The following is a 71256-nucleotide window of genomic DNA, read 5'->3' as shown; positions in this document are numbered from 1 at the left end:
CACAAAGAAGTAATGTGATTTCCCTAAGGACACAGAGCTAGTACATGAAGGGGCAGGATCTGAATGCAAGTGACCTGGCTCCATCCAGTGTTCATGCTCTTAATTATTACACTACACTACTTGTCTAGAAATTAAATCACTATTAGTAATATTGCATATAAAGTTATTGTTATAAGAGTTTCATGTGTTTTGACCTGAAAAAAATACTCAAGGGGCTAATATACCCATGGATCATCCTCCAACCCTAGCACAGACCTCAGAAGGATTATGGGTAGAGACTTGTGAGGCCAGCTTTTAGGGAAGAAGTATTAAGTCTCCAGTTATGGAAGGGCTGTCCCCCAGGCTACCCACTGACCTGGCCCTCATGCTGCACACTTCACAGGGCTGTCGCCCCCATATACTTCCTCTCAGCCATCAGAGTCTCTCCCAAGCAGAGATTTGCACAAAGACACACCAAATGCTGGGGCAGGTGTAATTCACTTTGCTCACTTTAGTGGATTTTCTAGAAGAATGGTGGAGAGATATAGTGACCCCAGGATTACAGATATCCTGCCAAGAACTCCTTCCAGGGTCTGGGAGCGGTGGCCTTGTATGCTGCTCTGGATTCTTTGGAAAAGGCTGCAGTAGAATAACCCTGTCCATGAAGCATTGATGTCTTGATCTAGGTGGACAGGTTGGCAGAACGGCCTCCACTCTGGGCTCCATTCTTTCACTGCCACATTCTATGTCCCCTTCCTCCCAGGGGTTAAAATAGCTGAGGGATCAGGGAACTGGTGCTGAGGACAGGGAACAGCATAAGAGTTCAGACAGCTGTTAGTACTAGAGTTTGGTGAACTGTCAGGAGCTGCCAAATTCTTGTAGGCAACTGAGACAATAGTGCCATGACCACTAGGGCCCAGGCCCTTCCCTTACAGTTATACCCATCAGTGAAGGCTGCCATTTACCCCTTTTGGTGGATGGTGTTCAGATCCACCCAGGGCATAACCAAGGTGCAAGTGTTGTAGAAATTGCTGCAGGGGTGTCCCCTGCGTAGGCAGATAAGCACTGGGTGCTCAAAGTCCACCCATCTCCATCCAGGACATACCTTGGGCCCTGAGGGAATCTCCAGGAATGCAAAAGGACCAGGCCACAGAGGATCCAAGGGCCATGCTTGGTGAACCAGAGTGCCCTAAAGGAGTTTTTTATTGGCAGAAGCAATGGGTAGTCTGATGGGAGGGAATTTGGGGGTCCTTTTCTTCACCAAAGAAGATATTTTAGAGCCTTTTTTCAAGCAGACTCAAGTCAATGGATCACTTGAGTGTTCCATTGAACATTTGTATCAATCTGAATTTCTGGCTCCCAGGGGCCTCACTTGAGTCAGGACATTTGGAGTGTAAGAGGCAAGAGCCAGGGACTGGGAAAGACCCAGAGGGCCTGGTATCAGCTGTGGGAGAAGGAAGGCCTAAGGAAAGGCATGTTTTGAGGGTCTCTCGCTCAGGTCTTATGGGGGAAGATAAGCCAGAAATGTTAAGGCTCTGGTCTAGAAGCCCCAGTTTTGGTGAGGGGATAGCTGTGTAGGGAGAGGTGTGTGTTTGGGGGGTGGGGGCTGACATACCTGGTTGGTTCTGATTTTGACCCCTTACCTGCACTCCACTGCTGTTGAAGTTAGTCAGAGGAGTGAGGGGAAGAGAGGTAGGAGAAGGAGGAGAAGGGCAAGAAGGGCAGAGCTTGGGGATTTCCAGATTATACCTTCTTTCCATCTTTCCTAGTCTCCAAACAACCACTTCCAAGGAATCTCTTGCAGGCCATGGTTGGGGGGAAGGGACAGGGCTACCTGTTCTTCCAGAGTACCTGGCTGGGTTATGTGGGGAAGGGGTCCAGGACCCCTATGGCTTTCTCCTTTCGCTCAAGTCAGACTAACAGTACAAAACCTAAAGGTGGGATAGTAACACCTACAGATTTAGATAGGGCAAGACATCGGCACTGGATGACATCAGGACAATGCCCAAGGCAAAGAGAGCTGTTAGCCAATTGATAGGCATTTATCAATAAGCTTGTTGACTGGAGGGATTTGTGAATAGGGGAATTTGCCAATGAGGTAGTGATTTTTCAGCAGCAGGCAATTTATGAAGTAGAAAGCGCTGTGAAAATAAGACTTATGAATTAGTCTAGTAAAATGTTTTAAAGTATCGAGTAGAGAGATTATCCAACAAGCTGTGGATGATGATGCAGGTTAAATTACTGACACTGCAGATCACCAATGCTAATGCCAATGTAGAGAATTATTAGCAATACCTCAAATTATGTAAAGTACAAAAAGCCAACATTTTGCACCCCTCATCCCCTCAGCATTGGTCCCAGGGTGCTCCCACTAGGTCATCAGTGACATGAGTTTGTTCCCAGACATTATACAGGGACGCTGCCTGCTGAGTGTCTTTATTTCATTGTCTTAAAGAAAGATATACAGGAGTGGGAAAAGGGGTTAATACTGTGCAGGTTTTGGCTTCTGCTGGAGGCAGGATTCAGGCGATCCGGGGCCGCAGGGACTGCCAGGTGCACATCCCTGGCTCCCGTGGCAGGCAGGCAAGGTGGCGGCTCTGGAAGCCCTTGTCAGAGCCTGTGAGGAGCTGGTCTGTCCACAAGCAGTGAGTGTCACTCTGAAGTTTGCAGGGGATGGATGAACAGGGAAACACCTAGAGGAAGGAAGAGAGGCACATCTGAGGGCTTCTCCTCCTGCCCCTGCTTCCCTGACAGAGCAGAACTTTCCCCTCCTCAGCTTTCAACATAGAGCTGCTGGGGAGACCTAGTATCACCCCACCTGGGTACAGACTCAAGAACAGCCCCTCCCATTGGGGAAATAGTCATTTGGCTCAGTGAGGTGACAGTAATCTTGCAAAAGGATCAGTTTCCTGGTAGTTGGAAGCAGTTACAGGGTCAGTCAGGTAGGTCTTCTGAGGAACGGTCTCACAGGATAGGAAACAATTGGCAGTATAAAGAAATAGCTGGCAAGTGGGGAACTTAAGCATAGGAAGGAGCTGTGGGGCTCAGAGACATTCACTGGGTCAGAAGACATTCAGGGCCATCAGGAAACAGTCTTGGAATAGTCAGAAGGGCAATGTAATTTGCCCTCATGTGTAGAATAGTCACAGCTGAAGAACAACAATCAGATGTGCTGGGGAAGAGAGTCAATGGGTTGGGGAACAGCACTTTGGGTTCTCGGAGAACATTCTATGGAACCAAGAAACAATCCCAGGGGGTCAGTAGCAGACACAGAACTATAGAATAGTCATGAGGAAGAGTTAGAGGGACAGAAAGCATCCAGAAAATCCAGGGAACAGAGAATCCCCAGGTATCAGACACGGGGCAAAGGTACAATCAAAATGTTCAGGAAGAACAGTCTCAGGTTTGGGGAAACAGCAAGAGAGATCATGGACAGCCCAAGAATTTGGGGAATGGCCAAAAGGACAAAGAATAGCCAAAGAGAGCAAGAAACAAGCTATGGTTTGGGGAAGAGTCTAAGGAGTGCTCTCCAGATGGTGGGCAGGACCCAGGCACTCACTGTGCATTCCTCACAGCCAGCAGCATAGATCTTGGTGAAGCCCCTGCGTTGAGCAGAGCTCAGACTATTCCAGGGAGCCACGAAACTGCAGGTGGTGATGTGCATATGCTCCTTCCACAGTCGTCCTGTGGGGGAGGGGCGAGGCAACAGGCAGCTTCTAATTGCCTGATTGGCATCCCCTGAGCACAAACTGGCTAAGGGTCTTATGATAGTCTGAAATGGGGGCTGTCCCCATTTCAACTAGGACTCATCCCTCAGACCCTCGCCTGGTTGTCGGGCAGAGTCTGAGGGATGGGTGGGTGTGGCCAAGGGTGAGGGGGTGGGACCTCACCAGCGATGAGAAACTCCTCGCTGCGGTTCTGGGACCTGTGGAAATATCCACAGATACTCTCCATGGCTGGGGTATAGACGAAGCGGATGTCAGGGGCATCCCCCAGAGCGTTGAACCCCTTGAACATCTGCCAATGGATGAAAGGAAGAGTGTTTTACTGATATAATCCTCCCACTCCACTTCTTCATATAGCATTGTGAGGTCATAGCTAACTTCCTCGCCAACCAATGGCTACAGGCTCGCGCGCGCTCTCTCTCGCTCTCTCGCTCTCTCGCTCTCCAGGGAGGAAGGTGTTAGGAACTGCTGAGGAAGGGGCAGGTGGGATACCTTGGTCATCTTGATTTCATAACGCTGGTATGAGGTGGTCTGGTTGACTTCTGGGGTCCCCACGAACTTCGCCCTGATGACTGCAGGAAAGGAGGAGGGAAAATGAGTCAAATGGACTACATGAGCCAATAAAAAAGAAAATGATCGTAATAGTCATACTAGCAAAGCACATACTTAAATAGCAACCTGGATGCCAGACAACACACTAGGAGATTTACACATTTGTTTATTGATTCACCTATATACTGAGTGCCTACTTTTTGCCAGGCACTGCTTTAAGCCTTTTTCATATATTCCTTACGTGTTCATTCACTCAGCGAATATTTTGGAGCACCTGTTGTTTGCCAGGTATTCTTCTGGTTTTAGGTGAAGAAAATATAGACTAAACACAAGCAAAAAAGATAAGTCTATGGAATGTTAAAAGGTATTAAGTATGATGGGGAATTTCAAAGCTGGGTAAGGGGGACCAGGAGTACTAGGGGATAGGGGTTAAAATTTTGAGAAGGTGACATTTGAGGTAGTCGCTTATATGGATACCTGGGAGGACAGGTGTACCAGGCAAAGGGGGAGCAGCCAGTGCAAAGGCCCTGAGATGGTACTGGGCCTGGAGTAATCAAGGAAGCATGAGGATGCCAGTGTGGCAAAAGCAGAGTCAGGGCAAGGCTGAGTGGAACTGTTTTAGAGGTGAGCACCATCATGAATCCCACTGGATTAACAGGGAAAACAAAGCAGTGAGTGAGGGCAAATGGGGTACACTTACCGAGGTCAGAGCTGCAGAAGGCCATCTGCGGGTGGGGTGGGGCACAGGTACAGGCCCTGCTGGGGGCTGTCAGCCATAGCAACAACAAGATGCCATAGGTCAGAGGTGCCAAGGAGGCCATGGTGAGTTCTGCAGAGGTAGAGAGGAGGAGTTAGGCAGCTCCTAGCTCAGCTGATCCTCAGACTTTGGCAGGCCTGCCACCCCATCCTGCCCACCCGCCCTCCAGCAGCCTGGAGGAGTTAAATGACTATGCACCCAGGCTTGTGGGATTTAGAAATTTAGGTGTGAGCCCCACAGGTTTAGGGAATTGGGAGAGGATTTTGGGATTGTAAGTTTGTTTGAAGATTTAGGGGACTGGAGTTGATGGGGGATTATGGGGTTGTAATTGCTTGAGAAGAAGAGGGGACTGGGAAGTTTGAAATTCAGAGGCTGGGAAGTCAGAAAGTTGAGTTGAGAGTGAAGAATCTGGGGTATGGGGAGCTGGAGGAGTTTGAGGGAGTTGGCAGTTTCGGGGTTGTACATATTGAGAGAGGAGGTAGAATAGTTGAGAGAGGCTGAGGAATTTGGAGGAGGTTGGGAGTTTAGGGAGTTGAGGGAGTTTGGGGGTTTAAGAGGAAGGAGGTGCTAGAGGGATTTGGGAGCAGACAGTTTCCAGGTTTAGGGAGCTGGGGATTTAGGAGTCTGGAAGACTGGAGGGCTGAGAGAGTTTAGGGAGCTTCAGAGGTTTAGAGTGGGTAAGTTAGGAGGCAATGAGGGAATTTAGGGGCATTTTCCGCTTAGAGGCATCTGATATTAGGGGCTTATGAGTTTAGGAGAGTTGGAATGAATGTCAGAGGTTCAAAGGAGTTTGGAGTGTCTGGATTGGGGAAGCAGTTCCAGCCACCACCACCCGGTCTTCCCCTTGGCCAGCCCAGGGTCCTGGTACCCGCCGCCATCCCGGCCAGGCTAAGCAGCCAGGTGTCCGGGTGGCAGGAAAGCTCCAGTCCCGCTCCAGGCCCTGGGGCCGCCCAGGCCCCTACCTACCTCTGGTGTAGTCTCTCTAGGCGCTGGTTCTGCGGTGATGGCAGCAGGGCCTGAGCAGCGGAGGATAAATGTCCACTCAAGGGGCGGGGGTGGCAGCAGTGCGGAAACCACAGGCCTCCAGGCTTCCTGGATGCATTACTCATCCACCCACCATCAGTGGAGGCCAAGGGGCGGGCCGAGCGCTGCCGAAAAGGAGCTTCACCCTCCTCCTTTTCCTTCCCCCTGGGCCTCGCCCTGGCCATCCCCCTCCCCCACCTCGCAGTCCAGCCCCAGTACTTGCAATGGAGGGCTTAGAGGCAGGATTTCCCCAGTGCAATTTCCTAAAGTTTCTGAACTCTCTCCCAAGTCTATCCAATCACAGCCCCCAAACTCCGCATGGCTGAAGCCCGAATTAATTCGTTCCATCGATGAACATGTGTACTGTATGCCAAGCACACACAAACATTTCTAGTAGATCCGACATTCTGGTGAAGGGTAGGGGAGGCAGGGAGGAGACTAATTAGAAGCAGTGAGGGAGATAAAGCCGGTGAATGGAGGAGGAATACAATCTGGGGTAACTGAGAGATTAAGTGATTTATCCAGGATCATAGTTAATAAACTGCAGAACTGGGATTTGAATTCAGGTGGCCTGGAGCCAGGGCCTGGGTCTTAACTCCTCTCAGAAAACACAGGCAAGTAAGTAGTCGGCATTTACATAGCACCAACTGGGTACCAGGCACTCGGCATAGTTTATCTCACTTGAAGCAAAAAGTTTTGTGACATGGATGGACCTTGAGGGCATTATGCTAAGTAAAATAAGTAAGACAGAAAAAGACAAATATAGCATGATTTCACTTATATATGGAATCTAAAAAACAACCAAACAAAACGAAAGAGACTCATAGAGAACAAACTGGAGGTTGCCAGAGGGGAGGAGGGATGGGGAGTGAGTGAAATAGGTGAAGGGGATTAAGAGGTATGAACTTCCAGTTATAAAATAAGCAAGTCAGGGAGATGCAATGTACAGCACAGGGAATATAGTCAGTAATATTGTAATAACTTTGGTGACAAATGCTAACTAGACTTATCATGGTGATCATTTCATAATGTATAAAAATATTGAATCACTGTCATACACCTGAAACTAATATAATATTGAATGTCAACTATAATTCAGTTTATTGAAAGCTCACAATAAGCCTCTGAGTTGGGTACCAGTATTATTTCCATTTTACAGATGAGGAAATATGAGGCATTGCAGGATTAAAGAACTCTCCCAGCATCACAAGGAATGGCTGGGATTTGAACCTACACAACCTGGTGCCAGGATCTTAACCCAGGCTTGGCAAGCAGGGAAGGTGCTGGTGAATTAATGAGCACTGGGTGAGGGGAGCTGAATAGTGGTGAGAGGCCAGTGAGTCAGGAGAAAACTGATACCCTCCCATCCTGCCTTGTCCCTTCCCCATCCTCCCTCCCTTCCCCATCCTCCCTCATACCCCTAGTGGAGGGGGGTTGGTGTGGTGAGGCAATCCCTGCCCGCCAGCTTCCAGATGCTGCCTGAATCTTCCCTGGGGTCCTGAGAAAGGGCTCTGAGGGCTGATTAACATCCTTCTTTAGCTCAAGAAGGACAGACCAATAATAATAATGATGGTAGTGATGATAGCAGTCACTTATTGAGCACTTACTGTATACCATGCCCTGAAGTTTTTGTGTAAATTATCTCATTCAATCTCCATGACCCACTTGCTAATTAAGCTGGTTTAACTCAGGGAGGTTAGCCCAATCAACAAGAATAATACCACCACAACAAAAACTACCACCAGCACTTATGGAGTGCTTACTGGTTATCAAGCACTGTTCTTTAATCTTTGTAAGTACTTTATCACAGTCAATCCTGATTGCCTTCTTGTTAATTAATGTAGGCTAACCAAGGTATGTTAAACCAATAGTAATAATAGTACCCGACACTTTTGGATGGTGCAGACTTCCTGTGTGCCAGATATTGTGCTAAGCATTTTTCCCGACATAACTAATCTGTTCATCACAACATCCCTATGAGTTAGAAACTGTTCATATTCTCGTTATGCATATGAGGAAACAGACACACAAAGGATTGAGTGGCCTGCCTAGGAATGAGAGTGAAGAAATGACTCTGTTAGGGGGACCAGAAAGTTGGGGCGGGGAGGGGACATAAACCAGGAATTTAGAAAAGCCGATTGTGAAAGTGAGGGAAGGAGAGTAAATGAGACAGGGGGCTGAGTAAGTCAGTGGCGGGGCCAAAGGGAGAAGTGAAGGAAGGGAAAGTCCTGCTGTAGCCCCTCACTGACCCTGGTTCTGACGCCAGCTCTGTGACTCTGATTCCTGAGTCAGCACAGAGTTTTGCTGGCTGCCTATATGTGAGGGGTTGTGTGGATCCAGGTTATTGTGCAGGTTTTAAAACTGGTGGGGTTTCGTGGAGGGGTGTCCAGGTATGTGACCATCTGGGGAGCTGGGTGGGGGTGGGGGCCATGGGGCCCAGCTGGGTGTTCAGAGGGAACACCTGGCAATCCCCACAGCACACCAAGTGCCATGGGCCTGATTGTGCCTTTTGTACAGATCAAGAAACTGAGGCTCAGAGAAGGTTAAGTGACCTGACCAACGTGGCCTTAGGAGGAGGAGAGGCCAAGATTCAAAGCTAGGGCTCTCCATTGGACCCCAGAGTGCAGAGCTCCCTGCATGCACACATGTGCAGGCACATGCATACACATATCCACAGTGTTATGATCAGGGCCAGGGCCAGAAGAAAGGATGGTTCATGAAAAGAAGCCTAGAAAATTCGGGTGTGTGCATGCACGCTTGTGCGCAGCTCTCTGCTGTTGTCCTTGCCTCTGAGAGTTGAGTGTGTGCCTTTAGGTGGCGTGTATGTGTGGACCTGAGTGTTTTGTGTAGTCCGGTGTGTTTTGTGTTGCTTCTGAGAACTGTGCTACTGCATCTGTAAAGTGGGTCTAGGTTGCACATGTAATTGTGGATGTGTTGCTCCCCTCTGTGAGTTGTGAGTGCGCCTGTGTTAGATCATGCGCTGCCTCTACAGTGTTTCCCTGGAGTGCTACTTAGAGGATCCCTGTAAGCTGTCCCCACAGGGTGCCTCTCAGCGCCCCGTAATGACGCCAGCCATTTGGGAAATGAGGAAGGTGGGAGTGCAGAGGGAGGGAGAGGCCTGAAGGTCAATCGGTCACCCTGAGCTTGCGGGCTTCCTGTGCCTGTCGGGAACTGCCACCGCCCTAGCCGCCCCTCCGCCTCTCCACCCCTCCGGGAATGCCATCTCTCTACCCTGTGGAGAAGCTGTCTGCGTAGCAGAGGGCGGGCATAGCCCTGCATGCATCCTGTGCTATGGTGGGGCTGGGGTCTCACGACTCAGTTCCCTCTATCCTGCCCAGGGTCGGGGAGACTCGAGATATTCCCATACCTGAATTGTGAGCATGAGTGTATACGTGTGCATACACACGCCTAGGAGTGTTGTCTGTATGTTTGGCAGGGATGTGGGTATCTCTAGTTGTGTGTATGCCCGTTTGTATATATAGCAAGGCATGTTGCGTGTATGTCCCTAGATATAATTTTTGTGTGCCCAGAAGTGTGATGTGGGTCTCTGTGTTATGGGTCTCGGTGGTTCTGTGAATATCTAGAAGTGTGTGTACCTCTGAATATGGTGTGGGTCCTTCTGTTTGTTGTATGCCTAGGAGTGTTGCGTGTGTCTGTGAGTGTTGACTATGTGTCCAGTTCTGTTGTTCGTGCCTGTCAGACTTGTATGTGCTTCTGTGTTCTTTGGCCGTGCCTTGAGAGTTGTCTCTGTATTGCATAGGTAATCCTTCATGTGTGTCCCTCTAACTGTTGTGTGGATTTGGGTGATGAGAGGAGGGCTGTGTGTAAGCTGCTCATCCAGGAGGCTGGCCAGGAGTGCCGGCCCCTGACCCACACAGTACCAGGTTGGCTGAATGGCTGTGAGTGTCTGTGTAGCCAGAGAGTGAGGTGTGCTGTGGAGCCTGTGTCAGTTGCAGGTCTGTCTTGTGGATCTCAACATGCATGGGCATCTATGGGTTTGGTTATGTAGATCTGAGTTCTGAGGGTTTATTTGTGTGTGTCTCTAGGTTGTGTATGCATGTAGACAAGGCTTATATACAAGGCCTGGCTGAAGGGTCCAGTTGCTACATGCTCACCACTACACCTCCAGGGACATACATGAACACACTCACTTCTTTATCATCCAGTCACTGTATAAACAAACTTTCCCTTTTCCGGAAAAGGCCCCCACCCTAATCCCATGCCTTTGCCTGGGAAAGCAGAAGCGGTAAATCTGGGACTTGGGGATGGTGAAGGGAGGGACAGGCATACAGGGCTCTGGACTGACTCTGAGCTAGAAGGCGCTGCTGTGTGACTTCCGGCTACAGTCTGCCTGTCTCTGACCTACCTCTTCTGGGAAATGGCTCCTAATGCAGCTCCTGCTGGGTGGGCTCCCCTCAGCACCACCCCCATCCCTGGCAATTAGCCCTCCTGTCCTGACCGTACTTTGCCTTTCCATCCTACCAGCTCAGCAGCACAACATACCCTGTGGTTGTGAAGATGGGGCATGCGCACTCTGGGATGGGCAAGGTAAGTCCCCAGGTGGGGAGTGTCTGTGTGTTTGTAAATGGTGCACACTCCTGGCATTGTGCATGTGTATGTAGATGTATGTTGTATATTCAATGTACACCAGTAATTTTGTATAATTGTGTGTCCTGGGGTGTTTTTATCTATTTGTATATTTTCCCTCACATTCTTAGATGTTGTTAGACCAATTTTTATGTGTTCTGTTATTTTGTTAGTGTATACAGCATTGTATCTATGTATATGCATACCTCTGCATTATAACACACACTATGTAATCTTTTATGTTCAAGGGTCTTGAGGTCCTTTATGCTTTCCATCTGACTTTTTCTCTGTGTATGTAGAAGCAGACTTGTAATTTGTATGTTGGAGTGTGTCTGTGCTTCTCTCTGTATATCATGTGTACGACTGATTTTGTGTCTGTATCCATATACTGTGCATACACAATTTTCCCAGTTTTATTGAGATATAACTCATATACCATGCACCTTACTCATTTAAGGTGGACAATTCAATAGTTTTTAGTATGTTCACAGTTGTATACTCCCAACTTTCTGTGTATACATATAAAAACCAGGAGGTCCACAATTACACACGTGTGAATGCCTTGGTGTGTCCACCGTATTTTTGTGTACTCAGCTCACCTGTGTCATTTGTGTGCATGCCCCAACCCGAGGCATCCCCACTGCCCACTGCTGCCCTATCTTGCCCAGGCCCTGATCCCCACCCCCTCCCATAGGTCAAGGTGGACAACCAGCATGACTTCCAGGACATTGCAAGTGTTGTGGCACTGACCAAGACATATGCCACTGCCGAGCCCTTCATTGATGCCAAATATGATGTGCGCGTCCAAAAGATTGGGCAGAACTACAAGGCCTACATGTGAGTGGAGAGACCAAGGCCCGGGTAGGGGTTCTCTGCCCTGCCCTGGGTGGCCAGGTCCCTCTGAGTCTCTTTCCTCTCTCCTTTTGTTCCCCAGGAGGACATCAGTTTCAGGAAACTGGAAGACCAACACTGGCTCTGCAATGCTTGAGCAGATTGCCATGTCTGACAGGTAGCTGGCCTGAACTCAGCAGGGAGGGGAAGTGAAAGTGGGAGTGTGGCTGCCCAGGCAAGGCACTGACAGGCTTCCTTGCCCTGTGTCATGGCAGGTACAAGCTGTGGGTGGATACGTGCTCGGAGATTTTTGGGGGACTGGACATCTGTGCAGTGGAAGCGCTGCATGGCAAGGATGGAAGGGATCACATCATTGAGGTGGGAGCATCCAGGGATTGTTGGGGCCATAGAGGGAGGAAGAGGTGCACAGCAGCAATACTCTGTAAACTGTAAAGCACTCCATGGCCCAGAAGGTCCTCAGTGAATGATAAAATGTTTAGTGAACTGTAAAGTGCCTTGTGAATGGGGACACCCTGGCAAATGGAAAAATACTTAGTAAACTCTAAACTGTTTGTGAATTTAGACATCCTTAGTGAATAACAAAACACTTGTTAAACTATAAAGTGCTCCATGAACTGAGCCCTCTTGGTGAATGGCAAAGCACTTAATAACCTTTATTTTGTGAACTGACAGGTCCTTGGCAAATACCAAAGCACTTTGTAAACTATACTTTCTAAAAAGTACTGGTTGATATTAAAACATTCTGCAAACTGTAAAGTACCTTATATATTAGGACATCCTTGGTGAACAACAAACTGCTTTATAAAACTATAAAAAGGGAGCTCTTTAAAGTGGGAAGTCTTTGTTATTGAAGCAAAACACTTTCAAAATTTTAAAACTCTTTGTAAACAGCAGTGCCCCTGGTAAACAGTAAAACAATTTGTAAACTATAAAATGCCTTGAAAATTCGGAGTGCTTGGTAAACAGCAGTGCTTTATACATTGTAAAGTGTTTTGTAAACAGTGGTGCCCTTTGCAAAGCATTTTCTAAAATCTAAACACACCATATATTTTATAGTCCTTTGTAAACTGTAAAGTACCATGTAAAACAGAGTTCTTTGTAAAGGACAGAGCACCGAGCAAACTATAAAGCAGGGATCAGCAAACATTTTCTGTCAAGGGCCAGACAGTGCACATTTTAGGCTTTGCGGGCCATATGATATCATTAAAGCTACTTGACTTTGCAAAAGCAGCCACAGACATCTTTTTTAAAAAAGCATGGCTGTGTTCAGATAAAACTTTGTTTATGGACATTGAAATTTAAATTTCATATAATTTCACATGTCATGAAATCTTTTTTTTCAACGATTAAAAAATGTAAAACCCATCCTTAGCTTGGGGGCCATACAAAAACAAAAGCTGGGCCAGATTTGGCCCGTGGGCCCTAATTTGACAACCCCTGCTAGTACCTCATAAGCTGTTCAGTACCTTGTAGGAGGCAAGCTTTCCTCACACTGCATATCCATGCCTCAAACTGAGTGCTGTTCCATGGCAGCCACCATGCCTTCTGCCAACTTAAAGCACTCTTTCACTGTAAGCTTCATACGCACTTACTACTGCCTCTCTCTTCACTGGGTCTCTTTTCCTCCCCCAGGTGGTGGGCTCCTCCATGCCACTCATTGGTGACCACCAGGATGAAGACAAGCAGCTCATCGTAGAGCTTGTGGTCAACAAGATGGCCCAGGCCCTGCCCCGACAGCGGGATGCCTCCCCTGGCAGGGGCTCCCATATCCAGGTCAGCTAGTGGGGGGCAGGCCAGCCCTTGGTCATGCTGTGTCACAGAACTGATCATCAGCAGGCTAAGGGTGTCACCATTATTCGTGTGGCGGCAATTACCAATTGTTTTAAAAATTGATAAAATAGCTGCTACTCTGACTTCCCTGAGTGCTTCCCAACTCCTCCCCTGGGAGCAAGTCCCCACCCAACAACCTGACTTCCCTCAGCTCAGCCGCAAACACAGACAACACCCAGCACACAGGGAACCCGTGTTTTTCTGATTGGCGGATGCTCTACTGACTGGTAACTATTTTTAACCTCTCCTGCTCCACTCCTCTACCACAGACTGTGTCCCCAGGGGCCCTGCCCTTGGGCCGCCAGACCTCCCAGCAGCCTGTGGGGCCCCCTGCTCAGCAACGACCCCCACCACAGGGTAAGTGAGGGACTGGCTTCTTGGGCCCCTACTGTCCTGCAGTCACTCCCCTCACCTCTCACTTGCTGGCTTCTCACATGTGTTACTCTTTCTCTGTCCCTCAGGTGGCCCTCCCCAGCCGGGCCCAGGCCCCCAACGCCAGGGACCTCTGTTGCAGCAGCGCCCACCCCCACAGGGCCAGCAGCACCTTTCAGGCCTTGGACCCCCAGCTGGCAGCCCCCTGCCCCAGCGCCTACCAAGTCCCACATCAGCACCCCAGCAGCCTGTGTCTCAAGCCCCACCACTGACCCAGGGTCAAGGCCGCCAATCCCGGCCAGTGGCAGGAGGACCTGGAGCACCCCCAGCAGCCCGCCCACCTGCCTCCCCATCTCCCCAGCGACAGGCAGGTCCACCACAGGCTACCCGTCAGACATCTGTCTCCGGTCAGGCTCCACCAAAGGCCTCAGGGGCTCCACCAGGTGGTCAGCAGCGCCAGGGCCCACCCCAGAAACCGCCAGGCCCTGCTGGTCCTATCCGCCAGGCCAGCCAGGCAGGTCCCATGCCCCGCACTGGGCCACCCACCACGCAGCAGCCACGGCCCAGCGGCCCAGGCCCTGCTGGACGTCCCACCAAGCCACAGCTGGCCCAGAAACCTAGCCAGGATGTGCCGCAACCTGCCACCGCTGCTGCCGGGGGACCCCCGCACCCCCAGCTCAAGTAAGGGGACCCCACAGTAGCCCTTGCCTTGCTGCTCTCAAAACATGCTCCTACACTGGGTGGGCAGCCTCAGCTCCCAAGTTCCTCAGACCCAGATCCTATCTGGAGGTCCTGAGAGCTCTATCTCCAGTCTGGGCCAGACTCCCCGCCTAAACTGCCACCCCTCCCAGTCCAGAGAGGCTCCTGCCCTCCATCCCAGAGAATCGGTGCCAGAATCCCAAGGAAACCCCACTTTTGATTCAGAGACTTCCCAATAGGCCCTGAGAAAATCCCCTTCCTCAGCCCCTCTTAGTCCACCCCAGGTACCTTACTGACCCTCTTTCAGTACCTTCCAGCCCTCCAAGTCCTCCTCCCATCTTGGAGCCTTTCCTGCCAAAGTTACCCTCCTCCTGCCCAACTTGACTCCTCCTAGCCAATGCCCCAAACACAGGCCAGTTCACAGTCCTCCTATATCACTTCAAATCCTCCTCATACTTTTCCTACAGTCTAGACTTCTTTCTAGTTCATTCCCAAATCCTTCTGGTCCATTTCTGTCTCCTCCCAAATCATCACGCCATTCTCTCTGCCTCTTATGGTTCATTCCAGACCAGCCGCACCTTCTCTTAAAAGTCCTTACTGTCCCACCCAACTGCTTTCTCTTAGATTTGCCCCTCCCAGTCTGTCCTTGGTCCAGCCTCCCCCTACTCCCTCCTGGACTCCTCACCCTGAGATTAGAAACCTCCCTGACCATCTTCACCTTTATCCCAGTCTAGCCTAGATTTGAAGAGAAGATTCCGCCCAGGACTCTTCCCATTAATCCCAGACTTCTTCACCTCGGATCCAAGTCCTCCCTTCCTCTCCCAGGACTCCCTGACTCTGCCTGAGAATCCATCAGGGTCCAGGCCCATACTGATGGGTGGGAGGGTCACAGGCACCGCCCCAGGACCAGAGGGGCAGGGCTGGGGCCAGGCCTGGGGTAACATTGTGTTTCTCTCCCCCTCCTCCCTTCCTCTTCCCCCTCTTCCTCCCATGCCTCCACCTTGTCTCTCTCTAGCAAATCTCAGTCTCTGACCAATGCCTTCAACCTTCCAGAGCCAGCCCCGCCCAGGCCCAGCCTTAGCCAGGACGAGGTGAAAGCTGAGACCATCCGCAGCCTGAGGAAGTCTTTCGCCAGCCTCTTCTCCGACTGACACCCTATCCTGAGAATCCCCAAGTCCCTGGGCAACCCCTCTCTGGGCCCTGAATCCACTTCTCACTTTCGGAATCTCCAACTCCCTTGAGAAGCCCTCTCCTGGTTCACCAAGATCCCTCTTCTCACTCCTCAGAATGCCCAAGTCCCTCAGGAAACCTCACTCCTGGTCCTAAACCCAATTCTCATGTTTGGAATTGCCAAGTCCTCTGGAAGCCCACTCCTGGTCACCTGAAGACCTACTTTCTCAGTTTTAACACCTCCAAATTCCTGAAGACCTCTACTCCTGGTCCCCCAGAGTGCGTTTTCCTTCCTGGGAGCTCCCAAACACCAGGCAACTTGTTCTGGCCCTAACAACACTGAGTCCCCTCCTGGAGTCCTGAAATTCCTGGAAAACACTACTCCTGGTCCCAGATCTCTCAAGTACACTTTGTTCCCCATCAAAATTTCCCAAATCCTTCAGAAACCCCTACCTTTGAGTCCCCTTCCATGGATCTCCCATTTCTGAAGATCCATCTCTTCAAATTCTACCACCTGCCCCACAAGGATTTCCTATCATCTCCCTCCAACCCCATTCAACACATGGGAGCTCCTCCCACTGCTAGGACCCCTCAGTTCCCCAGGGACCCCTCCCCCACTTTCCTGCCTCTGACAGCTGTCTTTAAATATGCAAACTCCACCCACCCTCCCAGAATCCTCTGCACATGGAAGGCCAGTGGTCCCCTACTTCCCCACCTTTGCCGTGATGTCTGTGTCTGTGACTGACGTGACCTCCTCTTGTGCCGTGCTTGGCATATGTGGTCCTCGTTCATTGTGCCGCCTGTGGTGATGCGTACAGTGGCGCTGTTTGTGTGATCTGCACCTCCCCCTAAACTCTACTCCTTGCCTGGACTCACTCCCACCCCTCAGCGGCTCTGAACCCCATGAGAAGAGTCGGGAAGCAAAATAAACAAGCAAAGGCCCAGCAGAATTCTGTGCTTCTTGGTGAAGAAAGAGGGGAGTCCTTGAATGGTGGGGGAGACGGAGGGGTCCCCAAAATCCACATGGGGTGCTGGGGACCCCAAAATCCAGTGGAAGGCACATGAGGCACAAATTCCAAAGAGGTTCTAAATGGAATCCCTGCCACAAATCCCAGCCATTGGAGCTCCCAAATTTAAAAGTATCCTCAAAGCCAAGAGGAAACCAAACTATGGAGGCAGGGGTCTCAGCCTTTTGGGGGTCCCCCAATTCCAGAGGAACTGGAAAAGCACATGGGGATCCTGAGGCAGTATCAGGGCAGATAGAACATTGATTGGTTGGTGGGCAGGGCTCCTTGGCGTGGCAGGCTGAGATAGGCTCCCTGGTGGCTGGGGGCAAGACCTAAGGCACAAGGCGGGCTGCGCTGAGTAGGCAGGCGGGCAACTCATCAGCCTGGGTACGGTGCAAAGAAGGTTCTGAGGCACTCCGCTCAATCTTGGGGAGTGACCGCTGCAGCAGCTCAATCGTGGCCAGGATCTGGGGGCAGGTGTGCATGAGGGGGTATGTGTCCAGAGCCACACAGGCACCCCAACACCACCAGACCCCAGCCTCCCTCCCAGGGAAGCATACATACATACATTGCACACCTCTGAGCCTTGAACAAACATGGTTCACATTCACCCCTCTGAGTCTTCCTCCTCATCGGTCTCCTCCCCAAGGTTTCCAGCCCTCCTACCCGGCCCACCTGGGGGAAGAGAGGCCGCTCCTCCCGCTGGAACTTCAGGCAGTCGGACAGCAGGCGTCGCATGGCTTTGGGGCAGTTACTAGAGATTTTGCTGAGGTCAGGAGACAGATAGCCACGGCCCACCATAAAGATAATCTAGGGGAGGACAGGAATGTCTGATGTGGGCTGGGAGGTCCAGGAAATTTTGGGTCTTAAGGGACTTGGGATGTTCCTTTTGGGGAACTGGGGTATTCTGGGTATTGGGGCTCTGAGGATTGTACTGTCTTGTGAATCCAAGGATTCTGGGTCTCTGAGGCCTTGGAAGGATTGTCTGCTTGCAGAATATAGGGATTTCAGCTTGAAGGAAGTAAGGATTATAGGTGTTTGGGGCCCAGAGGATTATGGATCCACAGATTTCTAGGGGGCTTATGGGCCTGGAAAGTACTAAGTCTAGGGGAAATGTGAACTTCTGAGTCTGGAAGGAACTAAAGGATTCTAGCCCTTAGGAGTTTGTGTTTCTGTGGGGATCTGGGGCCTGAGGACTATGGGTCCATGTAGCATGTAGGACTACTGGTATCTGGTGCCTAGATCATGGGTGTCTGAGGACCTGGGAAATTCTAGGCTTTGAACCCAGAAAACCATGAGAGTCTTGGGCCTAGAGTATTGTGGGTACCAGGGTCCTGAAGCCTGAATAATTGTGGTTATCTTTGAGTATTCCAGAAACACAAAGGGGATCTGTTTCTGGGAGAAATGGGATTCTGGGCTTTGGGGACTTGTAGGATTTTGAGTACTCAGGCCAGGGGACTGGCAGTTGTCTAGGGGTCCAGAGGGCTTCTAGGTATGTGGGGGCCTAGGTGGATTCTGAGTATAGGGGATTCAGAAGATTCTGGACTTTGAGGACCCAGAGGATTGTGGACGTGGGGGAAGGAGAAGATTCTGGGTATGGAAGACCCAGAAGATTCTGGGAGTTCTCAGCCCAGAACATTTTGGGTTTCTAGAGGAAGTGTGGCATTCTCGGTCTATACAAAGGAAATGGGGGTTTAGAGGCTGAGGGGGTATCCCTTAGCCTGGGAGATTGTGGGTAAGGTATGGGGCTCACCTGGTCACGGCTGCCAATGTGGCTGTAAGGCAGGGAGCCGGTCATGAGCTCATAGAGCACAACCCCATAGGCGTAGACATCCGACTGGAAGCTGTAGGGGTTCGGGTCCTGCATACGAATCACCTCAGCCGCCTTCAATAGGCCAAACCAGGCAGGGGAACCATGGAGGTCAGCAAGTGGCTGGCCCATAATCCTAGGTCCCACTAGCCACACTGGATACAACTCAGAGCCACTCACGTGAGGTGAAACGTGAGCAATCTAGACACCCACACTTGGTAGAGGCATCCCCATCGCCACTCATCCCCCTATATCCCAGCCTGCAGCCCAGGTCCCTATATGCTCTGGTCCAGCCCCTAGCCTGACCCAACTCACCATCCATAGCACAGAGCCCGAGGGCTGTTCCAAAGGCTGAGCTCCACTCCACCGCGTCTTCACTGTGGCCAGGCCAAAGTCACCGATCTTCACCGTAAGTCCCTCATGTAAAAAGATGTCCACCGAGGTCAAGGGCCACTACAGGGACTCCCAATAGCCACACCTCTCACCCTGACTGGGATGCTCTCATTAATGCCTCAACATCAGTCATGCCTCTAAACCTGACCAGAAGTCCCCCAATGTCACAAAAACCCACCACAACCTTGACTTGGGTGGGGAGCTCCGATTAACGTCCCCTACACTTGGCCCCGCTGTGGCTCCTGACCAGGAAGTCTCACTAAGGGCAGCACCCATACCTGCCATGCCTGTGACTCTGATCAGAAACTCCCTGTAATGCCCTCCACGACTGCCACACCTCATACTCTGATCACAGTCCCCAAGAACAGTACCTGAACAAGCCACAACTCTGACTCCTGACCAAGAGACTCCCATTTAAGGCTCCTCACCGGCCACAGCTCTGCTACCTGGCAAGGGCCATGAAACACGTGTACCTCTCTATTCATTCCCAGAAGTTCCTGCTCCACAAGAGCCATTCCTTTAAGTCCTCACCCCACCCCAGCCTTAGACAGGGACAGGTAGATACTGTTAGACTTGAGATCTCGGTGGATGATGTTCTTGGCATGGAGGTAGCTGTGGGGATGGAAGCAGGTGGCAAATTGGCTGGGGCTACCTCATCTCCCTCCCCCAACCTCCTCCCTAGTCTTTGGGCTGGGAGGCTCACTCCATGCCCTGGGCAGTCTGCCGGGCCACATCAATGAGCTGGACCATGTCAAAACGTGTGTCAGCCACATGGAGGTGGTGGTAGAGGCTGGAGCCCTCACACCACTGTGTGATGATGGCGAACCCCGGCCGGGTCATGAAGCCCATGAACAGCAAGATGTTGACATGACGTGTCTTCCTGCAGGCAGGGAGGGTGGTATCAGGGCAGGGTGGGGGAAACAGCAACTGTCACTCACTTTTCGAGAATGAGAGATGATGTTGTTCACTGCTGACTTCTGTTGTCATTTTCATCCTGTCTTTTAGGAAGCTCAGGGCCAGACTATGGCCAGATGCAATGAATTTATGAGATATATTTGCTGGGCTAATTCAGTGCTGGGCTTAAGTCCTGAGCTTCCTTATCCGAGTCTCCCAACAAAACCAGGAGGGACAGGTTACTGCCTCTACCCCTCTGTGGACCAGTAGCATCTTAATCATCAACAGCTGCCACATCTCTGACCCTGACCGTGATCTGGGCCTGTGACCATTTTCCAGACAAAAAAGTGGAATGCCAACCTTCTTTGAAAGTGAAATGCCAACCTTCTTCACTGATATATCGTAATATTGATAAATTCCAGATAAAAATATCAGTAATGTGTGATTATATCCTGTTAATTACCACGAGAGGCTTAGAGGTAAAGAGCTTGGGGTTTGGATTCAAGTTAGCTTCTATGTTCCAATGCAGGCTTCCCCATGCACTCACTGTGCAACACTTAACCTCTCTGTACCTCATTTTCCTCCACTGTAAAACTGTGAAAATTATATAAGCTACCTTATGGAGATGTTGGGAGGAGTGAGTAAATAATCTGTAAGTAACTTAGAACAGCACCAAACACAAGTAAGCCCTTTGAAAATTTCACTGTCCTTGTTGTTATCACTCCTGGGTACCCGGCTCTACCTCACAGAAACTGTCACATATGAATAGATCTGCCCTAATTTAGAAGAAAGCCTTCATTCCTTATAGAAGTATTAACTCCAGTTATGGTAACACAAATGCAAATACAGTTGACCCTTAACAATATGGGTTTCAACTACACAGGTCCACTTATACATAGATATCTTTCAATAAATACCTGTACCATTTTGATCTGAGGTTGAGGTCCACAGATGCAGAGGTCCGATTATATGCACTGATCTATGCCATTTTATATAGGGAACTTGAGCACCTGTGGATTTTGATATCTGTCGGGGGTCCTGGAACCAATCCCCCATGGATATTGAGAGATGACTAACTTTTGGGGGAGTCAAAAGTTACACATGGATTTTTGACAGTGTAGGGAGGTCGGCACCCCTAAACCCTGCATTGTTCATCGTCAACTGTAACATTGACGATGCTCTGTAATTTTGGCACATCAAAGCAGATAACACAGCACATGAATGTTCTTCATAGCAGTCAGATTATGGTTAAAATATTAATAGAATGCAAATTAACAGCATGTTCAAATCATTGCTACTTCACAGAAATAGAATAAAAGTTTTCTTACTATGACATCCATTATGAGGATAAATATTAAAATAGAACAAGGAATTATAATAACATTAATTCTGTAACATAACTATGCCCATTTGTCAGAGGGGAAAGGCCATGTTAGCAACTCTAGGAGTGGTAGTAACTATAGCAGCAAAAAAGGAACATCTTTGTGAATGAATTAATATAGTATCAATGATATATTAAGTAGACTAAATATAATCATTAATTAAACAATGATTAAATTAGGTTCTGATTATAGTTAATACAGATGACCCTTGAACAAGTGTCGACCCCCCACACAGTTGAAAATCCACATATAACTTTTGACTTCCCCAGAACTTAACTACTAACAGCCTATTGTTGACCAGAAGCCTTACTGATAACATAAACAGTTGATTAACACATATTTTGTATGTTATATGTATTATATACTGTATTCTTACAATAAAGTAAGCTAGAGCAAAGAAAATGTTATTAAGAATATCATAAGGAAGAGAAAATACATTTACAGTATTTACTGAAAAAATCCAACTGGATTTTGGGTGGTAATCACAAAATAGAATATATAGATGTCAAATTATAATGTACATCTGAAAACTATATAATTAACTAATGTTATCCCAATAAACTTAATAAAAAATAAAAACATTAAAAAAAAGAAAAAATCCATGTACACCTGAAGCTAATAATAAAAAGAAAGAAAAGAATCCATGTTTAAGTGGATGTGCAAAGTTCAAACCCATGTTGTTCAAGGGTCAACTGTAATACTGTTCTTTAAATTATGGCATTATTATAATTAATTAATGACAAAAATGTAACACAGTAAACATAATACTAGTGATGCAGTACAAGCAGAGGGGAAGGAAGGATGCAATCCTTTATGGCGATGCAGTTAACTAGCATTCTGCTACTAATGTAAGTGCACGCAATGATGTTAATAATGTCCTACGGCCATACCCATTTCACAGCAGGCAAAGATGACCCACGTTTTGGAGGCAGAGCCGTTAATTAATATCAATATTAACCCAAACACAATAACATCATCAGAGGTTCTCTAAACATACCTATTTCCCAGAGGGGGAAGGGACACCCTTGACAGAAAAACAACTTATGCCTATGGTGATGACACAACACAAACACAGGTGATATGCAGAACTGCCCCAAGCACAGCCTCTCCCCAGAGGCACCAAGGCCATGCTCACCACCCTAATTCCCCATCCACACCCATGCAAGCTCACCTGAGCACCTGCATCTCGTTCTTGAAGGCCTGGGCCTGCTCAGCTGTGGGTTGGGCCACCTTGAGCACCTTCACAGCCACATCTCCATGCCACCGCCCGCGAAACACAGTGCCAAATGAGCCCGTCCCGATCCTCTTCAGCAGCTGCACCTCACTGGGTGGCACCTCCCAGTAATAGCCCGAATCCCGGTACCCTAGATTCTTCTGTGGGCCACATGGGTGGCATCTCAGGGGGCTGCCCACATCCCTTATCACTCAGCCTGTGGTGCCCCCCACAGGTTTCCCCTGGAGCTTACCACTTTCTTCTTGTCATCGGCCAAAGGCTTCCGCTCCCGCTGTTCTGATGGGGACTTGGAATGTGGGGACTTCCTCCCCGAGGACACGGTGGCTGGGCTGGGGCTCCCCCGGGGGGCTCCATCTCCACCACCTCTATTACCAGCAGCTGTGATTGTGGAGAAGTGAGTGGAGACAAGTGGAGTGGAGGGGTGTGCTGAGGGTGCAGGCAGTGGGGGCTCACCATCAGTGCTGAAACTCTGGGTAGTGAGCTAAAAGAAGAGGGAAAGGAGTCAGAGAGAGGGCATGGAGGCCAAGAGGAATGGCTCTCACCTCTGCCCAGTGATCCCCCATGAATGTCCCCTTGACACCACCCGATGAGGCTGGGAAACCGGGGGCCGCTGCAGCGCGACCATATATGGACATTGGGGGTGGATGTGAGCGATGCTGAGGGGGGCTGCCATTGGGGCAGGGAAGGGAAGGCTCAGGGTCGCCGTGCTGGGTGCAGGAGCCAGCCAGGGGAAAGGCTGTGAAACTCACTCTGTTGGAAATGAATGAGAACCAGTCACTGGCCACCCCTGCCCCATTGTAAACTTGTGCTTAGCTCACACAGAGTAAACGTGTACTGTTATTACTATTACTCATTTGTTCAAGTAACATTTATTGAGTGCCTGCCAGGTGCCAGATACCATGCTAGGTAGTGGAAATAAAACTGTGGGCAAAACAAATAAAAGTTTTTGCCCTCATGGGGCTGATGTTCCAGCAGGGAGAGAGAGAAATAAAAAAAAAACAAAAACAAAAACAAAGAATATTTAATCTATCTGATGGTGATAGGTTCAATAAAGAAAAAAAATAAAGCAAAATAAGGAGACAGAAAGTGTCACTGGTGATGTCAGGAAAGGCTTCTCTAAGGAGCTGACATCTGAGCAAAGACCTAAAGGAGAGACAGGGAGCCACATAGATAGTGGGGGAAAGAGTAATATATAATACTTTATAAATATATGTGCTATTCAAATATATTTTGTATTATATAATATATAACATATAACACTGATCTATATTAAAATGGCAATGTTTCAAAATATACATATTATAATGTTATATATGTTATACGTACATATTATACATATGTTATATAGATCATTACAAAAATATTTCTTAATGTTCCCTTCCACTATCCTGAAATGAAGTTCACAGGTAATTAATCTACTTACATCCATAATTAAAAATAACAGAATGCTCCAATTTTACTATTTTATATATTACATAAAAATATGTTCTATATTATATAAAAACATTATAAATATAACACGATATATTAATATATACAAATACAGAGGTAATAAAAATATATAATATAGATATATAAAACATGTATTTTATAAACTTATATATTAGAGCAAAAATATATTTTAACATAGAAATACTACAGTATTATAATACTTGATATAAAAAATAAAAGGGAATTTATGATTAAATACATATATTTAAAAATGGGAAGGCTTGAGCATCATTATACTGGAAGAATTAATAGTTATATGCTTTTACATATATGTACATATATACATATATATGTTTATAGTTAATAATAAGAACTTATACTCCGTACCAGATCTTGTTATAAGCAACAGATATGTCTTAACTCATTTAATCCTCACCAGAACCCTATGTGGTAAAAAGTATCATTGTTCCATTTACAGATGAGAAAACTGAGGCCCAGAGAGATTAGGTGACTTTCCCAAGGTCCCATAGCTCCATGTCCTTACTCATACTTGTAGGTGTTCAACAAATGTTGTCAAGTAAACAAATGAATAAAGAATGGCTTGTGGTTTAAAGGGGCCTCCAGATCTTCCTCACCTGACAGCAGCCCTTTAGCTAAGGCATCTGTACCTGGGACCCTGAGGGGTTAGCGGCTCATTCAGGGGGCGGTTTGAGGGAGCCTCGTGCTGTCTGGAGCCTCCGGACAAATCCTGGACACTGTGGTAGAACCTTGAGGGTATTAAGGTATAGAGCAAAGGGACAAGGGTGAGCTGTCTGTAAGAGCCTTGTGGCTGGGCTTGTGTCCTCCCCATTCCCCACCCACCCACCCCAGGCCAGGCTCACTGTCGGCGGTTGGTACTCATATCAACACAGACTGTGGGGACCTTGGAGGAACAATGCTGGTGGAACTTGTAGCCACAGGTTTGGCAGCGGAAGCCATGGAACAGAAACTTAAGGCAGAAGTCACAGAATGCCAGGCTGAAGAACGTCTTCCGTACCTGCTGCCACAAAGCAGGAAGGTTGAGGCCTGGTCAAGGACCCTCCCCTAATGCCCAGGGTCTGCCCCCACTACACACCCTGCACTCACAAAATTGTGCATGGTCAGTGGGACATCTTCAAGGACCTCCACAATGAGCTCCTCGCCATCCAGGGGAGCAATGGCTGTGTCCCAGGCAGTGACCGTCTTTCGTCTGCAGGAGGCACAGAAAGGAGTGAGTGGAAAGGCAGACAGGGGCCCTGGGGAGGCAAGGAACTCCTAAAAGTCCCTCCAAGTCTGCCATCCATGGAGTAATATCTGGCATGTTTCATTCCCATCACAGTAACCCTAGGAACTAGTTACTATCCTTGCCCCCATTTTACACATAGGAAAGTTGAGGTTCAGGGGCAGAAAGTGATTTGCCTAAAGCCACAAGGGATTGTGAGTGGCAGGACAGTGTGAAGAGTCCATGCTCTTAATCACAAAGTGAAGAGCAAATGAGATGATGAAAAAACAACTAAATCTCAGAGTGAAGAGCAAATGAGATGATGAAAAAACTAAACAAGCCCCTGAAAAAACGGCTGATGAGGCACTGAAACAAATAAAAATCAATATGTGAATTGAATTAAAAAATTAAGGAACCCCAGAACAGAGGGATAAATGAAATGTCAGCAAGACCCAACTCAGCAGACAGAGAATGGGAAAGTGGAGGTAGGAGAGAGCTGACAAGTTGATGAAATAGTGAAAGAACGAAACAGATGAACTCTGGGAGGTGATGGAGCAGAGTGAAGACCTGAGGGCCAAGCAGAGTAAGTTGTTGACCTTATAGGCCAACAAACTTATGAAGTAATGAAACAAAAGCTGGATGGACTCACGGATTCACTAAACTAAGGGAAGACTAATGGTAACTCTGCGACAGAGTAAAGAAGGAGTCAGATGACTCTGAGGAGAAGATGGGAGGCTGGGCACCTGTTGGTTGGGGGTGAAGGGTATGCCACACTTACCCTTTGATGAGCCGGTAGACCACACAGCAATCCTGATTGAGACCCCGTACCTTGAGGGCCTTGTCTAAAGAGTCATAGACACTCATGCCATCCCGGACAGTCACCTGTGCAGGTGTGGGGGATCAGTACCCAACAGAGGCCCCAGCCAACTCTCCCATCCCTCAGCAAAAGCCTCCTCCCAGCCTTAGTTATCCTTCTGATCCAAGATTTACAACTGGGTCCATCTGCACCCCTGCCAGTTTTGCTCCCATGAGACTCACCACCGTGCGTTGCTTGTTGGGCAGGTACACTTTTACAGTGCCCACTGCCCGGGACGGCTCAGCCCCATTGGCAGGGGGTGCCCGTGGTGGCTCCATGGAGCCTAGGACTTTGTCAAGACGGGCTGAGGTGGGGCTGGGCAGGTGCCATGGGGCTCCTAGAAGACAGAGGAGGAATTCAGAGATCTGATAATGATAGTCTGGAAGCACAGTAGCAGGGGACAAAAAATAAATTTCAATCTCCAGGCTCCACGTCACCCCCAGTAGCCTAATTTCCACACAGCAGACCAAGGGAGCCTGTTAACACCTTGAAGTGGATCTAGTTCCTCCTTCACTCAGCCCAGCCAAGATCTCAGATTAACTGCATGGGGCCAAGTGGGGGTAGGACAACACAATGAGAGACAGCACACACTGTTCTTGAGGGCACAGGAGAACACAAGTCTTTACTGGGGGCTAATGGGGAAGTCAGCACACAGTGCACTGGGGTGTGTCAGGAACATTATGGACAGGAACAGTGCCTTGGCTTTATAATGGAGAAGGGGGGTATCAGATACTGTGCTGAGGGAGGAGTCACAGAGAGGGAGAAGGGGAGTGAATAAAAGAACATCAGATATTGCCCACAGTTTGGGGGAAATAGGAACTGCACCAGGGTGTTCTTAAGGGCACTGTGGGCATCCCTAAGCCCTGGGCTGTAATGATGACAGGCTCACAGACTGTTAGTTGGCTAATGGGAGCCACCAGACCGTGATCGGGATTTCACAGAGGCTCAACAGACACTATGCTGAAGGAAGATGTAACAGAGGTCACTACATACTGTAATGGAGAGAACAGATAATGGTGGTCACCAGACATCGTTATGGGGAAAAGGAGGGTAATGGTGCATCACCAGTCACTGTTGAGGTGAGATGAATGAGGGTAAAGCAGGGAGGCTCCAAAATTCTCCCTGACAAGTAATGAAGGAGACACAGACATATTTCTGATGATAATGGAAGGAGGCTGGGGAGGGTTAAGGAAGAGTAACGGGGGAATTCTCAAATATTCTCCTAGTGGGTCAGACACTAATACAGAATAGGAAAACGAGTAGTAAGCTGTGTCTCCACGCACTCCCCATTGTTGGTAAGGAAGAGTCATCAGATACCTTAAGGGGGTTTAGAGGGGATCTGGGCACAACACACCACAGCCCAAGCTCCATTCGGCCCTGCCCCGCCCCACCTTCCGAAGGCCTTCCAGCTCTGCGCAGGCGTCCTACACACGAGGCGGGCGAAACCATCCCCCACAGCCGTGCACCCCTATTTCTGTCTATCCACCACTACCCCCCGCTGTGGACGATGGTTTTGCCCCGGGTCAAACCACTCCTCCAGTTCCGGACAGGGGGCGTCGGGGTCCATGCGCGGCCACCCTGGAGCTAAGCTTTCAGCCCCAGCTCCCTGCCCGTGCTGGACGGTCCCTCCAGAAACCTACCCTGCTGGGCCCACCCTCACCTGTCAGGCAGCAACAGCCGCCGCCGCCTCCATCTTGGGCCTGTCTTCTTGTTTGCTCGTAGAGTCTGCCTCCACCACTCCTCGGGCTTTCTCTATTGGCTCCGCTGGGCTCAGCCCTCCATCCTTATTGGCTTAGGGTCACGCCTGTCAAGGCAGGACCGGCGGAATGTGGGCCGTGTTCCGGATTAGGAGGGGCTACCTGAAACGTCAGGGTCTGGGGCAAATTCGCAGGTTGAGAGTCGCGCGCAGGCGGAGACTTGCGTGGCATGGGCTTTAACCCCAATCTTACCGTGGCTGCATAAAGCAAGGCAATTTTTTCGGGCTGACATTAGGGGTTCTTGAATCTGGGCGGGGAATCCTTAAGTGCCCTTTCTGCTCCAGTGACCTGGAGTTCCTAAGTAGCCGTTTGGGATTTTCCTGGGTCTCCGTTTTACTGTCTTTGGAATGGGTTGGAATCAGACCAAATATCTGCAACATTTTCCAATTCTAATTTGGAGCCTCAGCATCCCTCTGTAATGAAGTAGGAAGGATCAGAGGAAGGTCACTAGGTGAGCGGGCCTAGGTGAGGGGGCCTCAATATGCTTCCACTTGTATTTATTACATGCTTTCTCTGCCTATAAGGAGAGAGTCGAAAGTTCTGCTTACTCGTCTGTCATATAACCTCCATTTCCCATTGTCCCTTTTCTATTCGGATCTTCACCATTCAGTGGCTAAAATTAAAAAGATTGACAATGAATACCACATATTGATGAGAATGTGAAACAACTGGAACTTCCATGCATTATTATTGGGAGTGTAGAATGGTACAACCACTTTGGAAACAGTTTGGTAGCTTCCTATAAAGTTAAACGTAGACATACTATGCAAGCCAGCAGTCTCACTCTTCAGTACTTACACCAGAGAAATTAAGACATGTCCAGTGGTGTGTTAAATGTTTAACAACCAGCTGTCCAGAGGAAAAAGCTCTAATTTGTATCGTTTGCCACCATGGCTTATTTCAAGCTGCTAATATGACATCACTGAACCAGAGTTGAGAAGACAGTCACAAAATCAGCTCTGGTGAGCTGGTCACAGCATGCAGTAACAATATATACATGCAAAAAATTGTACTCAAATGTTTATATTAGCTTTATAACAACAACAACAACAACCAGAAATAGACCAGGTGTCCAATAACAAAAGAATTGAGAAAGAAACATAACAATGGGATCCTGGAATACTACTGTTAACCTAAAATTATAAGGCCAAAGTGAGAGGCAAAAAGCATTTATTTGAGATATAAAGAATAGCTATTAAGAAAGTACTGATTCAGGCAGAAGCCCAAATAGTGTTCCGATTAGGAGGCAATTCAAGGGGTGTTTATGAGAAAGGGAAGGGGAACAATTACATCAATAGAAGGAAGGCATTTCTATAAGTGCAGATAAGTTAACATAGTGATGCTAATTATAAAGAATATTTTTAACTTTTCAGTCCATTAGTCATAATATCTGCTTTCATGTTATCTTTACAAACAATTGTTTGGGATTCAATGCTGCTTTAGGTCCAGTCCAAAGGTTATTTTGCCCAGTTTACACATTCCAAAGTTTTGAGGAGTAAGGTGTGCAAGGCAATTCCTCTGGGATGGCAGCTCTGACTCCGTTTTAAAGTGGCTCCATTTATATTATTTTTTACACTACTCAGCAATGAAAGGCAAAAAACTACTTCATGTTTCTATGAATCCTACAGACTTAAGGTCCAGCGGAAGAAGCCAGACACAAAAGAGAAATACCGTATTCCACTTGTATGAAATTCTAAGCCAGGCAAAACTAACGTATAGTGAAGGGAATCAGACTAGTTGTCTTGCAGGAAAATTACTGAGAAGGGCATGAAGAACTTTTGGAGATGACTGGACAATTCAATATACATTTATCAAAATTCACTGAACTTTTTACTGAAAAAAGTGCATGGCAAAAAAAATGGCTTCAAACATAATTTTAAACATTTCGATTTCTTACAAATTCTTATTGGTTATAGATTTTTTTTTCAAAAAATCTCTTTTCTGAAATTCAATCCCTGGAGCCACCATCCCCACCTTCCAGTGCAGGAGCCCTGGCGCCACGTAGGGTCAGGAACAACTGTTAGAGCTCAGTGACAGGCTCCAAAATGCTTGCCAAAAGAAAATATAATTTGGGGGGTAGGGGGAGTGCATTTTAAATTTAAATTCATTTGAATATTATTTGTTTAAAAACTTTAATTTCTAGGCTGCATTGAATAGTTACAAAAAATTGAGCAAAAGCCAACATGCCTGGTGGAGGGATGGAGTGTGGAGAGATGGAGTGTGGAGGGTGGCCAGGGCTCACTCAAGGGCAATGCTTTCTCCCTCAAGGGCTCACTCACTCCAAACCCATCCCAACTGGCACTACTACAACCAAGTACTTTACAGGTACCTGACAAGCCCTGAAGGCTTTTAAAGTGATTTGAGTTATCATCATCATCATCATCATCATCATCATCACATTAAAACCACCAGACATACCATGTATAAAAACAAAAATTAAAACCTGAACTAGCTGATTATGGTTTTCTGACATTCCCCTCGAAATTATCCACCTATAAATTTTAAATGATTTTTAAGTAGTTGTTGGTTTTATTATTGATTTAAAATTCTTAGAAACATGCCTGGAAAACGTAAAAATCTGAAGTGATCACTAACTGCTGTTGTAATCCTACCCATTTTACAGCTGAACAAATTGAGATTCAGGCAGCCCTAACCGGAGGGACAGAGAGAGGGTTCCGGCAATTTAAGTTTGGTAAAAAATGTATGAACAAAGGCGCAGGCCACGGGCACCACTTTGAGGAGTCTTGCGCACCTGAGGCTCTCCTCTAAACCCGCCACCCCCATTTCAAAACGCCACCGCCCTCGCCCGCCCCTGCCACCACCTGGAGAACGCTACGTATGCGAGCCCACCGTACAGCCTCCCTCTCAGCTATTCATTTCGTGAGAGCTGACAGCGCACAAACCAAGACAAAGCTGGGCACCCCACTGGTCTAACTCATTGGCCTCAACTATCGGCTCCTCTAGGCCACCGCTGCGGTCTGAAGGGAGCCACTTTGCACTCCAGGCCGCCAACAGACAGCGAGGTCAGCCAATGGCAATGCAATGGAGGGCGGGCTTTGGGATGCCATGGGCATTTATGGGCTCTACTTCACCTCGGCATTTCGAGTAGGAAGACCGCGGAGTTTGTAACTCCGAGGAGCAACTGGCAGACCAATAGCTATGCACGGGAGGTGGGCTTTGGGCCTTCCCAGCCAATGGAATTAACTGTTCCATCTAAAGTACAGACTGGAAGTTTCCATGTCTGAATAGTCCTTGAAGAGATTTTTAATCTACAACACTGGGGTCAGAGTGTAGGAAATTTACAAGTAAATGAACCTAAACATTACTGTTAACAGTCTTTATTAAAAAATCTTTCCTAACGAAATGCATTGAACAGTAATTTGAATTTGCTACCCCTGTGATCCCAAATTGGTAAAAACAGCAACAGCAGCAACAACAAAAACATTAAACCAGAGTTTTTTTGTTTCCGATTAATTTTTTAGAAGTTCATTATTTGCTATGTATGATACTTCCATGTTTTCATAAAATTAAAAATGCAGATTTGTATATTTTCAATTTCCAAACCCAAAGATCAGACGAATAGAAAAAAATATTGTCAATTACTTTTCAATAAAGCCGAGGGAAAAAGAAAAAAAGACGAACTAACCAAATAACAGTCCTGTAATCTTTTTATTAAAAATTTACTCTGAAAAAAATTTTACTCTGATGAGGAAATCCTTTGGTGAGTATGATTATTTCTTAGAAATAAAAGTCAAGTATGAAAATATTTAATAGTCAAGCAAAGGGATCAATATAAACCTACAAACTGAGCAATGAGATGCCATGGACAGTGACAACCACCTCTGCCCCTTCCTGGTAGCTCCCTTAGTAGGGATAATAATTCAATATGGTTCTCAATGATTTTTTTAAGTATTTGATTAATTAATTAATTTAACAGAAAGTAATGTACCCAAAAGAAGTGATTCTGAAATGTCTACTTTTGGTTTTCACCAGAAATGCATTTGGTACAGATTTTCTCAAAGTTAACATTTATTCCAAGCACATAAACACTGACCCACAGACCCATCATAGGTGAAAAAAAGGTTTAGTATCCGTTGGTCTACGTCACACATATTTGATAAATCTCTATTCGATTTACAAAACCACTGTAAATGAGATTTCAGACAAATGTACTATAAATAAATTTTCACTCTTTCTGGAAAAATGACCTACATGTAGTCTTTGCTATATTATTCTTGATGTGATACACATATTATATATAGTCCTTTGTATGTATAAAATAATTCCTTACAGTTTTTGTTCCACTCATGTAAGTGTTGTGTACCATCATGTGATATGAGAAAATCAATTCTGAAGTTACCCAGAATGCCTTAGGACTTGATCACTTGTCTAATTAAAGTGTGTGAGTATCCCTATGTCTGGCAAAGTAACTGTGTGACCTTGGAGGAGTTGTTTCCCTTCTCCATGTCTCAGTTTCCTTAACTTTAACATTTTTTAAAAATACTTCTGTCATAGGGTTGTTGTAAGATTCTGTGAACTAATCTATATCAAACTTTACATAATGCCTATACACTGACTACGCAGTAATTATTAGCTATTCCTGTTGTCACTATCATTGCTATTGATATTATTAAAGTATCAAAGCAAAGATCTACGTCCCTTGGCAGAACCTGTTGTATGATTCTAGTTCAAGGACACTGCCCAGACAACAAGAAATTAAACATCCCATAGAATCCAATATGAAGGCTAGTTTCATTTTAGAATTCTCAGTCCCAGCATTGACAGATGTTTTAGCAATTCTGGTGACCTGCAGGTACCTAGCACAACCAGTGCTATGACCTTGGGAAGGTCTGCTTCTTTCCTTCCCTTTCCTTTTCACAAATACTCTTCAGAAAGTTGATGAAATTCTCTTTTATCCTAATTTTCTGGGAGGTTTTTTTTTTAAATCAAGAATGAATGTTAGATTTTGTGAAAAGATTCTCTGCACCAATTTAAATGATCATAGGGTTTTCTTCTTTAGTTTGTTATTGTGGTCATTGTGGTGAATTACACTGATTGATTTTCAAATGTTAAACCTATTCTTCATTCCTGGGATAAAACCCATTTGGTATAATGTATTATAATGTATAATATAAATATATATTTTATTTTATTTTATTTAGGTGAGGCAACCCTTGGTTGACCTCACAGATTGCAAGGACCTTGTCAGCTTACAATCCTTTATTTTTTTATTTTTTACACCTACAGCACCTAGGTGGTCTCCCATCCAAGTACTAACCAGGCCCGACCCTGCTTAGCTTCTGAGATGAGATGGAATTGGGCTTGTTCAGGGTAGCATGGCTGTAGACTAAATACATATTTTAATGTTATGGAATTTGATTTACCAAAATTTTGCTTAGAATTTTTGCATCTCTGTTACTAAGGGACATTGGTATATAGTTTTCTTTTCTGGTAATGTCTTTGTCTGATTCTGGTGTAAAGGTAATACCGGCCCCATAGGATGAAATGAGAGGTATTTCTATCTCTCCAAATTTTTGGAAGAATTTGTGTAGAAGTTATCATTTTCTCCTTAATATTTGGTAGATTTACCAGTGAATACATCTGGGCCTGGAATTATCCTTGTAGGAACGTTTTAAACTACAATTTCAATTTCTTTAGTAGATATAGGGCTACTCAGGTTATCTTCTGGGGTGTGCCTTGGTTGAATTTTCCCATTTCATCCAAGTTGTTAAGTGTATTGCCATAAAGTAGTTCATAATATTCCCTTATCATTTTTAATATCTGTAGAATCTGTAGTCATGTTATTTCTTTCATTTCTGATTTTAGTAAGTGGTGCTTTTTTTCCTCATCAGTCTGACTAGAGGTTTGTCAGTTTTATTGATCTCAATAACCAGATTTTTGTTTCATTGATTTTCTCTATTTTTTCCAGTTTTCTGTTTCATTGAGTTCTACTTTGATCTTCCTTCTGTGTATTTGGGGTTAATTTGCTCCTCTTTTTCTAGCTGCTTAATGGGGAGGCTGAGGTCATTGATTTGAGATCTTTCTTCTCTCTTAATATAGGTATTTACCTTAAATACTGCTTTAGCAGCATTCCACAAATTCTGATATATTTTCATTTAATCTAGCTAAAATTTATTAGATTTCTTCTTGTTATTGGTTTCTGCCTGCTGGATCTGTCCATTTCTGAGAGAGGGGTGTTGAAGTCTCCAACTACAATAGTAGATTCATCTGTTATTGGTTTCTAATTCAATTTCATTTTGGTCAGAGAACATACTTTGTATGACTTTAATCCTTATAAATTTATTGAGATTCTTTTATGACCCCAAATGTGGTCTATATTGATATATGTTCCATGTGTACTTGAGAAGAAGATATTCTGCTGTTGTTGGGTGGACTGTTCTATAAATATTAATCAGGTCAAGCTGGTTTGTAGTGTTGTTATAAACCAAATTGTGTTCCCCCAAATTCATATGTTAAAGCCTTAATCCAATAGCCCAATAGCCCTTAATAGCCCAATGTGACTATATTTGGAGATAGGGCCTTTAAAGAGACAATTAAGATTCAATGAGGTCATAAGGGTAGAGCCTTAATCCCATAGGACTGGTGTCCTTATAAGAAGAGGAAGAGATACCAGGGATGAGCACACACAGAGAAAAGGCCATACAAAGACACAACAAGAAGGTGGCCATGTGTAAGCCAAAGAGAGAGGCCTCAGGAAAAACCAAACTTGCCAACACCTTGATTTTGGACTTCCAGCCTCCAGAACTGTGAGAAAATAAATTTCTGTTGTTTAAGCCACCCAATCTGTAATATTTTGTTATGGCAGCTTGAGTAAACTAATATAGTATTGTTCTACTACTGTATATCCTTGTTTATTTTCTATTTGTTGTATTAGCCTTTGAAAGAGAGGTATTAAAATCTCTATTTCTCCTTGCAGTTCTATCGGTTTTTGTTTCATATATTTTGAAGCAATGTTATGAAGTGCATACATGTTTAGAATTGTTATATTTTCTTGATTAATTGACTGCTTTATCATTATGAAATGACCTTCTTTTCTGTGATATATTCTTTGCTCTGAAATCTACATTGTATGACACAGTATTAGCACAGTGTATCTGATCCCATTCTTTTAACTTATTTCTGTGTGTTTCTTGTAGGCAGCATATAGCAATGTCTTGCTTTCTTATCCTATCTGATAGTCCGTGCCTTTTAATTTGGGTGTTTAGACCATTTATGTTCAATGTGATTACTGATATAATTAGGTTTGAGTCTATCATATTGCATTTTCTGTTTGTCCCATTTGTTCTTTGTGTCCCTTTTCTCTCTGCCATCTTTTGGATTGAATATTTTAATGAAGATTTCACGTTATGTCCATTGTGGACTTTGGAGCTATAACTGTTATTTTAGTGGTTATTTTAGGCTTTATAGTAAATATTTAACTAATCATAGTCTAGAGGTTATAGGATGGGTCCTGGATCTGATGGATTAGTGCCCTTATAAGAAGAGACTACTAGAGAGCACTCACGAACTTTCTCACTTTCTCTCTCTCCATCGCTCCCTTCTTCCCTTCAAGTGATAATATATCACTTCATATATAGTAAAAGAACCTTGCAATTGTATACTTTCATTTCTCCCGTCCTGAGATTTATGCTATTGTTGTCATGCATTATACTTTTACATATGTTATAAATCCCATAATACATTATTATTTTTTTTTTGCTTAAACAGGCAATTTTCTTTTTAAAGAGATTTAATAATACAAAATCTTATATATTTGCCTATGTAGTTATCACTTCCAAAGCTCTTCAGTCCTTTGTGTAGATCCAGACTTCCACCTGGTATCATTTGCTTTTTGCCTGAAGGACTTCATTTAATATTTCTTGTATTGCAGGTCTGCTGGTAATGAATTGTTTCAGCTTTTGTATATCTGAAAGCTCCTTTATTTCTCCTATTTTTAAAGTTAAGCTTTTAAAAATTAAAACTGTTTAAAAATTAAACTTTTCATTTTGAGATAATTGTAGGTTCACATGCAGTTGAATCTACATGTGGATCTCTGATGAGAGATCCACATACTTTTTTTCAAATTTCTCCCAAAGGTAACATCTTGCAAAACCATAGTACAGTATTTCAACAAGGAGATCTCTTCAACTCAGGGAGTCCACCAGGCTTCATCTTGAGGCAGTCAGCTGGGACAATGACAGCGCTCACATTGTTTATTTCCTGTTTCTCATGGATCACTTTCCTTCATTGTCTGCTGTCCAGTGTCTTAAAAACCATTATTTCATTTATATTGTCTGAGATTTGAGGTTCTCTCAGGTGGAAGGTTATATTTGGCCCCTGTTACTTCATCTTAGCTGGAAGAAGAAGTGCCTGCTCCTTGAAACTTCTGTGTTTTTTTTTTTTGTTTTGTTTTTTTGTTTTTTTTACCCTGGCAGGAGAAAATTTTCTACACAAAGCATCCTTCCTCTTGAGAAGGCTTGTTTGTCATCCCTGGGTTTAATTCTAGCTTAGCAGTTAAATGCTTGATATAGAAAATGTCTACGTATATAATATGCTTAGCACAATATTCTGTCATCCAGCTATTTTATATGAAACATAAATACCTTCAGGCATAAAGAGAATATTCTATGGGCCTTCTGAAAAAATGTTACTATATTGTTGAATTCCATCTGCAGCTTCAATATTTTTACCAATATAAATTTTAACAATATATTTATGGGGAACATGTACATTTGGCTTGTTATTTATGGTAGAGAATGAAAGCATCTTAACCATATGTTACGGACTGAATGTTTGTGTCCTCTCAAAATTTATATGTTGAAGCCCTAACCCCTAGTGTGGTCGTACTTGAAGATGGGACCTCTAAGGAAGTAATTTAGGTTAAATGAGGTTATAGGATGGGTCCTGGATCTGATGGATTAGTGCCCTTGTAAGAAGAGACTACTAGAGAGCACTCACAAACTTTCTCACTTTCTCTCTCTCCATTGCTCCCTTCTTCCCTTCCTTCCTTCCTTTCCCCCTTCCTTCACAAAGAAGAGTTCATATGCTCACAGTGAGATAGTAGCCACCTATAAGCCAAGAGAAGAGGTCTTAGAATGAAACCTACCTTGCCAGCACCATGATCTTGGACTTCCAGATTCCAGAATGTGATAAATTTCTGTTGTTTAAGCCACTCAGTCTATGTTATTTTGTTATGGCAGCTCCAGAATAATAATAACACCATATTTCTCATTCAAGGACAGGGATCTGGGACCATTTCTTTCCTCTAGATTACACATTTCTGTCTCAGATTCATGTTCTCAATAACTACATCAGCAAAGATGATGTTAGCAAAGAGCATTGGTGGAAAGTAGTCAATTGTCTTTTTATCAGTGTTCCCTTGAAAAATCACTAAAAACTAACAAGTTCTTGGTATTCACAAATGAACACTCACCTGAAAACCTTTACAATTTTATAGATGATGCCTAATTTTCCAGTCTAAATATCATTCTATATCATGGGCACCCTTTTCTAATACAGAAGGAAAAAGAGATGTTTTATAGCATTAATGTAGAGTGAAGTGTCCGAAGTTGGGATCAATCCAGGCAGAGGCTGGCGTAGATGAGGTTGGAGCGAGAGATGAGAATCAGACTCCCTTCATCCCCCTTTGGTCCCAAGAATGAGGAGGCCAAACTTGCCAGGGACAGAATAAGAGGACCTAGACCTGCCTTTTGCATCAGGGCCTAGTCTAGCTCTCTAAACCTCTGTCCACTCCTTTATTACTAGTCTTGCTCCCAAAAAAATGTAATTTGTATTGTAATGTTAGAATAATTTTAATTGACGTTAAAAACATATGATGTCAAAGCTATTAATGTCACAGAAAGGTGAGTTTCTCCTAAAATTTTCTCTTTAAAAGTTAGGAATCCCATTAGAAATGGCACTTCCTAATTCTGAAGAGCAATATTTGCAGTTAGGCCCTAGGACATTTAAGATTCTTCCTGTGACCCATTGTCACCCATCAACTAATGCTTTACTCTCTCTCTCTCCTCCTAAAACCAACAATTACTAAACGTAGTAACCCTTACTGTGCCCTGTTTCCCTAAGGTGCAGGCCCTCTAGTGGCTCTATGAAAGATTTCAACAGAGAGTTTGTCATTTATATTGCACTAAAAATTTCTATTTCAAAAAGATGTGAATATATTACTCTGATATGAAATTTTTCCATTTGTATTAACCTTAAAATTTATGTCATACAAAAGTACAAGAAATAGGAAAGGCAAAGATGATGAAAACCACTTTTATCCTCAATATGAGGTTTTTTAAGGCACAGAAACTTTTATTGGAAACAAACAAGCTGTTTCAAAGTGATACTCAGTGCACACTGCACAACAGGTGAGATGGGGGTACAGGTGGGCTCCAGGAGCTGGCCCAAGCACAGAATGGATGACCACTGGGGACCGCCTGCTGATCCTGGGCCCTTTGGGCTGGAGCGTGCAGGCCCAGACTTGAGCTGGTATAAAATACAAAAATAAACTCTGTGGTCCAGCTGGCCCTGCCTATATCAGTTTGTTTCAGCAAGGCAGTGGCTCTGCACACCAGGCAGGCCCTGTGCTGTCTGTCCAGGCCAGCCACAGTGTGGGAAGCAGAGCCTGTGAGGGTGATTGGTTATCCATGGGCTGGAACCAAAGGGCTAGATGGGCAGATCCAGAGTCTGGCCAGCAGCTGGGAAGCCCTGGGGCCCCTCAGGTGGGCAGGTCCAAGTGCTGGTTGAAGCTGGATGAAGCTGCGGCCTCTGCTCCTTCTCCTCACATACAGATCTCTGGGATTCTGTCCTCCACAGCACTGGGCTCCTGGGGGCCGGCTATTAGTGCCTCCACCTCTGCACCACTCCTCCTCTTCCTCCTCCCCCTCTCTTCCCCCCATGTCCAACTCATTGCCCTCCTCCGAGGGCATGTATGTGGATCTGCCAATGGAGTAGCAGCTGAAGAAGATGACCTGCTTTAGCCACTTGTTGTAGAACAGCAATCCCCAACCTTTTTGGCACCAGGGACTGGTGCTCCTATGAAAGTCTAATGCCTGATGATCTGAGGTGGAGCTGAGGCAGTAATGCTAACACTGGGGAGAGGCTGCAAATACAGGTGAAGCTTTGCTCCCTTACCTGCCACTCACCTCCTGCTGTGTGGCCCGGTTCCTAACAGGCCACGGACCACTACCAGTCCATGGCCTGGGGGTCAGGGTCTCCCGGTTTAGGTAATGTAATCTGTCACCAGCACACCTGGGGCCAGCTTCAGACCACACCAGAGCACCACCCAACCACCTCCACAAATGACACACCCAAACAGCAGACTAGGCAGGCACCACAGTCTGGGAGTTGGGGATCTCTGTTCTAGAAGTAGTTAAAAGACCAGAAACTGTCATCCTTCCTGCAGAGGTCTGAGTCCAGGTCCTGGTTGTAGGTGTAGATGTCACATTCAGCCAGGCAGATCTCCTTTTCCACCAAGTTTCATAGCTGTGGCTTGAAGTCCTCCCAAACGGCTGAGAACAGACTTCAGTTGACTGCATTCTCCATTCAGCTGAGGCTGGGCTCCCAGCTGAACTTGTGGCTGTGGGCAGCGCTGAAGTCGTAGTCTAGGCGGAAGGACTTGTTGAGTGTGGCAATTAGGTAGAAGAGGTAGAAGAGGGCCTTTCAGCTGCACTTGCCGCTGAGGGGTCCCTCTCCTCACCACCTTGGCTCTTGCTCAGTCTGCTGGGGCAGAGGCCAGAGGTCTGGAGCTAAGACAGAGCCTCTAGCATGTATGGTTGGTCCTCTTGGCAGAACTGCTTGAACATGTGCATATCGTCTACCTGCCATCTTACACAAGTAGCTCTCAATCTTGCGGATCATCTGGGCATCTCCGGTCTCCATCGTCACCTCAAAGCTCAAGTTCTCCAACAGCTTCATGTCCTTGGGGTGGAATCCTAAGCTCCCAAGGGCTAATGCTGTCCGTTTGCGCTGTGCTCTGTCTGGCCGGGCAGGACCAGGATGGGTCAGGTCTATTGGCGTTGTGCAGGTGAGAAGTCAGTGTAGGCTCCGGGCAGCGCGGGCTCCTCAGGACCAGAGGGCAGCGCCGCTGCCTCCGCTCAGGCCATGCTGTATCCAAAGGAAGAAGCTCCATGGCGACATCTCATTACTTCTGTCCCTGCTGGCCCATCTGGGCTGTCATCGCAACATAACCTCAAGGTGCCAGGCTATCGCGACCCACCTGCTCGCCGACTGCCTCAGATCGTCCCAGCGAACGAACCCAATATGAGGTTTTAATTCAGGTAAAATCCTTACATTTTTATAGTACCATTTTTTTTTGTTTGTTTTACAATTAATGGGCAGATTTTCAGGCTTCATCAAATAGTCTGATTGCCTTGGTATTTGTACAAAGTAATAGAAATCTAAGTTAGGTTAAAGGATTTTTTCCATTTATATCTTCATCTAAAATGCATGCAGTAGGCTGAAGCTTTGCAACTTGAGATGTAATCTAGATATATGATATTAACTGTATATAATATATATAGTTTTGTTGAAATCAGATACCTTGAAACCAAAAACATCTATCTGATCAGGTAGTTGCAATGTTCGTCATTTCCTTTAAAATCTGATGCACAGGCAGCATGATAGAAAGGTGATATTGCAGGTTGGGTTCTCCAACAAACAGGCTCTACGATGGAATTTAGAGTGTAGACTGTTTATTTGAGAATGTTCTTGGTATCAGTGCACACTGGATAGGGAGAGGCCAGATTGGACATTGAGACAAGTTGAGCTGCTTATGCAGTCACTAGGACACCCTTAGCTGATCACACAGGAAAGCTCTGGAGCTAGGTTGGCTCATCAGAGATTCCCCCAGCTGGGTCGAAGGTAGGCACTTATACGTCCTCCTTGGTCAATCACTGGATGTGGGCTGCCGTGAAGAGGACATGGCCTTTTACAAGAAGGCTCTCTGCAGCTGTGGCAACCTCTGAAGGGGCTAATGGCTGCTGACTGATACCCAGTAGCTGGGGCAACAATTCCTTGCTTCAGGGGGGATCTAGGTGTCATACCAAAGTGTCTACCATAGGTGGGTTAGGGTTATTTTAGCTTTATTGAGGTATAATTGGCAAAATAAAATTTTATCTACTTAAGATGTACAAAATGATTATTTGATATACTATGCATTATGAAATGATTGCCACAGTCAAGCTGTTTAACATACCCATCACCCCGCATAGTTACCACTTTTTTGTGGTGAGAACACTTAAGATCTACTCTCTTAGCAAATTTCAAGCACGTAACACAGTATTATAATTATAGTCACCATACTGTACATTAGGTCTCTATAACTTATTCATCTTATAATGGAACGTTTGTGCCTTTTGATCAACATAGTTGGGTTGATTTTAATTGACACCTAAGACAATGAGGTGTTTTAATTAAGAATTTCCGCAGCATGGACAGTGAACTAGCATTTGATCAGAAAGGCCTTACCCTGGAAGGCTACTACGGGTTATTCATCTATCATTATCTCTGATCAACACTTAAGGCTTTGCTAATGCGAATAATCAGGTTCAAGATATGTGCACCAACTGAATATTTAGAGAAATCTCTGTACTAGCATAAATAAATAGCCAGTCTATTACCCTTTATCTTGATGGATAGCTCCCCGGGCTCAGATGAACATGTGTTCGCATCTCTGTTTCATAGAGAGTGTAGTATCCTTAAAGTCATTAGATAATGCTAAGCTGTTTCCAGTAAAGCTGCACCTATTTATAGTTCCACCAAACTTTAAAATGTTTGACAATCTGTTGGGCATACAGTAATGTCTTATTGTGGTTTTAATTGGCAATTTCCCTGTTACTAGTAGAATAGAGCCCTTTTTCATATGTTCACATGCCACCCGAATGTCCTCAATTAGGAGTTGCTTCTATCGCCCTCTTTCTATTAGCTTGTCTTTTAATATTGATTTGCAAAAACTCTTTTCACATTCTGGATAAAAGGATTTTCATACCTATATATGTTGCAAATATTCTTTTCCATTCTGTGGTTTGTCTCTTTATTCTAATTATAGTATAATTTCATGAACAAAAATCTCTTAATTTAATATAGTAAAACAAGTCACACTTTTATTTAAGATTTGTGATTTGATGTTTTTGTTTAAAATGAAATTCCTTACCACTAAGTTATGAAGATACTCCCCTGTCTTATCTAGTAAAGGCTTTATAGTCCTGCCGTTCTTATTCATATCTATAATTCCCTACAAGTCATGTTTGGCGTATATTGTGAAATAGGGAACCTATTTCAGAGTTTTCCATATAGATACACAATTGGCCCAAAACCGTTTTTTGAAAAGATCTACCCTTCCTCATTGCTCTGTAATAACACCTTGATCATAGAGCAAGGGTCCACGTTGAGCATATTGCTGTGTTTTCCATTCAACTTCATTTATCCACTTGACTATCCCTGCACCATCACCACACGGCCCTAATTTATATACATTCTGACATCTGATGGAACAAGTATGCCAAACTTGCTTTTCTTTGTGAAGAACATCTACACATTCTAAGCTCATCCTTAGCAGATTCTAAAGCAAGAATGAAAATACAGGCCACAGACCATGTGTAGCAATATTTAAAAGTTATAAATCAAACTAAAAATTTAAATATTCCTTCCAACCTTGACAAATAGATTTCATAATGACAGAATAAGATACACACAGTCAAACCTGTAGTTGTTTTTTTTTTTACACTTTTTAAAAGTTAATTTTAGAACAGAATAATTGAGCAGTTATTCTGAGGGATGAGAATTCCATAACTCATCCCTCCTGCCAGTGGTACAGGTTTCCTTTCTTATTAACATGTTACAATAGTGTGGTACATTTGTTACGAGTAATGAACCAGTATTGATACATTATTAACTAAAATTTACATTAAGATTTACTCTTTTTTTATAATACAGTTTTATGGGCTTTGGAAAAATACTTAATGACATGTATTCAGCATTATAGTATCATACTTGATAGTTTTACCACCCTAAAAATCCCTCAAGTTTCACTTATTTAGCCCCTCCCTCCCTTCCCCTGAACCCCAGGAAACTACTGATCTCATTGTCTTTATAGTTTTGCCTTTTCCAAAATGTCACATACTGGGAATCATACAGTATGTAGCCTTTCATACTGGCTTCTTTCACTTAGCAATATGCATTTAAAATTCATCTATGTTTTTTCATGGCTTAATAGCTCACTTCTTCTTATTGTTGAATCATATTCCATTCTATGAATATATCATGGTTTGTTTTCCTATTCAATTGTAGAAGAATAATTTGATTCTTTTTAGTTTTTGCCAATTATGAATATACATGCTAAAAACAGCTACGTGCAGGTTTTTGTGTAGGCATGTAATTGGGTAGTATGGTAAACTATGTTCAATTTTAAAAACTGCCAAAATTGCTCCAGTAAACTGGCTTGCTGCAGGTAATTATTTACATTCCCACATTGCCCATCCTTGTCAGTGCATTTGTTGTCAGTTTTTACTTTTGGCATATCTCAATAGGTGTAGATATTCTATTGCTTCTGAATTTTACCATCTCAATGCCCAGACTAATGGTTTTAATATCTTTTCATATGCTTGCTTGCCATCTGCATATCATCTTTGATGAGGTTTCGTTCAGATAATTTGCCCATTTTAAATTGGGCTGTTTATTTTCTTAATGTTGAGCTTTAAGAGTTGTTTGAATAATTTGGTACAAATCTTTTATCAGGTATTTGTTTTACAAATATTTTCTCCAAGTGTATGGCTTGTATCTTCATTCTCTTAACAGTGTCTTTTTCAAGAGCAAAAGTTTTAACTTTTAATGATGCCCAACTTATCTACTTTATACTGTAGATCTCAAAGTTGAGTAGTCAGTTCTCTGACTTTCTTCTCCAGTATTGTGTTGGCTATTCTGGGTCTTTTGCTGTTCCATTTATACTTTAGAATTAGTCAATATCTACAAAAAAAATTGCAAGGATTTTGATCTATAGATCAAGTTGGATAGAACTGAATTTTTTTAAATAAGATTTTTTTTATTTACCACTTATAGTTGTCATACAATATTATATTAGTTTCAGGTGTACAACATAGTGACTAGACATCTATATAACTCACGAAGTGATCACCCCAATAAATCTGGTATGCACTTGACAACGTACATATTACAATATTATTGACTATATTCTTTTATATCCCCATGACTGTTTTAGGTTCAATATTTGAATCTTATTTTTTCCCTTTGTTTATTTAATGATGGAGTTAATTTCTGCCCCTCTCCTTCCTCCCTCTTCCCCCCTCTCCTCTGGTAACCACTAGTCCATTGTCCATGTCCATGAGTCTCTCTTTGTCCTGTTCCTTTGTTGCTTTTAGGTTTATATCTCACGTATAAGTGATATCATGTGATTTTCAATCTTTTCTGTCTGGCTTATTTTGCTTAGCATGATTACCTCGCGGTCCATCCATGTTGTCGCAAATGGCAGTATTTCATCTCTTCTTACAGCTGAGTGATATTCCATTGTATATATGTACCACTGCTTCTTCAGCCAATCATCTATCGTAGGACACTTTGGTGCTACCATGTCCTGGCCACTATGAATAATGCTGCTATGAACATCGGTGTCCAAATATCTTTATGGATATGAGTTTTCAAGTCTTTGGGGTAAATACCCAGTAGAGGGATTGCTGGATCATGTGGTAGATGAATTCTCAGTTTTTCGAGGAACCTCTAAACTATTTTCCATAGTGGCTGTACGAATTTGCAGTCCCACCAGCAGTGTGTGAGGGTTCCTTTTTTCCACATCCTCTTGAACATTTGTTATTACTTATCCTGTTGACTATAGCTGTTCTAACTGGTGTGAGATGGTATCTCATTGTGATTTTGATTTGCATGTCCCTAATAGCTAGCGATGTTGAGTATCTTTTTATATATTTGTTGGCCATTTGTATGTCCTCTAGGGAGAAGTGCCTGTTCAGGTCCTCTGCCCACTTTTTGATTGGATCATTTGTTTTTTCATTGTTATTGAGTTGTATGAGTTCTTTGTATATTTTGGATATTAGGCCCTTATCAGAGGCATTGCTTGCAAATATATTTTCCCATTCAGATGATTGTCTCTTTACCTTATTGATGGTTTCTTTTGCTGTGCAGAAGCTTTTTAGTTTGATGTAGTCCCGCTTGTTTATTTTAGCTTTTACTTCCCTTGCTTTTGAGGTCAAATTCATAAAATCCTCTTTAAGTCCAAGGTCCTTGAGTTTAGTTTCTATGTTTTCTTCGATGTATTGTATTGTTTCAGGTCCTATATTTAGGTCCTTAATCCATTTTGAATTAATTTTGGTGTATGGTGATAGACAACAGTCTAGTTTATTCTTTTGTAGGTGACTTTCCAGTTTATCCAGCACCATTTATTGAAGAGGCTTTCCTATCTCCACTGTATGTTTTTGGCTTTTTTTTGTCAAAAATTATTTGGCCATATAAATATGGGTTTACTTCTGGACTCTCGATTCTGTTCCACTGGTCTGTGTGTCTGTTTTGCTGCTAATACCATGCCATTTTGATTACTGCTGCTGTGTAGTAAAGCTTGAATTCAGGCAGAGTGATGCCTCCAGCCTTGTTCTTTTTTCTCTGGATGGCTTTGGCAATTCAGGGTCTTTTGTGCTTCTACACAAATCTGATGATGTTTTTGTTTTATTTCGTTAAAAAATACTGATGGGATTTTGATGAGGGTTGCATTAAATCCATATAATGCTTTAGGTAATAAAGTCATTTTAGCTATGTCGATTTTTCCAATCCAAGAACACGGAATATCTTTCCATTTCTTTGTATCTTCTTTGATTTCTTTTAATAGGGTCTTATAGTTTTCATTATATAGGTCCTTCACATATTTCATTAAATTTATTCCTAGGTATTTTATTCTTTTTGTTGCAATTACAAAAGGAATTATTTTTTTCACTTCTTTTTCTGACACTTCGTTATTAGAGTGTAGGAACGCTATGGATTTTTGAACATTGATTTTGTATCCAGAAACTTTACTGTATTTGCTTATCATTTCTAGTAGTGTTCTTGTAGAGTCTTTTAGGTTTTCTATATAGAGAATCATGTCATCTACAAATAGCGGCAGTTTGACTTCTTCTTTTCCTATTTGGATGCCTTTTATATCTTTCTCTTGTCTGATTGCACTCGCTAGGACCTCCAATGTTATATTGAATAACAGTGGCGATAGTGGACAGCCTTGCCTTGTTCCTGATCTTAGAGGGAAGGTTTTTAGTTTTTCACCATAAAATATAACGTTGGCTGAGGGTTTGTCATAGATGGCCTTTATTATGGTAAGGTACTTTCCTTCTATACCAATTTTGTTAAGTGTTTTGATCATAAATGGATGATGTACCTTGCCGAAGGCATTTTCTGCATCTATTGATATGATCATATGATTCTTACTTTTTAATTCGTTTATGAGGTGTATCACATTAATTGATTTGCGTATGTTGAACCATCCCTGTGCCTCTGGGATGAAGCCCACTCGATCGTGGTGTATAATCCTTTTAATATGTTGCTGTAGTTAGTTGGCTAGTATCTTATTTAGGATTTTTGCATGTTCATGAGAGATATTGGTCTGTAGTTTTTTTTTCATATATATATGTATATAGGCGAAGCAACCCTTGGTTGACCTCATGGATTGAAAGGACCTCATCAGCTTACAATCCCTTATTTGTTATTTTACTGTTTATGCCTACAGCACCTGGTCTTCCTAGATAGTCTCCCATCCAAGTACTAACCAGGCCCAACCTTGCTTAGCTTCCAAGATCAGACAGGATCGAGCTTGTTGAGGATGGCATGACCATACACTGTAATTTTATTTTTTGTGTGTGTGTTATCGTTACCAGATTTGGTATCAGGGTAATATTGGCCTCATAAAAAGAATTGGGAAGTATTGCCTCCTCACTGATTTTTCTTTGGAAGAGTTTGAGGAGAATAGGTATTAAATCTTCTTTGAATGTGTGGTAGAATTCACTGGTGAAGCCTTCTGGTCCTGGACTTTGATATTTTGGTAGATTTTTGATGATTATTTCAATTTCCATACTGCTGATCGTTCTAGATTTTCCAGTTCTTGATTCAGTCTAGGAAGGTTGTATTTCTCTAAGTATTGGACCATTTCTTCTAGGTTATTAAATTTGGTGTTATATACTTTTTCATAGTATTCTTCTGTGATCCTTTGTATTTCTGCGGTGTCTGTCGTAATTTCCGGTCTTTCATCCCTGATTTTGTTTATTTGTGACCTTTCTTTCTTTCTTTCCTTTTTTAGTGAGTCTAGCCAGGGGTTTGTCAATTTTCTTAACCTTCTCAAAGAACCAGCTCTTTGTTGCATTTATTTTTAACATTTTTTGTTTGTTTGTTTGTTTGTTTTCAATTTCATTTATTTCTACTCTAATTTTGATTCTTTCTTTCCTTCTGCTGACTTTAGGCTTCATTTGTTCTTCCTTTTCTAGTTTTTTAAGATGAAGCATTAGGTTGTTTATTTGAGCTCGTTCTTGTTTTTGGAGATAGGCCTGTAATAATATGAACTTTCCTCTTATGACCACTTTTGCCATGTCCCAAAAGTTTTGATATGTTGTACTATCATTATTATTTGTTTCTATATATCTCTTGATCTCTCTTTTTATTTCTTCTCTGACCCAGTTATTCTTCAGTAGTATGTTGTTTAATCTCCATGTATTTGTGGTTCTTTCTGCTTTCTTTTTACGGTTGATCTTTAGTTTCAAAGCATTATGATCAGAGAATATGGTCGGGATGATTTCAACCCTCTTATATTTGTTTCTGCTATCTCTGTGTCCCAGTATGTGGTCAATCCTTGAGAATGTTCCATGTGCACTAGAGAAGAATGTATAAGCAGCTGTTTTGGGATGGAAGACTCTGTAAATGCCAATTATGTCCAGTTTGTCTAATGTGTCATTTAAGGATGCTATTTCTTTATTGATTCTCTGTTTGTATGATCTGTCCATATCTTATAGTTGAGTAGTTAGGTCTCCTACTATGATAGTGTTTTGGTCTGTTTCTCTCTTTGGTTCTGTTAGTAATTGCTTTACATATTTCAGGGCTCCCTGATTGGGAGCATAGATATTAATAAGTGTTATGTCTTCTTGGTGCATGATTCCCTTTATCATTTTGAAGTGTCCCTCAGTATCGTTGTTTATCTTTTTTATTTTGAAGTCTATTTCATCTGATATTAGTACTGCTACTCCTGCTTTTCTCTGAATGCCATTTGCTTGAAATATCATTTTCTACCCTTTCACTTTGTGTCTGTATTTGTATTTGGAACTTAGATGTGACTCCTGGAGGCAGCATATAGTTGGGTTTTGATTTTTGATCCATTCTGCAACTCTGTGCCTTTTTATTGGTGAGTTCAGTCCATGTACATTTAGGGTGATTATTGAAATATGAGGTCTTCTCATAGCCATTTTATCTTTTGCTTTCTGGTAGCTCGGTGTTTCCATTGCTCCCTTGTCCTTGTGTTCTTGTTTTCTTTATTTTGGTTGACTTTTGTGGGTTTTGCCTCTGGTTCTTTTGTTTTATGTTATATACTTCAGTTCTGAATCATTGGCGTGTGGTTACCAGTATGAATATGGAAGGGATAGTTTTATATATATATATATAAATTGCAGTCGTCCATTTTCTTCTGTGCGTGCCTTATCTCCATTCTCCTTCACGAATTTACATCTTTGACTCCTCTGCTTTTCAGTCGTTGTCTCAATTTGTCCCTATGTATGCTGAATGTTCATTACTATCTTGCTATAACAAATCTCTTCTTATTTTAAGCTTATAATGTCCTGTTCCTAGTAAGGGTTGCATTCCTCTGCTTCTATTTGCCTGATAGTCACTTTACTCCTAATTATGGTTTTTTTTTTTCATTTTGTTTTAGGTGAGCTGACCCTTTTCAGTTTTCTGTAGTGCTGGCCTCGTGGTGGAGAATTCCCTCAATTTTTATATGTCTGGAAAGGTCTTAATTTCTCCTTCATATCTAAAGGATAGCTTAGCTAGATACATTATTCTAGGCTGGTAGTTCCTTTCGCTTAATAGTTTAAATATATAATTCCATTCCTTTCTGGTTCGTAAGGTCTACACTGAGAAATCCAACAACAATCTAATGGGTTTTCCTTTATAAGTTACAGTTTTCTTCTTTCTGGCTGCCCTGAGAATTCTGTCTTTGTTGTTGATTCTTGATAGTTTTAATGCAATGTGTCTTGGTGAAGGCCTTTTTTGGGTTGAGATAATTGGGTGTTCTGTTGACTTCTTGAATTCCAAGCTCCAGCTCATTCCTTAGATTTGGGAAATTCTCATCAACTATTTGTCTGAAAATGCTTTCTAGTCCCTATTTCTTTTTTTCACATTTGATAATTCCCATTATGTTCATGTTTCCTCTCCTCATGGTATCAGTTAGTTCTTGTATTTCTCTTTCATTCTTTTTCATTCTTCGGTTTCTCTCTTCTTCCTTCTGATTTATTTCTAGATTTCTGTCTTCGATATCACTGATCCTTTCCTCCATTTGGTCGACTCTATTTCCCAAGACTGTTATTTCATTTCATCTCTTGCAATGTTCTTTATCTCCAGAAGGTCTTTCGTTCTTTTTGAGAGTTTCAATCTCCTTGCAAAGGAATGGATTCTGCTCATTTAGTTGTTTTTTACAATTCCTGAAATTGTTGATATGAGTTTTTTCAGATGTCACTGAGTTTTTTCAGAAGTACCATCCTGAATTCTCTGTCATTTAAGTCACATATTTCTATGTCTGTAAGCTTATTTTCTGGAGATTTTTCTCTTTCTCTCTGAGATGCCTTGTCACCGTGGTTTTTCATTGTGTTTAATGGACTATTTCTCTGGCTGGGCATTAATGGAAGTGTATTCTGCTTTTTTTTTTTTCCAGAAAGAAGATTTATTGTATAATGGTCCCTCACCTTTTGCAAAGAAGGTATTTTTCTTTTGATTTCCAGTAGTTGGTGTCTAAGCCTCTTGGATCTCTGTTTCATATAAAGTCGTAATAATGTCTTTTTTTCCCTTATAGATGTTTAATAACACTCACTCTCCTCAGTCTCAGTTCCTGTCAGTGTTAGCGACAGGTTGGTAGTGTTTCCTGAGATTCCCCTGGGGCTCTGAGGTGTTCAGTTTCGGAGGGTATGGGGAGAAGGGTTTTCTGGGTTGGGGGATGGGGGCTGCGGCTCAGCCTCTGTTTTGCAAATGTGGCAGGTAAAAATCAGCTGTTGTTTCTCTGCTGTCCCTGCTTTTCTGCCATCCCTGTTTTTCTGCCTTCTGCCCTGATGACTGGGCCCTGCTTGCTGGCCAGCAGTGTGGAGCTCACAGCTCTCCCAGGCAGGGCTGTTCAGGGAACTCACCGCTCCTTCTCCCCTCAACCTCCACCTGCAGGGAGCTCCAGCGGTTGCAAGAGGCAGCTTCTTTGTTTCTTCCAGTCCACCACCTGACATCCAGGGTTTTGACCTGTGGTAGCTCTTATGCACAGATCCCATGCTCAGACGTGCTGGTGTGCAGTTTGTGTGTTTTTTGTTTAGTTTTAGATGTTCAGCTTATTGTTGTTTCAAGGGGAGAGATCTGGGGATGTCTCTCACTCTGCCATGTTTAATCCAATCTCCCATTTTGTACTTCTTAATCCTGTTCCCATTTTTTTCGCCTACCCTCCCAAAACCCTTCCATCTGGTGACCCTAAAAATTTCTCTGTATCTATGAGATTGCTTCTGTTTGTTTGTTTATTTATTTGTTTCATTCTTTAGATTCCACATGTAAGTGAAATCATATGGCATTTGTCTTTCTCTATCTGACTTACTCCTTCAGCACAATATCCTCTAGGTCCATCATGAAATATCTTTTTCTATCCCTTTACTTTTAGTCTGTGTGTCTCTTTTAATCTGAGGTGAGTCTCTTGTAGACAGCATATGAAAGGGTCTTATTTTCTTATCCATTCAGCCACACTATCTTTGGATTGAAGCATTTCATTATTTTTCATTTGAAGTACTTGTTGATAGATATGTAGTTATTGCCATTCTTTATTCATATTTTTGATGCATATTTTTTTCTTCTTAAAGAAATCTCTCCAAAATTTCCTGTAATACTTGCTTGGTGGCGATGAACTCTTAGCTTTTTTTTTTTTTTTTTTTTTTTTTTTGTCTGAGCTCTTTATTTGGCCTTCTGAAATCTAATGGTAGTTTTACTTGGGTGAGAGTGACACGCAGTTTCTAGGTCCTGGCACACCATCACCTTGAATATTTTGTGCCAAGCCCTTCTGGCCTACAAAGTTTCTTTTGAGTAATCATCTGCCAGTCTTATGGGAGCTCCCTTGTAGGCAACTAACTGTTTTTCTCTTGCTGCTTTTAAGATTCTCTCTTTGTATTTAACTTTTGGCATTTTAATGATGATGTGTCTTGGTGTGGACCTGTTTAGGTTCACCTTGTTTGGGACTCTGTGCTTCCTGGGGTTGTATGTCTATTTCCTTTACCAGGTTAGGGAAGTTTTCAGTCATTATTTCTTGAAATAGGGTTTCAATTCTTTGTTTTCTCTCTTCTCCTTCTGGCACCCCTATGATGCAAATGTTGTTGTGCTTGATGTTGTCCCAGAGGTCCCTTAAACTATTCTTATTTTTTTAGATTTTTTTTCTTGTTGCTGTTCTGCTTGGGTGTCCTCCACTACCCCATCTTCTAAATTGCTGATTAGATCCTCCACTTCATCAAATTTGTTGATTCCCTCTAATATATTCTTCATCTCAGATATTGTATTCTTTATTTCTGACTGGTTCTCTTTTATGTTTTACATTTCCATTTTTATGTTTCTATCTCTTTGTTAAAGTTCTCACTGAATTCATCTACTCTTCTCAAGTTTGTCGAGTAACCTTTTAATCAGTGTTTTGCACTCTGCATCTGATAGATTGCTTGTCTCCACTTTGTTGAGTATTTTCTGGAGCTGCCTCCCTGTGTTTGTTTCTATGTATTAGGTAGGGCTTCTAAGTCTTCCAGAGTGGCTTTATGTAGTAGGTGTCCTGTGGGGCCCAGTGGCACAATCCCTGGTCACCTGAGAGAGGTGCTCAAGGTGTGTCCCTTGTATGAGTTGTGTGTGCCTTCCTGCTGTAGTTGAGCCTTGGTTGCTGTTTTCACTTTGATAGAAGGAGTTGCCCTTGGGCTGATTGGTGGTGAGGATTGGCCTGTGATAGGCTGACCCAACAGAGCAGGATTCACTTTAGCAGGGTTCTGGTGCCTGCCCAGTCTGCCCCTTGGGCATGTCATCCTCAGTTGCAGCCCTGGGTCATACTCTGGCTCCACTGCAGGTCGAAGTATGTGATTGGGTGTGCCGGCCCAAGGGACTCCTGGGAGGGGCCCAGCTGCAGGCCAAGTTCAGCTGCAGCTTGTGCACTTCTGGGGCCACCTGGTAAGAGTCACCAAGCAGTCCACAGATGGCTGCCACCTATGCTGGGCTCATAGGTGCCTCAAGAAGCCAAGCCAGAAACCGAGGCCAAGCTTGGTGCTGTTCAACAAGAGGTACAGAGCACACCAAGGCCAGATGCTACTTCTTTGAGTTTTGTGAGCCTTTGAGATGTTTTAGGAAAGTCTGCAGCATGAGCCAAGACAGGCCATTTGTATGGAATAAACCACTGGAGGCAACTACGGTGGGTCCACATGTTGAGAGAGGCGGAGTCTCAAGGAATCACCTGGGTGGAGAAACCAATGTTATTCAGGTTGGTGGAGACTCAGATATGGTGGCCACCTGTGTTTGCATGCTAGGAGTGGGAAGGGCTCAACCAAGGAACAATGAATACTGTCAACACTTGAGTCTGGGAGAAAGCCACCCCTCCAGCCCTTGTTTTGAAGCACAACAACTCAATGTCTCCCTGTATGTCCCTGGCACTGCTGGAGCTGCTGCCCGGGCACTGGAGCTCAAAGCGAGCAAGTCTTTCAGTGAGCAAGTCCAGGTGTGGGCCCTTTAAGCAGAATGTCTGTGACTCCCGCAGCCCTTTGTCTCAGCCACAATCTCTGCTGGTTTTTCACAGCCAGAGGTTGTGAAGAATTCTCTTCACAGCCTCAGAAGTGACCTGTTCTTAGGTATGTCCCCAGTTGTAGGATTGATGTTCAGCCAGACCTCAAATGACTCCCAGTGATGGTTACTTTGTAGTTCTATTGTAATTTTGGTGTGGTTGCAAGAGGAGGCATGCACAGCATCTAGCTTCTGTGCGATCTTGTCCAGTCTCCAGAACTGACATCTTAACAACATTGAATCTTGCATTCCAAGAACATGGAATATATCACCATTTATTTAGACCTTTGAATTCTTTCATCAGAGTTTTGCAGTCTTCCTCATATAGATTCTGTACCTATTTTGTTAGATTTATGCTTAAATTTTTTTGGTGCTAATGTAAATGGTTTTTTTGGGTTTTTTTTTTTTTTGGTTTTTTTTACATTTTAAATTCCAGTTGTTCATTGCTAGCACATAAGAAAGTAATTGAATTTTATATGTTAACCTTATATTGTGCTGGCTGGAAAATTACTGCTTGGCTATCGCCCATGGGAACATAGGCTATCGCCCATAGTAACATAGGCCTATGGGAACATAACATTCTAACAATATGCTTTCTGCTTCTGTACCCCCGCTTGCACACCTGACCTGTGGGTTGACAGGTAGTGAATAGGAGAAAAATAGACCTTTGTGTTTAAGACAGAATGAGGAATGGGATTTAGGGCTTAAAAACCCTGTACCTCTACATTTCAGGGCTGCTTAATTTGGGGTCTGCGTACCCCTGGCAGACCCAGCTGGCTAAGTAAAGAGTATATTTCCTATAACTCACTGATTTCTGGTGGTCCGTGTGTCTTTCGGGGTCTGGCGGCTACAACACTTGGAGGCCCCAGCAAGAATCTCAGAGAGTGGCCCTGGGATCTAAGACAGGACCGGCCTCCGAAGCGGTTGCTGTCTCTGTTACGGATTCAAAGGGGTGGCCAACCTGAGACGTTCCAGGTCCCTTGAATACTGTGATGGGTTAGTACAATCGTCAAGGACACAACCTTTAGGACACGCTCTTTGTTCCTTGTCCCGACGGGAATCTGGAATCTCCGAGGCCTCAGTGTCTGGATAAAAGGTACCTTCCTGTTTCTGTTGACTGGTCAGTGGGGGTCCGTGGAGAGACTGGATGCAGTCATATCTCCCGGACCATGGCCAGGCCACGGGACGCTGCCTCTTGTGCCCTGTTGTCGGGTTCTGTTTATTGTCTCTGGTCTTGTCTAGGTTGTAGGTGGTGGACTTCTCTGGGTCCACCTACACCCCAGTAATTGTTCTTGTCTGAGTGTCTGATTGTGCTTGTCTGAGTGTCTGTTTTGTGTTTTCTGCACAAGCGATGGCGAGGAGCCTGAGTTCACAGAAGACACTCTTGGGTTGTCTCACGCGACATTTCAAAGAAGGGTTTGTAGAAGGAGCTGACTATGGCATAAAGTTTCCTCCAGGCAGACTAAAAACATTGTGTAAAGTTGAGTGGCTGTCTTTTAATGTAAACTAGTCTCTGGAGGGTTCTTTTCACAGGGGTTTAGTGAGGAATGTTTGGAAGATTGTCACGGGAGACCCAGGATATCCCAATTAGTTTCCCTACATCAATTAATGGTTAAACCTTGTTCAGACACCCCCTCTTTGGCTCCGCCGGTGTGCCCTTTCTCTAGGGGCGCGAGTCATAGTTGTGGGCCCCCCGAAACATGCAGCAACTGAATCTCCAAGACAGCCCAGTCCCTCAGTCCTCCAATCTTCACCAGAAGACAGTGACCTTCCCCCGCCCTATAATCCAGGACAACAGAGGCCAAATAGCACCGCCTCACCTCCTCAGACGCAAGCAGATAACCGCTATGGGCCTTCTGCTCCCGCTCCGGGCAGGGCACCAACCAATACCACCACTCCAGCCATCCTCCCCTTGAGAGAAGCACCACCCCAGGGGCATCACACAGACAGGCCCTTTATGGTTTACGTGCCTTTCTCGACTAGTGACCTGTACAACTGGAAGGCACAGAATCCGCCTTTCTCTGAGAAACCCTAGGCATTAATAGGACTCTTAAAAAGTGTCTTTCAGACTCACTGCCTCACCTGGGACGATTGCCAACAGCTTTTAATTACCCCCTTCACGGAGGAATAACACGGACGCATTGCATTCGAACTGAAGCACAAAATATAGCTGTGGGAGAGAGGAGAGTTGAGGAAGCAGGGGAACAGATTGAAGAGGAATTTCCCTCCACCCGCCCAGACTGGGGACACAATTCTCAGGCAGGGAGAATGGCATTAGATCGGTACCACCAGTTTCTAATTGGGGGAATTAAGATGGCTGCTCATCAGCCAACTAACCTTTCTAAGGTAACTGAAGTTATACAGGGACCTCAGGAATTTCTTGAACGAGGCGTACCGGGTATACACCCCCATTGATTCTGAGGCCCAGCAGGCAATTAATATAGCCTTTGCTACTCAGGCAGCCCCTGATATCCGGTGTAAATTGCAAAATATTAGAAGGTTTTGCAGGAATGAACCTGTCCTAACTTGTTGAGATAGCCCAGAAGGTGTTCAGCAACAGGGAGGCACCGGATGATCCCAAACATATGGCTAAAATCCAAAGCTACTGTCATCAACCCAGCCAATCTGTTGCCAGACCCAGACCCTGAGACCCCCGTTCATGACTGCATAGATTTCACTGATGCTGTGTGTTCCTTGCGGCCAGACCTCAAAGACTCCCCTCTGCCTGAGGCCGATGAAGTTCTGTTCACGGACAGGAGCAGCTTCATGCAAGAAGGAAGGAGGTATGCTGGGGCAGTGGTCATGACTCTAACTGGCACCATCTGGTCACAGGCTCTTCTCCATAGGATTTCTGCTCAAAAGGCAGAACTCATCGCCCTCACTGAGGCACTAAGATGGGGAAAGGATAAGGCAGTCACAATATACACTGACAGCCAATGCGCCTTTGCCATTACACATGTACACAGAGCCATCTACAAGGAAAGAGGGCTTCCGACTTCAGCTAGGAAGGACATCAAGAACAAGGGGGAGATCTTAGCCTTACTTGAACCCATATAGAAGCCTAAGACTCTTGCTATTGTTCTTTGTAAAGGGCATCAAAAAGGGAGTAGTCTTGATGCTGAGGGAAACCGACGAGCCAATGCAGAGACAAGAACAGTGGCCACAAGGCCAGTGGGGCCCCCACCACATCTACTGACTGTTGTCCCTTACCCAGAACTGCCTCCGTCTCTGACCTATATGGTGGAAGAGAACATATATTTTCAAGACAAGGGAGCCACTAGGAACCAACAGGGGTGGTGGACAACCCCAGGTGGAAAAATTGGGCTCTCACAGCCCTTGGAAGGACTCTCCTCCACCAACTACACCAGACCACACACCTAGGGTGAACTAAGGTGCTCCAAGCTTTAGACTCCTACTTTCACTTGTTAAAAGGGAGAAGAACTGCAGAGGAGATTGCCTCAAGATGCCCGGCTTGTGCCCAAATTAATCCAAAGAAGGGGAAGATAGAAGAACCTAGGCATAGGGAAAGAGAAACTTATCTGGGAGACCACTGGGAAGTAGATTTCACTGAGATAACCCCAACTGTAGGAGGCTACAAATATTTATTTGTTTTAATAGACCCACAGGATGGGTAGAGGCCTTCCCTACCAGGAAAGAGACTGTCTTAGTAGTTACTAAGAAACTACTACAAGAAATTCTCCCTCAATTTGGTCTCCCTAGAACTTTAGGGTCGGATGATGGGCCAGCCTTCGTAGCAAAGGTATCACAACAATTGGCTAGCTACCTAAATTTGCGATAGAAACTCCACTGCGCCTACCGGCTCCAAAAGTTCGGGCCAAGTAGAGCGAATGAATCGGACCCTAAAAAAGACATTAGTCAAGTTAAGATTAGAAACTGGTGGGACCTGGGTAAAACTTCTCCCCTTTGCTCTTCTCCAAGCTGAGTGTACTCCATATATTAATGGATTCGCCCCATTTGAAATTTTCTTTGGAAAACCCCCACCTTTAGTACCTAGAATAGAAGATGAGAAAAAGGCAGAACTACGTAACCTTGTCTTACTTAGTCTTTACAGGCCCTTCAAAGTGTACAGAAGGAGATTTGGTCTGGGGTTCGTGCTGCCCACTCAGTCCCAGGGGACAGATTTCCCCATCAGTTTCAGCCTGGGGCCTGCGTGGATCTGGAAGTTCACTTCCAAGGGACTAGAACCCAAATGGAAAGGACCCTTCACTGTCTACCTGACGACGCCCACTGCAGTTAAAGTAGACGGCATCCCATCATGGATTCATCACTCTCACGTGAAGGCAGCATGAGAGTGGAAGACGGACTCTTAAGACTAAGACTCAAGCACACATAAGTATAAACCTTTGTTTCTGCCTTTTTATCTCTTTAGCCCAGACATTCGACCAGCCACAACCAAAATCAGAAAGAGCATTAATAACTTTGCTAACGACAATACACAAGGTCTTAAATAAGACCACCCCAGACATAGGACATGATTGCTGGTTGTGCCTAAACCCAAAAACTCCCTTACTATGTTGGAGTATGAACTCCCTTAAACTTAACTGAGCTCAGCAGGCTAGAACTTCAAGTCGATTCACTAGCAGAAGTAGTCCTCCAAAATAGAAGAAGTTTAGATTTATTATTCTTAGAACAAGATAAGTTATGTATGGCTCTAGGTGAAACCTGTTGCTTCTATGCTAATAATTCTGGAGTAATTAGAGAGAGCTTACAACTAGAGAAATTTAGATGCCAGGGAAAAACAAAGACTAGAATCAGATAACTGGTTTCAATTGGTCCCCATGGCTAACAACCCTTCTATCTGCTATAGCTGGACCTTTAATCCTCCTCTTCTTGTTAACTTTTGGCCCATGTTTCCTTGATTTCTTGTTTGCATATATAAGGAAGAGAATTAATTCTATTAGACTTTTAGTATTAAAAAATAGAGGCTATGAGCAAATTCCACATGAAGAATCAAGGATTTGATTTTCTGCTAAGACCAGTGCGGAATGTGCTGGCTGGAAAATTACTGCTTGGCTATCGCCCATGGGAACATAGGCTATCACCCATGGGAATATAACGTTCTAACAATATGCTTTCTGCTTCTGTACCCCCGCTTGCACACCTGATCTGTAGGTTGACAGGTAGTGAATAGGAGAAAAATAGACCTTTGTGTTTAAGACAGAATGAGGAATGGGATTTAGGGCTTAAAAACCCTGTACCTCTACATTTCGGGGCTGCTTAATTTGGGGTCTGCATACCCCTGGCAGACCCAGCTGGCTGAATAAAGAGTATATTTCCTATAACTCACTGATTTCTGGTGGTCCATGTGTCTTTCGGGGGCTGGCGGCTACAACAATATCCCGCAACCTTGCTTTTTGTTTATGAATTCTAAGAGCCTTTTTTTGTTGTTGATTTATAGGATTTTCTACATAGACAATCATGTCATCTATGAACAAAGAAATTATTTCTTTTTGCCCAATTAGTATACCTTTTATTTCCCTTTCTTGTCTTATTGTATTAGCTAGGACTTCCAGTACAATGTTGAAAAGGAGTGGTGAGAGTGGACATCCTTGCCTTGTTCTTGATCTTAATGGAAAGGTTTCTACTTTCTCACCATTACGTATGATATTAGCTGTAGTCTTTTATGTAGATGTTCTTTATTAAGTTGAGGAAGTTTCCCTCTATTCCTGGTTTGCTGAGATCTTTTATCATGAATGGGTATTGGATTTTGTGAAATGCTTTTTCTGCATCTAGCAATATGATCAGATTATTTTTCCTCTTTAGCCTATCAATGTGATGAATTTCATTAATTGCTTTTTGGATGTTGAACCAGCCTGACATTACCTGGAATAAATCCCACTTGGTCGTGGCATATAATTCTTTGTTGGATTTGATTTGCTAATATTTCGTTGAAGATATTTGCATGTATGTTTATGAGAGATATTGGTCTATAGTTTTCTTTTATTGTAATATCTTTATATGTTTTTAGTATTAGGGTAATGACCTCATGATATGATTTAGGAAGTATTTCCTATTTTTGTTACTGGAACAAAGGAGTCCATTTGCCTGTGTGCATCTAAGTTGTCCAATGAGACACATACAGGTTTTGCTGCAAAGACAGTAAAGATTTATTTTAAAAAGTTGCAAGTCCTGGAGACGCAGGTGAGCTACTGCTCAAAGACCTAGCCCCCTGGGTGTTTTGAGGGAATAGATTATATAGGGGAAAAATCATTAGTCATGGAAACTGAGGGAGTTGGGGTCGTGGGCTCTACTGATTGGACGGGGCTGGGGTAATCGATCATCATGCCTGGTTCTGGAATCAGCCAGGCCATCATCTCATCTGCTCCCAGGGGAAAGTGGTCATTGGGGCCATTCTGCCTCAATGGGTCTGGGGCTGAAACACACCTGAGGCCAAGATGTTATGTTTAGCTTAACTGAAATTTATTGTTCTCATGATCTATAGATCTGAGGCTTTATTCTTAAAAGGTTTGATACTGGCCAGAACCTTGTATCCTAAGGTTTAACGATTAAGGGAGTAGATATACAAAGGTGGAAGGATAAGGGCAGAAAAAGCAAGTGAGTCACGATGCCATTACACTAGGCAAAGCCTGCTTGAATCGGAGAAAAAAAACTATCTTAAAGATATGAAGTCTGTGTGCAGTTATAGTTTCTGAAAGAAATTGTGGAGGGTTGGTATTGTTTCTTCCTTAAATATTTGTTGTAATTTGCCAGTGAAAGCATCTGGTCCTCGTGCTTTCTGTTTTGGATGGTTATCTGTTATTAATTCAGTTTCATTAATAGATATGGGCCTTATTGAGGTTATCTATTTCATTTTGTATGAATTTTGGTAGATTGTGTTTTTTAAGGAATTTGTCCATTTTCTCTAAGTTATCAAATTTGTGAACAGAGGTTTGTTTATAATAGTCTTTTATTATCCTTTTAATGTCCAAAGGATCAGTAGTGATGGACCCTCTTTTATTCCTGATATAGTAATTTGTATCTTCTCTTTTTTTTTCTTGATTAGCCTGGCTAGAGGTTTATCAATGTTATTGATCTTTTTAAAGAACCAGATTTTGGTTTTGTCGGTTTTCAGTATTGTTTTCCTGTTTTTACTCTCATTGAATTCTGCTCTAATTTTTTTATTATTCCTTTTCTTCTGTTTGCTTTAGATTTATGTTGCTCTCCTTTCTCTAGTTTATTTAAGATGGAAGCTTAGATTATTGATGTGATATTTTTCTTCTCTAATACATGGATTTAGTGTTACAAATTTTCCTATAAGCACCGCTTTCACAGTATCCTACAAATTATAAGTTATATTTTCATTTTCATTAATTTTTAAAATTTTTAAAATAAATTTATTTATTTAAATTAGTTTCAATATACAGTACATTGGTTAGACATCTGTAATGTTCATAAAACAATCCCCCCAATTGCTCCCTCCCTCCCCGGCCCTCCACTTAGCCATCATATTAATGCTAACTGCATTCCCTCTGCCATGCTCCCTGTGCCCAACTATCAGCTAGTAATTTGTACTTCTTTAACTCTTCACCCCATTTTCCCAGCCTCCCAACTCGCCTCCCCTCTGACCGTCACCAAATTGTCCACTATATTTGTGAGTCTGTTTTTGATTAGTTTGTTCTTTTTGTTCCTTAGATACCACATATAAGTGAAATCATATGGTACTCATCTTTCTCTGTCTGACTTATTTCACTCAGCATAATAACCTTTAGGTCCATCCATGTCATTGTAAATGGTAGGATTTAATTTTTTTTAATGTCTGAGTAATATTCCATTGTATATATGAACCATAATTTCTTTATCTAATCGTCTGTTGATGGGCATCATTTCCATTAAATTTTAAGAATTTCTCATGAGAATTCTTTGACCCATGTTTTATTTACAAGTGTATTTTTTAAACATCTAAATATTTTGGGATTTTCCAGCTATTTCTCTGTTATTGATTTCTCTTTTAATCCACTGTGGCCTGAGAGCATAAATAAATAAATAAATAAACAAACAAACAATCATAATCTGTGTGAGCTGCTATAACAAAATACCACAAACTGGCTTAGAAACAACAGAAATTTATTTCTAACAGTTCTGGAGGCTAGATATCCAAGATCAGGGTGCCAGCATAGTTGGGTTCTTGGTAAAGACATTTTTGCAGGTTGCAGATTGCCAACTTCTCTCTGTCCTCACTTGGTAGAAGGGGAGAGGGAACTCTCTAGGGACTCTCTTATCCCATTCACAAGGGCTCCACTCTCATGATCCAATCACTGCCCAAAGGCCCCACTTCCCAATGCCATCACCTTGAGCATTAGATTTTTAACGTATGATTTTTGAGTTGACACAAACATTCAATCTACACCAGGTGCTTTACAATGGAATACAATTATTAAATATAGAAAAAATAATGCAGTTAAAAAATCACCATCTTTCAACCATTCTTGATTTAGGCAAGAATAATTAGTGAATACTAAATGAGAGTGGAGGAGCTTGAGTCTACAAAATATCCTACTTATCATCAAAAGTAGCTTCCTACAAGATACTTATTAATTAGAAAGAGAAAAACAGTAACTTTACAAGAGAGAAACCTAGCAGTCATCACCTTAATCATGTGATCAAAGCTAATGTTGGGATAAATCCGTTACAGATTAAAAGTGACTAAAAAGAATGTGGCAATTAAATCTAATGCTTTAACAGGTATTATTAGGAAAATTAGCAAAATTCAAATAAGGACTCTAGATTAGATAATATTTGTATGAATGTTAAATTTCTTGAATTTGATAGCTGAATTGTGATTTTGTGAGAGATATCTTTGTTAGTAGGAGATACATTCTGAAGTATTTGATAAGGTTTTAATATCAGTATTTATTCATATTATACTGAAAGTAAACATACGATTTAAGTAAACATACGATTTCAAGGCAGGCTATTATTTACAAGAATAACTACATTAGTTTCCCTTTGCCCCAACTCTTTCCTCTTCTTGGACAATGCAGTAAGAGCCAGATGGACAGGACTGCATGTACAGAGGTTGGACTACAAGAGAGGAGCATCAAAATTAGGAGCTGGGAGTTTATATAGCAATAGGACAGCTGCCTGTCCCCTTTCTTTCTGAGAGAGAACCCATTGCACCATTGTTTTAGTTCTTCAAAATCCTCTGGAATGTAAACAACTGGCTCTGGGTTTCATCTCACTTTGGGGTGGTAAATTTCTCCCTATGGTCTCCTATTATCTAATCACCCTTTAGCTTCCCAAGGCTTGTCTTTAAGCCCATATTTCTTTGCTCAGAAAACTCTACATAGAAACATGACAAACATTTTCTTTACAGTCCCACAGTATTTAGGAGTAAAGGGAAATCATGGCTACAATGTTATATATTATATTTGTTGATATAAGAATGTCTAAACCAGGAAATAATTTTTATAAAATTTTATTTGAGCCAAACTGATGACAATTGCTGGGAAGTAACATCTCAAATGCTTCCAAGAATGACAGTTTCATAGTTTCTTTTACGCATTTGAAATTAAGGAGGAAACGTAAGGAAGGTGGGAGAAAGCAAGGCAGGGATTAGATAACAAGGTAGTTAACAAGATTATATGCTTTCTTCAGGGTGGTTATACTTATTTCAAAGGTGTGTTAACCTAGATGCACAAAAACAATAGACAGGACTTGTGTAAGGCAAAGATAAACCTTTTACTAAAAAACATATGTTTGGGGCATGACTACACACCATGACCTGCCCAGTTAGTAATTTATGATCAGATTACCTTGCAGCGTCATTCCTTTTCATCTATTATACATCTCTATATATATAGTATATATATATATATATGCATATATATATACACACACAATACCACACACACATATATATAATATATATATTTTATATATATATGTATATATATATAATATATATATAAGTTATGGAAGAAAAAAGGGTTCTATGGAAAGTAACCTTACAGGGTGATCTGATCATAAATTCCTAACTGGGCAGGTTATGGTGAGTGGTCATGCCCAGGGCTATAATTTCTTTAGTGAAAGGTTTTAAGCCAGCGCTGTCCATTGTTCTTGTACATCTAGGTTAACACACTTTTGAAATACCAGAAGTAATACTCCTAGAAGTGGGCATTAACCCTCAAGAGAACACATAATCTTACTAACTATCCAGTAATCCAATCCCCACCTTGCTTTCTCCAATCTTCCTTATGTTCCCTCCTTAATTTCAGATGCATAAAATAAGCTGAAAAACTGTTATTCTCAGGAGCATTTGAGATCTTGTTCCGCAGCATCTGTCATCGTTTTGGCTGTTATAAAAATTCTCTACTGGTTTGGGTGTTTCTTATGTTGACAGATGGAAGAGAGAAAGAAGAATAAAGCAAACAGGGCAAAATGTTAACAAGTGAGGTATCTGGATGAAGGTTATACAGTTCTTCATAATATTCTTGTAAATTTTCTGTTAAGTTTGAAATCATTTCAAAATAAACATTTAAAAACTATAAAATAAAATATGGTGGGAAAGAGAAGAAATACCCCATCTTTTAACTAGAGAATGCTCACAAACCTACTTGTTCTATAAATACAGACTACTTATACATACATGGGACTTCTATGTCAGCAGATTTGGCTCTAGAGTTTCCAGGCCCTCCCTTCCTCATGCATGCCACAGTTCAGTGGGAAATGTGGTGTCTGCAAAGAGTTTGATGAGGGCGTCCATCCAAAGGTACTGAGGAAGTGAATGCCTAGAGGGCAGAAACCAGTTGCTGTGGGGGGAGATAAGAATAGTTAGACAACTAAAGAATGAAGGGAGTTTAACCAAGTGACATCCAGGGTTGGGAAAATAGAGGATCTACCTAGAGGGGATGAAGTCAGTAACAGTGCTAGTGTCCTGATAAGAAAGCCTTTTTCTGGATCTAGATTAGGCAGGCAAATCTTTTTGTGGGGTGGGGAGGGGAAGAGAGTTCATGGTGTGAAAAGTACCTGGCACATAAAAGAAACCTCTAAATATTTGTGGAATAAATGAGTAAATGATCCTTTAATTCAAAATATACTTTAATGAAAGAAATTCAGCAGACAGGGTTTTTCTCCCTCCTTGAAATCAAGATAAAAACAACAGCACACCATGGTGCAGTTTTTAAAACTTGTTTCTGGAAAAGAGATCCATGCCTACTGCACATAAGTGCATTCTTCCACATTTTTGCTGAAAGGATAAAAATGATCAATTAGATAAAGGCTAAATGAGTTATTTTCATGTACAGTGTTTTATACTGTTCTAAAAATTATTTTAATAAAGATTCTTTAATTGGTCCAAATGTTTTGAACCTTTTGATAAGCATGTGTTACTTCCTATCTCTTGCCTTTTCATTCTTCTATATCTTCTCTTTTTGAAAATATTTAAAACAAAAGAACTGTGCTGTGAAATCTGGGAAATAAAATAATGTAGCAAAATAAGCCATACTCTCTTCAGTAATAACCACTGTTTACCATTGTAATGTATTTCTTTTTAATGTATTTTCCTTAGCATTTATATGTCTGTATGTCTTTCAAATACATTGTTAAATGAGAATAGGAATCTTAAGAGAATAAAAGCTGCAATATAAAATACTTGCATGGTAATTCACATGATGGGAATAGTTTTCCAAGCCACTAGTTATTCTTAGAAACCATTTCTTCTGCCTCCTTGATGAAAAGAAAGTGCAGACACCATTTGTTGTTAGCTGAACAGCTGTGACTAAAACCTGATAGCCCTGTGGGTGGAGTGTGGGAGGTTAGGAGCCCTCATTCCTGATTTCCTAACTGTGTCTGCCATGTCTTGTTTGCATGCTTGACTGTGGGTGGCTCAGAACACAGGGCCCTCTGCTGGACTATGTGCAAAATTCCATCAAGGGAATTTTCTGGAAAGAAACCAGCCATGGATAATATAGGGGAAATAAATCTGAGAACCAAAGAAACCGACTAAGTATTCATTTGATTTTGTGTACAATTTAGAAAGTGTTTGGAAGATACAATATTTAGATCATGAAATTAGAAAGCTCATTTTCCCTCTCCCCTTATTAGCAACATCTGAGATGTATTGATGTACTAAGCCTATTTTTTAATTAAGTAATTAATTTATTTATTTATTATGGGGACATCGGTTAATGAAATCAAATAAGTTTCAGCTGTACACTTTAACAGTAAGGCATATATATATTTACACCGTGTGTTCACCTCCCATAGTTAGATTTCTTTCTGTCACCACATATTTGACCCCCATTACCCTGTCTACCTCCCTGTCCTCCCTACCCTCGGGTAACGGCTAGTGTATTGTCCATGACCATGAGTCTCTGTTTGTTTGTCCTGTTCATTTGTTGCTTTTAGGTTTATATTCCACATATAACTAATATCATGTGATTTTCAACTTTTTCTGTCTGGTTTATTTCACTTAGCATAATTATTTCGAGGTCTTAAAATGATGCATTTTTCTTATCACTCTGGAAAGCAACTATGTAATTTTCAACATCTATAACTGTCTACAGTCTCTTAATGGCTATTTTTTTAAATATTAAACTTCATATCCACCTGGAGATGATATGTTTTGTGACTGTGAGATTTTTTTTTTTCAGAATTACTTGTCTCCAGCCACACATTGGAACAGAGGATGTCACGAAACCATTAAATTAGGTGCTTTGAAACCTTTTGATAAGAATCTCTAGGCATCATAAGTGTTGATGTAGTCTTACTCTCTGCTTCTCCTATAACCTAGTTAGTTAAGATATTAATAAAAGAGAAGAATACAAAGACTTCCATACAATGAGATACTTACATATCCATTAAAATGAAGGCACTAATGTGGAAAGATGCCACTATTTTATTGCCAAGTGAATAAAAATAAGTTGCACAGTAATACATATTCACTGATCTCATTTTTGTTAAAAACAATTATGTTGATATAAGAATAGCAAAATGTTCAGAAGCATACACAAACAATTATATTTTTAGGAGGCCTAATTTATCAATGTTTTTTTCTTTCATAACATCTGATTTGTCAATTATAAAAATATCCTTGTTTTAATTTAATATTTCCAAGGTTTTTTTTCTTCATTTTTTTTTAACATTTAAAACTTCTGTGCAGATGGAATTTCTTTTGGTGTAGGAGTAAGATAGATATTGAGTTTTCATTTTTTTCCCTCAATAATGACTAGATACCATAGAAATATTTGAAAATTATGTAGATTTGCACATGGGGGCATGAAGTACAGCGTACAGAATATAGTCTATAATATTGTAATAACCATTTATAGTACCAGGTGGGTACTAGACTAATTGGGGGGATCAGTTTATAAATTATATGAATGTCTAACCACTATGCTGTACACCTGAAACTAATATAAAATAACATTGAATGTCAACTCTAATTGAAAAATTAAAATTTTTAAAATAAAATTATTTAGGTTTTGTGAACCTTTGAGAGATTTTAAGAAAGTCCTCAGCATGAGCCAAGACAGACTGTTTGGACAATCCACTGGAAGCAGCTTGGGCAGGCTGCAAATTGGGAGAGATATATTTGTCAGGAAAATAGCATATAAGGAAAATGGTGAAAACTTTTTTAAATAATTTTTTTAATTTTTAGATTACAGTTGGCATATGATATATTACTTTCAGGTGTACAATATAGTGATTAGACATTTATATAACTTACAAAATGATCACTCTGATAAATCTAGTACCCATGTGACACCGTACATAGTTATTACAATATTATTGACTGTATTCTTTATGCTGTACTATATCCATGACTATTTTGTAACTACCAATTTGTAATTCCTAATCCCTTCGCCTTTCACCCACCCCAAACCCCTCCCATCTGGTAACCCTCAAAATGTTCTCTGTATCTTTGCATTTCTTTCTGTTTTTTTTTCCCTCGTTTGTTTCTTTATTTTGTTCTTTAGATTCCACATGTAAGTGAAATCATATGGCATTTGTCTTTCTCTACCTGAGTTACTCCACTCAGCACAATACCCTCTAAGAACATCCATGTCATTGCAAATGGCAAGATTTCATTCTTTTTTATGGCTGAGTAATATTTTACATATATATTTATGTAAAATATTTATCCATTCACCCATTGATAGACACCCAGGTAGCCTCCATAGCTGGACTATTGTAAATAATCCTGCAGTGAATATATGGATTCACATGTCCCTTTGAAGTAGTGTTTTGAGTTTCTTCAGATACCCAGAAGTGGGATAACTGGATCCTTCCTTGTCTCTTGTTATAGCCTTTGTTTTAAAGTCTATTTTGTCTGGTATAAGTAGTGCTACCCCAGCTTTGTTTATTTGTTTCCATTTTTATGAAACATCTTTTTTTTATCCCTTTACTTTCAGTCTATGTATGTCATTTGATCTGAAGTGAGTCTCTTGTAGGCAGCATATGCGAGGGTCTTGTTTTCTTATCTATTCAGCCACCCTATCTTTTCATGGGTGCATTTAATCCATTTACATTTAAAGTAATTGTTGAGACTCTGGTCAAAATGGCATAGTATAAAGATGCTGTGCTCTTCTCTCACGCCCACCTTAAAATTACACTTAAACACATACAGTGGAGAAAGGAAAGCCTCTTCAATAAATGGTGCTGGGAAAACTGGAAAGCCGCCTGCAAAAGAATGAAACTAGACTGTTGTCTATCACCACACACCAAAATTAACTCAAAATGGATTAAGGACCTGAATATAAGACCTGAAACAACAAATTGCATGGAAGAGAGCATAGGAACTAACTCATGGACCTTGGACTTCAAGAAGATCTTATGAATTTGACCTCAAAGGCAAGAGAAGTAAAAGCAAAAATAAATGAATGGGACTATATCAAACTTAAAAGCTTCTGCACAGCAAAAGAAACTATCAACAAGGTAAAGAGATAATCATCCAAATGGGAAAATATATTTGCAAGCAATGCCTCTGATAAGGGCCTAATATCCAAAATATACAAAGAACTCATACAACTCAATAACAACAACAAAAAAACCCCCAAACAATCCAATCAAAAAATGGACAGAGGACTTGAACAGTCACTTCTCCCAAGAAGATATACAAATGGCCAACAAACATATGAATGGATGCTCAACATTGCTAGCTATTAAGGAAATGCAAATCAAAACCACAATGAGATATCATTTCACACCTGTTAGAATAGCTGTAATCAACAAAACAAGTAATAACAAAGATTAGAGAGGATGTGGAGAAAAGGAACCCTCCTACACTGCTGGTGGGACTGCATATTGGTACAGCCACTATGGAAAACAATATGGAGGTTCCTCAAAAAAGTAAGAATTCATCTACCATATGATCCAGCAAATCCCTCTACTGGGTATTTACCCCAAAGACTTGAAAACCCTTATTTGAAAAGATATTTGTACACCGATGTTCATAGCAGCATTATTCACAGTGGCCAGGGCATGGAAGCAACTGAAGTGCCCTACAGTAGATGACTGGATAAAAAAGCTGTGGTACATATATACAATGAAATATTACTCAGCCATAAGAAGAGATGAAATACTGCCGTTTATGACAACATGGATGGACCTCAAGATAATCATGCTAAGCGAAATAAGCCAGACAGAAAAAGTTGAAAATTACATGATATTACTTATATATGGGATATAAACCTAAAAACAACAAACAAACAGGACAAACAAACAGAGACTCATGGACATGGACAATAGACTAGTTTTTACCAGAGGGTGGAGGAGAGGAAGATGGAGTAAAGGGGGTTAAATATGTGGTGACAGAAAGAAATCTAACTATAGGTGGTGAATACACAATGCAATATATATATGCCTTACTGTTGAATTGTGCACTTGAAACTTATTGGATTTCATTAACCAATTTCACCATAAACAAACAAACATACATACATACATACATATACACATACACACACAATACATACATACATACATATACACATACACACACACAATTAAACTACAGAACAACCGTCATTGGGAGTCACCTGAGGTCTGGCTGAGTGGAAGTCCCACAGCTGGGCACATACATAAGAGGCCACCTAGAGACTTGTTAGAGGGGCAGAAACGTAGAACGGGCTGGTCCCACAACCACGTGTGGTGGTTGAGAATCAGGAGGGATATATGGGCTGCAATGGTCTCCCTGGAAGAGCAAGGGGTCCAGCCCTACACTGGGCCTCCCAGCCCAGGGATTCAGTGCCAGGAAGTTTGCACAACCTCTAGCCGTGAAAACCAGCAGAAACTGTGGGTGAGTGAAACAGAGAGCTACAGGAGTCACAAACATTCCTCTTAAAGGGCCAACATGCAGACTTACTCACTGACAGACTCATTTGCCCTGAGCTCCAGTGCTGGGGGTACAGCTCGAAACATGCCCGGGACATACGAGGAGGAACTGAATTGTCTGGCTTCAGGGCCAGTGCTGGAGGGGCAACTTTCTCTCAGACAGAAGTGTTGGCAGAATCCATTGTTCTTTTGTTGAGCCCTCCTCCCTGCCGGCATGCAGGCATAGGCGGGTGCCATATCTGAGTCTCCATCAACCTGGCTAACACTGATTGCCCTGCCCTGGTGAGTCCCTGGAACCCTACCCCTCCCAACTTGCAGCCTGCCCAAGCTGCTTCCAGTGGATTTTCCATACAAACAGCCTGTCTTGGCTCATGCTGAGGACTTTCCTAAAATCTCTCAAAGGTTCAAAAACCTAAACAAGCAGCATCTGGCTTAGGCATGTCCCATACCTCTTGCTGAGCCACTCTAAGCCTGGCACTAGCAGCAGCCAGCCTCGGTTCATGGCTTGACCTCTCAAAGTACCTCTAAGCCTAGTGTGGATGGCGGCCATATGTGGATTGTTTGGTGACTCTTGCTGGGTGGCCCCAGGTAGTGCACAGGCTGTGGCTGAACTTAGCCTGCAGTGGGGCCCCTCCCAGGAGGTCTTTGGGCTGGTACACTCAGTGACCAGGGGTCAATCCCTCCTACCAAGGTGCGAATGGCAACCAAGGCTCACCTATAACAGGAGGGCTCACACAATTCATACAAGGAACACATCTTGAACACCTGGCTCAGGGAAGACTGTGCCACTGGGCCCCATAGGGCATCTTCTACATGAAGCCACTCTACTAAGACTGGGAGCCTTAGGAACCCCTCCTAGTACATGGAAACAAACACAAGAAGGCAGCCAAAATGCGGAGACAAATTAACATGTCCCAAATGTATATATTTTCTTGTTTTTAAAGAATTTCTTTTAACATTTCTTACAATACTGGTTTGGTGGCAATGAACTCCTTTAGCTTTTTCTTGTCTGGGAAGCTCTTTATCTGTCCTTTCATTCTCAATGATAGCTTTGCTGGGTAGAGTAATCTTGGATCTAGGTCCTTGCTGTTCATCACTTTGGATTATTTCATATTAATCCCTTCTGTCTTGCATAGTTTCTTTTAAGAAATCAGCTGCCAGTCTTAAGGGTGCTCCCTTGTAGGTAACTGACTGCTTTTCTCATGTTGCTTTTAAGATTCTCTCTTCGTCTTTAACCTTTGGCATTTTCATTATGGTATGTCTTGGTGTGGGCCTCTTTGGGTTCATCTTGTTTGGGACTCTGCTTCCTGGGCTTGTATATCTATTTCCTTCACCAGGTTAGGGAAGTTTTCAGTCATTATTTCTTGAAATAGATCTTCAATTCCTTGCTCTCTCTCTTTTCTTTCCAGTACCCCTATGATGTGAATGTTGGTACGCTTGATGATATCCCCGAGGACCTTTAAACTATCCTTAAACTATTGGGTATGTTGTCTCAGAGGTGGTCCCAGTTGGTGTTCTGTCTTAGACAAAAGCTGGCTGAGGGCCTCTTGGGAGGGACCCTACCACAGGTCATGTTCAGTCACAGCCTGTGCCCTGCCCCAAGGAGTGAAAACTTTTAATGGAGGAAAAATTTTAGAACCCTTTAAATATTTGCAATTTTATAAGTAGTGAGATGTAGAAGAAGAAAATGTCATTTAAAAAGGTAATTAAATTAATCACTAACAAAAACCATGTCAGAACATTACTTGAATATGGAAAACCACAGTACCTAGAAATTCTGATGCATGTAATTTTGGCATAAAAATCTCCAAGTTGGTAAGACAGAAAAGGAGTTCATTGCCTTCATCTTAAGTTTATAAGAGATAAATGATTTAAAATAATTAATAGTACAAGTAAATTTTGCTCTCTGGCTTTGACCCAAAAGAATGCAAAGCAGCTAACTGAAATATGTTTCCTTTACCTATTTGTTGGGTAAAACTATTGAGTTAGAAAATTATTGCTGGGCATAACACCACTCAGAAAAATTAACTCAAATGGATTAAAGACTTATATTTAAGACCAGAAACCATTAAACCCCAAAAGAAAACAGGGGAAAAGCTCCTTGACATTGGTCTTGGCAATGATTTCCTAGATATAACACTGAAAGCACAAGCAACAAAAGTAAAAATAAATAAGTGGGACTACATCAAATTTAAAAGCTTCTGCACAGCATAGGAAACCATCAACTATATGAAAAGCAACCTATGGAATTGGAGAAGATATTTGCAAATCATGTATCTGATAAGGAGTTAATATCCAAAACATAATAAAGAATACATACAACTCAACAGCAAATAGAACAATCCAATTAAAAAATGGGCAGAAGAAATTAACAGAGTGTTTCAAAG

General features: G+C 42.8%; 3 protein-coding genes and 2 pseudogenes across 4 annotated transcripts in view; 1 reads left to right on the top strand and 4 right to left on the bottom strand.

Moving 5' to 3' along the window:
- Window positions 1–16493, top strand: part of SYN1 (synapsin I) — a 56184-nt gene extending 39691 nt beyond the window's left edge. The window contains exons 6-13 of one of the 2 annotated variants that reach the window (XM_039866418.1): window positions 10522–10584; window positions 11318–11460; window positions 11558–11632; window positions 11730–11832; window positions 13108–13248; window positions 13575–13662; window positions 13767–14358; window positions 15430–16493. In XM_039866418.1, the coding sequence (XP_039722352.1) occupies window positions 10522–10584; window positions 11318–11460; window positions 11558–11632; window positions 11730–11832; window positions 13108–13248; window positions 13575–13662; window positions 13767–14358; window positions 15430–15457 (1233 nt within the window). In that variant the 3' untranslated portion in view covers window positions 15458–16493. Of the gene's footprint in view, window positions 1–10521; window positions 10585–11317; window positions 11461–11557; window positions 11633–11729; window positions 11833–13107; window positions 13249–13574; window positions 13663–13766; window positions 14359–15391 lie in introns of both variants that reach the window. The other variant, XM_039866419.1, reaches the window with a different exon arrangement.
- TIMP1 (TIMP metallopeptidase inhibitor 1) lies at window positions 2389–6138 on the bottom strand. Its single transcript, XM_039866420.1, has 6 exons — window positions 5980–6138; window positions 4957–5085; window positions 4197–4276; window positions 3870–3996; window positions 3539–3663; window positions 2389–2672 (listed from the first exon to the last, which is right to left on the bottom strand). Exons 2-6 carry the CDS (start codon window positions 5075–5077, stop codon window positions 2502–2504), a joined length of 624 nt encoding a protein of 207 aa, XP_039722354.1. The 5' UTR covers window positions 5078–5085; window positions 5980–6138; the 3' UTR covers window positions 2389–2501.
- ARAF (A-Raf proto-oncogene, serine/threonine kinase) lies at window positions 16487–27555 on the bottom strand. The gene is made up of 17 exons (XM_039866427.1): window positions 27454–27555; window positions 25976–26130; window positions 25716–25819; window positions 24823–24925; window positions 24579–24733; window positions 24366–24464; window positions 23170–23409; window positions 22850–22973; window positions 22720–22747; window positions 22499–22644; window positions 22204–22406; window positions 19460–19636; window positions 19322–19368; window positions 18679–18797; window positions 18307–18438; window positions 17229–17363; window positions 16487–17020 (listed from the first exon to the last, which is right to left on the bottom strand). Exons 2-17 carry the CDS (start codon window positions 26069–26071, stop codon window positions 16886–16888), a joined length of 2043 nt encoding a protein of 680 aa, XP_039722361.1. The 5' UTR covers window positions 26072–26130; window positions 27454–27555; the 3' UTR covers window positions 16487–16885.
- A 10778-nt stretch (window positions 27556–38333) lies between these two features.
- On the bottom strand, window positions 38334–39469 carry LOC120605501 (repressor of RNA polymerase III transcription MAF1 homolog; annotated as a pseudogene).
- A 6811-nt stretch (window positions 39470–46280) lies between these two features.
- LOC120605540 (uncharacterized) lies at window positions 46281–46399 on the bottom strand (annotated as a pseudogene).
- Between the last annotated feature and the right edge of the window lie 24857 nt (window positions 46400–71256).

The sequence above is a fragment of the Pteropus medius genome, unplaced genomic scaffold (genome assembly GCF_902729225.1).
Source record: "Pteropus medius unplaced genomic scaffold, Ma_sr-lr_union100, whole genome shotgun sequence".
Classification (NCBI taxonomy): domain Eukaryota; kingdom Metazoa; phylum Chordata; class Mammalia; order Chiroptera; family Pteropodidae; genus Pteropus; species Pteropus medius.
Note: the sequence above shows the minus strand (reverse complement) of the source record. Positions and strands in the feature narration are given on the sequence as shown.

Coding starts and splice junctions, on each gene's coding strand:
- TIMP1 (XM_039866420.1), bottom strand. CDS start 5,077: ATGGCCTCCTTGGCACCTCTGACCTATGGCATCTTGTTGTTGCTATGG. Junction 4,277..4,956: donor CTTCTGCAGCTCTGACCTCG/GTAAGTGTACCC, acceptor CCTTTCCTGCAG/TCATCAGGGCGAAGTTCGTG. Junction 2,673..3,538: donor CTGGCTGTGAGGAATGCACA/GTGAGTGCCTGG, acceptor TCCTTCCTCTAG/GTGTTTCCCTGTTCATCCAT.
- ARAF (XM_039866427.1), bottom strand. CDS start 26,071: ATGGAGCCACCACGGGCACCCCCTGCCAATGGGGCTGAGCCGTCCCGG. Junction 19,369..19,459: donor CAGACTGCCCAGGGCATGGA/GTGAGCCTCCCA, acceptor CCATCCCCACAG/CTACCTCCATGCCAAGAACA. Junction 18,439..18,678: donor CGGGCTCTGTGCTATGGATG/GTGAGTTGGGTC, acceptor GGCCTATTGAAG/GCGGCTGAGGTGATTCGTAT.